The following is a 72089-nucleotide window of genomic DNA, read 5'->3' on the forward strand; positions in this document are numbered from 1 at the left end:
CGCTTAACACGGACTACAGAAATGCGAGCCGTATGATGAGGTGTTTCACTGTTTACTCCAATTTTTTTGACTCCCTCCTCACAGTCATTGCGCTAGCTGGACTGCTGGTAGCATTTTGGAACTCGTGATTTCTCCTGATGATTTCATCCTGTTTTATTACAAGCACCTCATGCCATGCTTGACGGCTCTTGTACGTCAGTACGTGATGTCTGCTTGGTCTTATTCTATCTGTGGTTGATCCCTCGCGTTCCTCCGCGTATCCACTTCACAGTCACATCACCAGCAGCTTTGGAAAGGTTGAAATATCTCTGCTGGATTTATTACTCAGATGACGCCAAAATCAGTATTATGACTTCTCATTTGCTTGACCTTTTCTGCCCACGTCCCGTTCCTAATCTATTACATATGGAAACATTTATGTACGCCTATGCTGTATTCAAAGCGCCAGATTTGCATCTGGTGGCCAAAATAGTAACTAATTTTCTTCGCCGGCCGAAGTGGCCGTGCGGTTCTAGGCGCTGCAGTCTGGGACCGCGAGACCACTACGATCGCAGGTTCGAATCCTGCCTCGGGCATGGATGTGTGTGGTGTCCTTAGGTTAGTTAGGTTTAACTAGTTTTAAGTTCTAGGGGACTAATGACCTCAGAAGTTGAGTCCCATAGTGCTCAGAGCCATTTGAACCATTTTTAATTTTCTTCCAGTTTAAATAAGTTCCACATTACGCAGTAGAATACCTACAACATTTTGATGCCTTACGATCATTATAGCCCTCGCTAGACCTCTGTGAGTAGCTGCACATTAATTATAACACCGCGGTACGAAACCGAAGTCATCTTTGCATGAAGTATACCTTCTTAAGGTGTTAATAAATCTGAGTGTTACCTGCCTCTTCTATTATTAGATTTATGGTGATCGTTCCAGCTTAAATTACTCGGCACAGGTAGTCTAGGACAGTCGGGGTTGCCTGACCGATCGTAAAAGGAATCGGATATCATTGATTTACGAATGTTAATGGTGATCATCCGTCTGTACGCCGTTGCCTCGTCTAGGCAATACCTCGTAGAGCTTCAGACGTAATGCTGCAGGTAAATTATGCATATCACGAACTGTTTTAATCTTATGGCAATCCTCTGAATAGACTACACGGTCTAAGGTTCATTGTGCTGAGGCTCCAATTACGCCACTAGAGAGACCTGCGGTTCATTTCTTTTTCCACGTGACGATAGAACGAGTACGTGTCCACGTCGACAGTCCACTGCATGCAGTCGTGCTGAAAACAGAGAAATGGTGGCTTCAAAAGAAGATGAAAGGCATGTAGTACGTTTCCTGACAGCGGAAGGATTACCGGGAACGGAAATCGATCAGAGAATGGCACAAGTGTACGAAGAACACTGCATGTCCATTGCAAGGGTCATGGTGTAGCACAAGCGATGCAAGGGAGGTTGGGTGTCGTTGGCCGATGACGCACGGTGTGGGACACCAAACCGCATTACCGATACCGTTGTCCGGCAGGAAGATCCTCATTATTGGAGATTGGCAAGTTATGGTGGCAGCCATTGCACCAGAGGTCGGATTGAGTGTTCAGTTGCAACGGACATTCAGTGTTCACGTTACACTTGTTCCTTTCTTCGATTAATTAACGTCGCCGCATCTCTCCCGCCGTAAGGAAACGCACTACATCTTCTCTACGAACTACATCTTCTTTTGAAGCTCGCTCTATCGTCACGTGGGTGTGCACCCACATCCCTCTAGCGGTGAATTTGCGTCACAGTGCCCATACAGGAACCTCACCTTCGTCCGCAGGCAATGGCATTACGATCCCATGAGCGGTTTTCATTTTAGAGCTTGCGGTTTGTTTCTTTTCGAATGATCCTGGTACTTTCGCTTCAGACGCTGTTTTCGCGTTGACAACGTACTATGTTCTGTTTGCCAGGAATTTGTATCCCATTGTGTGACCGTTCGTCTTGCGGAACTGTATGGAAGACTTATTGGATATCAAGGAATACTGCATCGGTTGTGAGCTACTCTATGTGCTCATGATCTCATGAACGAACAGATCGACGTGACCTTCATACAACCGGTGGTTCGGAAATAATGTTCTTTCCTTTAGAACAGATGTTCAGTCTCCACAAGAGTTATTACACGCAATCTGGAGCCGGCCGAAGTGGCCGTGCGGTTAAAGGCGCTGCAGTCTGGAACCGCAAGACCGCTACGGTCGCAGGTTCGAATCCTGCCTCGGGCATGGATGTTTGTGATGTCCTTAGGTTAGTTAGGTTTAACTAGTTCTAAGTTCTAGAAGACTAATGACCTCAATAGTTGAGTCCCATAGTGTTCAGAGCCATTTGAACCATTTGAACGCAATCTGGAAATGTGTTCCATGGTTCTGCTTTTGAATGGTTCTTACCTTAGAGACGTTGGTACAGTGTGACCCTGACGAGGATAACATGGCAAGTGTCATAACCCGATTTCCCATAAACTTCTCTCAGAGGAAAAGAGACAGAATTAAGCGAATACGTGTCTCGTCTTGTCGGTAAATACTCGACCGTTTCTGAAAACACAACTGTCGAAGTTTTCGAGTAATTTTCGAGGTACTTGATGCATCTTTTACTGTGCGATGTCGTTACCCTAAATGATGGCAAAATGATTAGCGTCAAGCTTCTTAATTTTACGCCTTGTGTTCGAAATCTGATTGTTACTTTTATTTTTGTTTTTCATTTACATACCCATGTCTGTAGAAGATTACTGCGCAAATGTTTTCCAGTGTATGTTGATGTAAAGTTTTCCTTATTCGTCTACTAATTGTTGCCAGACGAATGAATTAAAACAGAATTATAAAATTATTTGAAATTGTGAAATTCCTATAGTGCATCTCAATTCATAATCAACTGCAAGAGCCAATTTTCAGAAAAGTGATCCGTTAAGCTTGGTTTATCGCGAAATTATTGCCAATGCGCAAAATATTCACGAGAGATTACGAGGTTTCTTCCCCGTGTGCGATTCATACGAAGAAATGTCATAACGGCAAGCCTGCATTCATGCGATGCCCGTTGTGTTCTGAATGTCTGTTTTTCGAATGCTACTGCGATCGGTATCATCCAAAGGAATACACCGAATCACCCTGAAGAATTAACATATGAAAAAATTACAAGAATCGATGTGAGAATGAAATATCAAAATACGAGAATTTAAAAACAGTGCAACTCGTCAACATACCATACACACTTATATTATATAATAAATGTTTGCCACGTATTGTGAAGACTAGTTGTAATTTTACAGTTAATTTAACGTCCTCGTATCCGCTATTGTGATGAGAAACATTTGTGTAGTAAGACACAAAGCAATTGCAGACATTGACTGCGAGCGGGCATTGTCTGAAATCAATGGGGAAAGTTGAAAATTTGTGCCGGGCCAGGAATCGAACTCAGGTTTCCTATTTACTAGGCAGGTGCTCTGATCACTTTTTTTTGTCTTCGTTTTGATCGTTATTGTTCTCGTCATTTGGACTGGGCGGACATCACGTGATATCTATTCAAGTTGATGGGGATTGGGATTCGAACCCGGGTCTCCCGCTTACTATGCAGATACTCCGACCACTGAGTCATCCGATTATTGTTGTCATTACAACTGCACAGACTACCCTTGCACGCCTTCCGCCACAATCAAATTTTCAACTTATCGACACACGACAAATGTTGCTCCCCTTGCCCACTGTCCTCACTACTAGCGGCATTTCGCCGATTCCCATAGGAGTTCGAGTCCGGTGTGCATCTGCACTGAAGAGACCACTGGCCGTCCCGGCTTAATTGTTTATGTACGTGTCACCTTCTGCAAAGGTCGGTAGATAAATGAAAGCAATAATGGAAAAAATAAAAACAGTGATCAGGTTTTGAACAGGGGCTGCAGAATTAAGAACCTGCAACGGTAACCACTGAGCCAACGTTTTACCTGAGGATACCGGACACATAAAATACTTCTAAAACTTTAACCGTCGTTTTCTCCAGAAACGGTCGAATATCTACGAATAAGCCGAGACACGTGTTCGCATATTTTAATTCCACTTCCACTGAGCGAAATTCTCGGGAAACTGGGTGATGGCACTTGCTGTGTTCTTCTCGTAAGCAGCGTTACACCGCTAGGCAAGATGTGTGCGATAGCAAGAGGGGAGGAACACTTCATTACCCCACCTCCCGGCATTAAGTAGCCGCAGGCACGGTAAAAGGGCGCACAGGCATTTTTAATGAGGGGGCGCGCGAGGTAAATTAACCCGAGCTGCAGGGAGGGCGGGGGTGGAGGTGGAAAGGGTGAGGGCACGTGGTAAACGCGCGGATCATCGCCGCCGGATGATCCTGCCGCGCCTAATCCTAATTGACACAGCAGCGTCCCGGCTGTGCAGAGCACAGCCACCTCCTGGAGGCCTGCTGGGTGGTGGTGGTGGAGGAGTGGTGGGAGGGGCGGGGGAGGGGGGCCCTGCTGCCTGAATAATGCAGCGCAAAGCTTTTAACGTCATTTCGCCCGGCCAGGGAGCAGGCGCCCCAGGGCCGCGCTGCAGACGTCTCGCTACTGCCTCTCGCTGCTGACGTCACGCGTTGCCTGCACAGCTCTTCCGCGGAGGTCACGAGCGCAGAAGCCGTGTCTCACCCGGCAGTGAGAGACTGTGCTTTTTCGGTAAGTTCAGTGTTCTTCCAGTTAGTACTTCCTTCCCTCAGGAGAGACTCCGAGAATTCTGCAAAATAATGATCGCACAGATTCCATAGCTCCTGAATTCGAAAACCTTCGATACAGTTCCGCATCGTTGCCTAATAACTGTACGTGCATACGGGATATCCAAACAGACATGCGACTGGACAATAAATGGTACGAAACAGATCAGGAATCCTCGTTCTTAATCAGGAGGCAACGTTTGTTTCTTAAAACTGATTCACTGAAGAAGGTCGCACAGTGATTCCTCCTGTAAATCGTCGCACGAACGACAAAGTAACAGATAACGAAATACACACACCACGGGATATAATAAAAACTGAAATCGCTCAACAGTGGAAAGCCCACTGGACTGATGGGAAGTCAAAACATGTCCACGTAGAATCATTGAAAGAACTTGCTATTCTTATAGCAGCTGTGTACCATAGGTCGTTGGAGCAGCGAAGCGTTCCTAGTAATTGAAAAAAAAGCGCAGGTCATTCCCGTTTCCAAGAAGGTTGTCGAACAGATGCACGAAACTATAAGACTATATTTGTCATGTGGTGTTTTGTAGAAACTGGAACATGTTATATGGTGGAAAGTTACGACACTTCTAGAGATTGTAAATCTCTCCTGTGGTAATCAACATGGATTCCGAAATCAACGATCGCGTGAAACTCAGTTCACTCTGTCCGTCCTCCAGATCGAGAAAGCAGTAGACACAGGCTTCCTCGCCGATGCCGCATTCCTTGCCTTCGGAAAAGCGTCCGATACACTTCTCCACCGCCACCTAATGAACAGAACAAGAGTGTGAGGAATATGAGACCAGCTGTGTGACTGGACTGAAGAGTTTCAAGCAGACAGAAAACATGTCATTCTCAAGGGAAAGAAATCTTCAGACTAAAAGTATCTTCGGACATATCTCCAAAGAGTGTAATAGGACCATTACTTTTCACAGTATATATTATGACCTAGTGAATAAAGTCGGAAGTTCCAGAAGGTTTTTCACGGATGATGCTGTTGCATATAGAGAAGCCGCAACGCTTGAAAACTGCAACGAAATGCATTCTCCTGGCTGCAGGTGTAATTTCTCACCCCGAGAACGAGTGGCTGATGAAGAATTTCTTGTCCGATTCTCTCTTCTTTATTTGAGGGACGTTTGACGGGCGTAGAACGACTCTTTCAGGGTGTTTTCAACATTCAGCATAACTGATTTTCCTAAACTGAATTTTGGTCATGCTGTTTGGTAGCAAATGACGGTAGCCAGAACGATGTCACTAGTCTGATTTCGGACGTTTTAAAATCAGCGGTAAATTACTTTCAATTCCGAAACAGTCAGCACTTTAGGTATGTATTATTGATAGAGCTCTTTCTGTTGACTCTACGGATTTTGTCGCATGGACATCGCGCCGGTCCGTTAATTTTTCAGGTGTTTCTTGATGGACAACCAATTTATTCGGGCATGAATTTGCCATAGCGAGCATTATCGATAGTGTGTCGTTCCCGTCCATCTGAAATATCCAGTAGTTAAAAAAAATTAGCTTGATTGATATCTGTACTTTCTAGAGCAGTCGTCCCGAACCTTTCTGAAAGCATTACCACTGAGTATAATCAGATATTAGCTAGTACCCCTCCGCTTCTCCCACCATCAACATTAGCACTTAAACAAGCTTCAGAAAAAAGATTGTTCTTCGAACACTTATTTTTAAAATGACGAAAGATAAAATGATACTTTGCTTTTGTAAGAGTTTCATTAAACCACGAACTAATGAGATAATGAGCCAATTGCTGCTGCTTATCTCCAACAACATCTTTTATAGAATTATGAAGGAATTCTCAGTGCGCCACGAGTGCTACCTAAATCTCCGTCACAGAAAAGAAAACTAGCCATCCACGGTTGAAGACAGACGCTTGTTACAAAACATACTTCCTCTGCACGACTCCTGTCCCTAGCGACACTTGCTTCGCCCACATCCTGCACTCCCATTTAAAATCAACGAAGTTAAAATGTGTGCACTATACTTACTGTCTGCAAATTACTTGATTGCTGGACTGCTTACTTTGGAAACAGGAAAAACTGGAATACTTCACACTATCAACGCTTTGTCTGACCGCTGGCACTAACCATAATAGTAATAACATTACTGAGTAGGTCCTACAGCAGTGTAAGAGTCATTAAATAGTTACTGTTGTGTTGTGCTGTCAGTAGTTCATTTACTGTTGCGAAATGAATAACGGAGCAAGTTCTGATCCATTGCAGGAACTACATACAACTCAGAGAAGGCATTTTTATCAGGAATGTAAACATATGTGACGTATATATCCAATTTTATTGTTATAGATGCATGCTACAAAGCACAAAGTGTATGTGTAGTGGGTCGACTATGTGAGGGATATGCTGTTCATACGTTCATTCCACAATCTGTAGCCTTCACCACCCTCTCTCACGCGTTAATGCTAGTATTTGACGAAAAATGTCGTTATTCATGTAATCAGTATTACAGTTTTATGAAATAGTGTCAATAGTTTAGTTTCATCATCGAAATACAATCCAACCATTACGGTTTAACCCGTCAAAATGTTCAGATGTGTGTGAAATCTTATGGGACTTAACTGCCAAGTTCATCAGTCCCTAACTCGTCAAAAAATTTGGTTTTATCCCTCAGGGGTAATTACTCCCAGGCTGGGAACCACTGTCCTATAAAGAACTTAGTGCTGAAATCGGGAGGCGACGTAGTGCTGCAGTGTCATCTGGAAGAAGGTGCGCTCAAATCTAGGGCCTAGGCGTACGTAATTCCAGTTGAATGTCGGAATGTACACTGACGCGAAATGTAAGTTGCAATGGAATCGTTTCACATGATCGAAGCTGAACTATTATGAGGGCGCTCGTCAGTATTTAATGGAATTTTTTGTAATAATGATATTTACAAATATCCCTTTTTAAATTCTCTAACCTATACTGAGTAACCAAGTTTTAGGGAAAGGAGAGAAAAGTATAAGAATTAATTTAAATAAGTACTTCAAGGGAATGGATTTGACAACTTGGAAAATAGGGATCAATCGCCTGAAAGGATATACGAGCTCGGCAGAGACCTGGCAGTGAACAAAGGTGCAGTGAATAGTTGGGCGAGGCGTCTGTCATCATCACAACAAGGTCGCGCAAACTTGTCAGATCTCCCGCGTGCGAGCCGGCCGCACACAGCTGTGACTAATTGAAATGTTGAAACGTGCAGACACTCTCATTGGAGGTGATTGACGGATCACAATCAAACAACTCGCAGTTCAACTGGACCTCTCTGTTGTTAGTGCTGAGACACTGGTCCACCAGTGGGTGTACTCGAAGGTATGTGCCCGCTGGGATCTTCGGCGCCTAACAGAAGCAGCATCTGTGCAGAATTATCTGGGCGTTACGACGCTGATCGTGACAATTTTTCGTCGAAAAGCGTCACAGCGATAAACATGGTTCATCAGTTAAAAACGGAAACAAGATGGTAATCCACAGAGTGGCGTCACAATTCCTCTCCTTCGAAGAAAAACTTCAAAGTAGCATCCTCAGCCAGGAATGTCATGGTGTCGGTCTTCTGGGACTCTGAAGTGATTATTGTTTTTGTAGCCCTCCCTCATGGTGCAAGGATCAACTCTGAAGTGTCTTGTCCTACCCTCAGGAAATTAAAGAAACAACTTCAGTGTTTTCGTTACCACAAAAATGCAGACGAATGTCTCCTTCTGCATGACAAATCAAGGCCACACACAAGTCTGCTCACCCGAAAGGAGGTCATGAAGCTTCATTGGACTGTTCTTCTTCATCCACCCTACAGCCCGGATTTCGCACCTCCCGACTTCCATATATTTGGCCCAATTAAGGATGCCCTCCGCGGGAAGCAGTATGTGGATAAGGAGAAGCTCATTGATGCAGCAATACGTTGGCTCCGACGTCGACCAGTAAAGACATACCATGCGGGCACGGAAGCCCTCCTAGTAAGATGGCGTAAGACCGTAGCACAGAACGTAGATTATGTTCAAAGACAGTGTTTTTTAATGAAAAGAGTGAGGAATCATACGCTGTACTGGAATCCTGAATAAAACCACCCTGATTTCAGAAAAATATATATTGCATTGGTTACTGAACCCCTCTCGTAGATAACCGATAGCACGGGTAGGAGGCACGTTTTTCATTTCAAAAAATGGTTCAAATGGCTCTGAGCACAATGGGACTTAACTTCTGAGGTCATCAGTCCCCTAGAACTTAGAACTACTTAAATCTAACTAACCTAAGGACATCACACACATCCATGCCCGAGGCAGGATTCGAACCTGCGACCGTGGAGGTTGCGCGGTTCCAGACTGAAGCGCCTAGAACCGCTCGGCCATTTCGGCCGGCTTTTTCATTTCCATGATGTTCGTAAAATAATCTATCCGTCTAACGTTTTACTTTCGCAGGGTTCATCCCCACTTATCTGCAATCGTAATTTGCGCTAAGTTACCCATTGTGGATGGTACAGGTGTGCACTTTCAACAGACCCAAGGACCTACCGGGAAAGAAGTGAGAAAGGAGAGGGAGAGGAGTCTCAAAGTGCGCATTTTTCTCTTTCTGGCACTCAAAGAGTGTCTTTTGTGTGTAAATGAACTTTCTGCATACGAACCTGAGTTATTTCCCTGCACGTCTCCTGACTATAGATAGAATCTTTCGCCAACCAAGATTTCAGAATACTCAGGTTTCTCTATCATGCAGTGCCAATGATCATATGTGATAAGCTGAATTTTTTAAATAAACCTATCTATGTCGGATAGGATGTCACGGAGCTGAAGTGTGGTGGTATCCTCTTGTTCCTGCTACTGCACACACGTGGGCGTCTGTAATGCGTTGTTGATAAATGGATGTAGCGGGCAGTAAAGTAGTACTGATGGGCGTTAAATGAAAGTGGCACGAGAAATCTTGCCCACATTGCTCCCAGATTTCTGGAAGGCAGTCAGCACTGTACGACATCACAATTAATAACAAGAGATCGTACGGACTGTCTTCACAGGTGTAGGATTGGCTCTGTGAATTTCTGAATAACATACACTCAGAAAAAGAAAACAGGCCGCACCACGAAGGATTATCCGAATGCAACGGAAATCGATAGATGCGATATGCACATACAGACAAACAAAGGATTACAATTTCAGAAATATTGGATGATGTATTTTGGAGGAAGAGTTTCACAAATTGAGCAAGTCAGTAATGCATTGGTCCACCTCTGGCCCTTATGCGACCAGATATTTGTCCAACTGGCGCGTTAGATAGTCAAAATCCCAAGCTGGTTGGAGGGCCGTGCCAATAATGCTCCAAACATTCTCAGTTATGGACAGATCTGGTGACCTTGCTGGCCAAGGTATGGTTTGGTAATTACGAAGAGAAGCAGTAGAAACTCTCGCCGTATGCGGCCGAGCATTATCTTGCGGAAAAGTAAGCCCAGGATGGCCTGCCATGAAGGGCAACAAAACGGAGCGTAGAATGTCGTCAAAGTTCCGCTGTGCTGTAAGAGCGCCGCGTATTACAACCAAAGTGGCCCAGCTATGAAAGGAAGTGGCACCCCAGATCATCACTACTGGCTGCCGGGGCATACGCGGGCAACAGTCAGGTATATATCCCACCGACGTCCGGTTCGTGCTCAAGATACGTCTTCGCTGATCGTGGAGGCTGAATCGAAGCGGGACTCATCACTGAAGACAAATCTTTTCGCCTCTCTAGGTCGACTGCGTCCTTCTTGACGCTGTATTCGGCTCTGGTTCATCCATTCCAGTCAATATCTAGAATAATTGCATCGCTCCTAATCAAATGCCGAGCGGTTTGCTGATTACTCCCAGAGGCTTCTTTGAGCCCAGCTACACGTCCTGTCTCAAATGCTGACCTCTGCGTATATTGTTCGCGCATCAGTCTGCGAGGCATAGTTACTGTGCAACTGAGTACACGGAATGGAATTTGCAAAGACTGAGTGCCCTGGTATCGACATGTCTCCTGTTTACTATCCTTGGCTGTCGCGTGGAGCAATTGAGCTGCAGTGTCACACATTCGCCCTGTGGTCGCCAAGCTTTACAATTTTGCATTTTCTGTCGATATCTGTATGAATTTCAATTTGTGACCAATCCGCGTAACTCCTTCGTGGTGCGTGTTTCTTTTTTCTTTTTTCTTCGCCTTTGAGTACGAGTATATATCCCAGTAAATATTTCTGACGGCTGGTATTTTGCAGAAAAAAAATTGTGTGTGAAATCTTATGGGATTTATCTGCTAAGGTCATCAGTCCCTAAGCTAACACACTACTTAACCTAAATTATCCTAAGGACGAACACACACACCCATGCCTGAGGGAGGACTCGAACCTCCGCCGGGATCAGCCGCACAGTCCATGACTGCAGCGCGCTAGGCCGATAGGCTAATCCCGCACGGCTTTGCAGATAAGAAAGGAAAATGAAGCATGCTCCAGGAAAACATAATAGAAACGTAATAGGACGTCTCTAACTTTCACAACACACATAAACGATTTACCAGAAAGGGTCAGCAGCACTACCAGATTGTTCGCTGACGATGCTGTTCTCAACAACAAAGCATCGTCTTTGGGAGATCGTAAGGAAACTCAGGAGGAATTGAAAGGAATTTCCACTTGCTGTTACAAATGGTAGCTCTCTTCAAATGTGGATAAATGAAACAATTTCTGTAACAACGAGAAAGATTCCGGTAGTACCCGATTACTGGATTAATGATAGACGGCTTGAGTATGTCACATCATTTAAGTATTTGAGCAATACTAAAAAGCTTAATGAAATGGGACGAATGTTTAAATTCTATAATATGCAATGCGAATGAAAATCTTAGACTTGTTGAAAGGATAGTGGATAAGAACAATGCGTCTATGTGCAAAAGCAGTCGCACAGTATACATTAGTAAGACCATAGCTGGAATACTGCCCCAACATTTGAAGTCCTCATCAAACAGCCATTACAGAGCTGAGTGCCACGCTGCAGGATGCGAACGGCGCTCCCATAAGCAGTGCTTATCTACTTGGCTTGTTGGAGGGTATCGAAGCGGTGGGCTCTGCGATCTGAAAACTGGTGTCACTGATACCTATTTTAGGAAATGAATTTTGGCACACCGGCAACTTTAACACCAAAAAGTCAGTGTCTTCCCCGTCACTTGACCCCTCGGCCTCAATCGCACCTGTATGAACGTGTACGTCCTCTCCTCGTCTCCATGCAATTTTCATACCCTCTCCCGGGGCAATCCTAAAAGGCAGCCCTCTTTCCGACTCAGTAATGTCGAACTGCCTTCACCCACTACTCCTTGAATCATCATAGTAACGCTACAAACATTGTATCTACTGTGTTATCAGAAATTTCAACATTTATTTCAATTTGGAAGTCAAGTATTTTGTTTTTAGATGCTGTTAGATTGAACAGTAGCAATCAGAATGCTATCAACCCCTCACCTCCGGATCGTTGCCTTGGGAGAATTAGCTACATACACTCCTGGAAATTGAAATAAGAACACCGTGAATTCATTGTCCCAGGAAGGGGAAACTTTATTGACACATTCCTGGGGTCAGATACATCACATGATCACACTGACAGAACCACAGGCACATAGACACAGGCAACAGAGCATGCACAATGTCGGCACTAGTACAGTGTATATCCACCTTTCGCAGCAATGAGGGCTGCTATTCTCCCATGGAGACGATCGTAGAGATGCTGGATGTAGTCCTGTGGAACGGCTTGCCATGCCATTTCCACCTGGCGCCTCAGTTGGACCAGCGTTCGTGCTGGACGTGCAGACCACGTGAGACGACGCTTCATCCAGTCCCAAACATGCTCAATGGGGGACAGATCCGGAGATCTTGCTGGCCAGGGTAGTTGACTTACACCTTCTAGAGCACATTGGGTGGCACGGGATACATGCAGACGTGCATTGTCCTGTTGGAACAGCAAGTTCCCTTGCCGGTCTAGGAATGGTAGAACGATGGGTTCGATGACGGTTTGGATTTACCGTGCACTATTCAGTGTCCCCTCGACGATCACCAGTGGTGTACGGCCAGTGTAGGAGATCGCTCCCCACACCATGATGCCGGGTGTTGGCCCTGTGTGCCTCGGTCGTATGCAGTCCTGATTGTGGCGCTCACCTGCACGGCGCCAAACACGCATACGACCATCATTGGCACCAAGGCAGAAGCGACTCTCATCGCTGAAGACGACACGTCTCCATTCGTCCCTCCATTCACGCCTGTCGCGACACCACTGGAGGCGGGCTGCACGATGTTGGGGCGTGAGCGGAAGACGGCCTAACGGTGTGCGGGACCGTAGCCCAGCTTCATGGAGACGGTTGCGAATGGTCCTCGCCGATACCCCAGGAGCAATAGTGTCCCTAATTTGCTGGGAAGTGGCGGTGCGGTCCCCTACGGCACTGCGTAGGATCCTACGGTCTTGGCATGCATCCGTGCGTCGCTGCGGTCCGATCCCAGGTCGACGGGCACGTGCACCTTCCGCCGACCACCGGCGACAACATCGATGTACTGTGGAGACCTCACGCCCCACGTGTTGAGCAATTCGGCGGTACATCCACCCGGCCTCCCGCATGCCCACTATACGCCCTCGCTCAAAGTCCGTCAACTGCACATACGGTTCACGTCCACGCTGTCGCGGCATGCTACCAGTGCTAAAGACTGCGATGGAGCTCCGTATGCCACGGCAAACTGGCTGACACTGACTGCGGCGGTGCACAAATGCTGCGCAGCTAGCGCCATTCGACGGCCAACACCGCGGTTCCTGGTGTGTCCGCTGTGCCGTGCGTGTGATCATTGCTTGTACAGCCCTCTCGCAGTGTCCGGAGCAAGTATGGTGGGTCTGACACACCGGTGTCAATGTGTTCTTTTTTCCATTTCCAGGAGTGTATATATATAAAAAAAGAAACCATATAGCGTCTACCTATAGATGTTCGAAATGCCTTGACCTTCCGAAAACATAAGTTCTAAGAGATATTTTTTTAATTACTTTAAAGTCGACTTGTAAATATTAGGTTCATGAGTGACTAGCTTTTTGAAACGTATTGAAACACAATTTGTCCAACCCTACCGCAAGCGCCTGTTGCAGCTTCAGGCTTATTGTTTGATGTGAATCTTCAACCACCCAATCATTTCTTCAGATTTCTGAATAAAAGGTAATTATTGGGAGCAAATAAACGGTATTTCAGTTAATGTAAAACGATTCAAAACGGTGTCCTATTCTACCACAGTCTCAATGGTAGTACAGGTACGTGGGCGTCCTGACTGTCCATCATCTGTTAAATTCTGCAGCTCACTTCTTAACAGTCAAAACTGAAGGGGAAAATATGCTTACGTTGAATCAGTTTCGTCGTTAATCGTTTTAAAATGAAGTACTACAAGAGCAATTTTTTCTAAATCTGATCAATCGCGAAATTAAAGCCACAGTGAAAATCAGATGAAGCTTTGTGCAGTTGTGTTGCACAATGTCCCTTGTATGCCCAACGATCGCGTCACGTTGCAATTGTCAATTTTGAGCGCACAGAGAGCATGTAAAGATGCCATTTGTAAAGTACCTCCTGAGGGGTTCCGCCTGATTTCATGCAACCCACATAACGAAAATATTACGCATTTCCTTCTTCATGACAATCCTCAGCTGAACACTGTAGATGCAACAACGAATGCAGTGTTTTCGGTGGGCAGTGTTTGATCTCCCACCATAGAATACGGAACTGACTCACTCTCTCTTTTATCTCTTCGCTCACATGCACCGTCGGCTATGAGGACAGAATTTTGGCACCGTCAGCGATCTGCAGACCAACGTAGGGAATCAGTGGAGAGCAGGGCGGTTGCCTTCTATGACGAGAGTATTGGAAAGTTGTTACCGTATTGCAACAAATGTCACTTAAATAAAGCGTTTCTGAATTTTCTGCATCGAAAAAATGAATAGCATTATTTCTGAGGTCTCATGGTCGGTATCAAAATCAGTAGATAAAAAACAGTTTAGAATCCACGGAAATGGCGAGTCAAATTGCTCATGAAGTCTAGCTGAAATGTGAAATCTGTATGTATTATAAGAGTCCCCCGCCGAGTTTTCTTTCTGTATGTTCAGACTAATTTCACGAACTATTGTAGCGATTTTGATACTGTTTTCACTAATACAGAGACTGCTTGACTATGAAGGCTTGTGCATATAATTTTTTCCGCTAAGTAATACTGAGCCAGTAGTATGTATATTGTTATCTGTTCCACATTTAACCGGTGTTAGGAGTTCCACCTCATGGCCATTGATGTGAGTTATGAGCTGATCAGCTTTAGAGGAGGTGCTGTCTGGTTGGAGAAGCAGCAAAGCAAAGAGCCGCAGCAACTGCAGTGTGCGACAAAGCTGGCGCGTAATCTGGATCGGGCCTGGCGATCAAGTGGTGTCGGCACGGTAGCTCAGCTTCTACGGTCACGGAACAGGCTACCCTCTGCAATTAAAAAAAAAGTAAAATAAAATGGAAGAACTGAGTAAAGTTTCTCATCGATAACATCTGGAATATGTCATACGACATCCGCACAGACATAAGAATGACTAGGAACAGATCGAAAGAACGGAGAGAAGAAAAAAAAAAAAGTCGTAAAGCGAGTGGAAGGTCACAGGATCGAATCCCGGTCGGACGACTCACCTCTCAATTGTTTGCCAGAAACGACACGTAATTTGGATTACATGTTAAATTGTAAGCCTCCTTCTCCTGGTTGGATAACTTGGGTAGGTTAGGGACACGCAAGTCCCTGAAGTGGCGGCCAATTAAAACGCTTGCACCGGGCCATTCAATCACGCGAAATTATTATTACCGGAATGTAAATGTCTATAGATATTTTCTTATTCTATAAATATTATAAATTAAAGTCCCCCGTCACGTTTTTCTGTCTGTATGTGATGTCTAATCTCAGAAACTACTGTAGGGATTTTAATACGGTTTTCACTAATAGGTAGACTGAAAGATTTATGCACGTAATTTATTACCGCTAAGCTAAACAATTGGTACGTCAAACTTCCTGGCAGATTAAAACTGTGTGCCCGACCGAGAATCGAACTCGGGACCTTTGCCTTTCGCGGGCAAGTGCTCTACCAACTGAGCTACCGAAGCACGACTCACGACCGGTACTCAAAGCCTTACTTCTGCCAGTACCTCGTCTCCTACCTTCCAAACTTTACAGAAGCTCTCCTGCGAACCTTGCAAAACTAGCACTCCTGAAAGTAGCTCAGTTGGTAGAGCACTTGCCCGCGAAAGGCAAAGGTCCCGAGTTCGAGTCTCGGTCGGGCACACAGTTTTAATCTGCCAGGAAGTTTCATATCAGCGCACACTCCGCTGCAGAGTGAAAATCTCATTCTGGAAACATCCCCCAGGCTGTGGCTAAGCCATGTCTCCGCATTATCCATTCTTTCAGGAGTGCTAGTTCTGCAAGGTTCGCAGGAGAGCTTCTGTAAAGTTTGGAAGGTAGGAGACGAGGTACTGGCAGAAGTAAGGCTTTGAGTACCGGTCGTGAGTCGTGCTTCGGTAGCTCAGTTGGTAGAGCACTTGCCCGCGAAAGGCAAAGGTCCCGAGTTCGAGTCTCGGTCGGGCACACAGTTTTAATCTGCCAGGAAGTTTCATATCAGCGCACACTCCGCTGCAGAGTGAAAATCTCATTCTGGAAACATCCCCCAGGCTGTGGCTAAGCCATGTCTCCGCATTATCCATTCTTTCAGGAGTGCTAGTTCTGCAAGGTTCGCAGGAGAGCTTCTGTAAAGTTTGGAAGGTAGGAGACGAGGTACTGGCAGAAGTAAGGCTTTGAGTACCGGTCGTGAGTCGTGCTTCGGTAGCTCAGTTGGTAGAGCACTTGCCCGCGAAAGGCAAAGGTCCCGAGTTCGAGTCTCGGTCGGGCACACAGTTTTAATCTGCCAGGAAGTTTCATATCAGCGCACACTCCGCTGCAGAGTGAAAATCTCATTCTGGAAACATCCCCCAGGCTGTGGCTAAGCCATGTCTCCGCATTATCCATTCTTTCAGGAGTGCTAGTTCTGCAAGGTTCGCAGGAGAGCTTCTGTAAAGTTTGGAAGGTAGGAGACGAGGTACTGGCAGAAGTAAGGCTTTGAGTACCGGTCGTGAGTCGTGCTTCGGTAGCTCAGTTGGTAGAGCACTTGCCCGCGAAAGGCAAAGGTCCCGAGTTCGAGTCTCGGTCGGGCACACAGTTTTAATCTGCCAGGAAGTTTCATATCAGCGCACACTCCGCTGCAGAGTGAAAATCTCATTCTGGAAACATCCCCCAGGCTGTGGCTAAGCCATGTCTCCGTATATCCATTCTTTCAGGAGTGCTAGTTCTGCAAGGTTCGCAGGAGAGCTTCTGTAAAGTTTGGAAGGTAGGAGACGAGGTACTGGCAGAAGTAAGGCTTTGAGTAGCGGTCGTGAGTCGTGCTTCGGTAGCTCAGTTGGTAGAGCACTTGCCCGCGAAAGGCAAAGGTCCCGAGTTCGAGTCTCGGTCGGGCACACAGTTTTAATCTGCCAGGAAGTTTCATATCAGCGCACACTCCGCTGCAGAGTGAAAATCTCATTCTAATTGGTATGTCCTTAGATATTTACGAGGAGAAGGCGGCAAATGCCTTAACTCGATTTCCTGGAAACTTCCGTCAGTGGAAGAAGGGTTAAAATAAGCGAAAAAGTGTCTTAGTTTGTCGTAGATACTCGACCGTTTTAGGAAAAACGATGGTCAACGTTTTCGAAGTATTGCGTATGGCTTTTAGCACATGATATCTCAGGCAAAATCGTGGGCAGTGGGTAGCGTTGCCCCTTCTTAATTTTGCTCCCCGTGTTCCAAACCCGATTATTACTGTTATTTTTGCTTTTCATTTATATACCCATGTCTTTAGAAGATTAGCACTCGAATGTTTTCCAGTGTATAAAGATGTAACGTTGTCCGTATTCGTTTCTTCATTGTATTTCAGATGAATGAATTGTAAAAAATTAGAAAATTATTTGAAACTGTTTTCGTTGAAAATCCTGTAGTATGTCTTGCTTAACAGTCAATAATAAGCTCCAGTTTTCGGAAAAGTGATGTGATGCATGGTTTGGCGTGATATTACTGCCAGCATGCGAAATCTTCAGCAGTGTTAATAACTTTTCTTTCCCGAGTGAGACTCATAGGAAGTAAAGTCACTTTGGCAAACCTGTCATAACGCGATGCTCGTAGTGTTCGAAATATCTGTGTTTCGAATGTTTCTACGGTGTGTGTCACCCAAGAGAATGCACTAAATATTCCTGAAGAATACAGATGATTAAAATATCAGAATATGAGAATTTAAAAGAAATTTTAACCTTACAGTATACCATAAAACATATATTATATAATAAATTTGTGACTCTTACTGTGAAATCTAATTGTGATTTTACAATTAATATAACGCCTTTGTACCCCCACATTTGTTTAGTAACCTTCTACGGACATGGGTAGATGAAAACATTAAAAATAAAATTAAACCAAGAATCGGGTTTCAAACACGGGGCACGAGATTAAGAAACCGCTACACTAGCCACTTCGCCATCATTGTGTCTGAGAATATCGCGCGGCACATAAAGTGCTTCGAAAATAGCTAAAAACTGACTGTTGTTTTTCAGAAACAGTCGTGTATCGACATATAAGCCGAGACACTGATCGATGTTTCTAGGAAATCAGGTGATGGCACTTGCCGTGTTCTCCTCATTAGTGAAATGCGTGTGAAGATGGGATGAGCCACTAGTTAAAGTATAAATAGAATATACGTTTCTAGCTCGACAGCCTATTTTTTTCCTTTATTGTAATTTCATTCCCCTGTCCCATATGGGCAGGGGAGGGCTGGCAGTAGCACAGTCCACCGCTCTTCAGCCAAAGGGCTTTAACAAAAATACAAGGGGAACTCTTACATAAAAAATGGGGGTAAAAAGGGGGACATAAAAATACAGTAATTGGAGACGATGGGAGTTAAAATATACACTAATATGGAGACAATGGGGGACATTTAAAAAGTCGACATGAAGTTAAAAAAACACAACTGGAAATCCGTGGCATACTTAAAATTACTGGAGTCAAACACAAGTTAAAAGTCGGCCACAGTACAACAATCACACAGAGCGAGACACGTAAAAAACAAAACCACTGGAAACAACGGAACACTCTCAAAGAATAAAAACCGCTCGTAGGGGCCTGCCGAAAGACTGGGGGTCGGAGAGGAGGAAAAATGAGGGGAGGGGGGATGGGGGCGGGAGGAAGAGGAAAGGGGGGTGCAGGGGGTGCACAAAGAGGCAGGAGACGAGCAGGGCAAGAGATACAGAAGGAAGACAAAGCAGGAGGGAGTGCAGAGACACTGAAGGGGAGCACAGGAGAGGGATGGGGTGTAGGAGGGGGAAAGCTGCTCAGGAGAAGGGAGGGGGAGGAGAGGGAGCCCTGAGGAGGTGGCAGGAGGAAGGTGGGGTTAGAGTTGGTAGGAAGGGCAGACATCAGGGCGAAGCTCATCATATGGGAGGGGTAGATGCAGGAAGTTGGATTAGGAAAGGAGGTGGAGGGTGTGGAGATGGAGAGAGTGTGAGACGCAATGGTAAAAGCATGCCAACAGGCTGGGGGTGGAGAAGAAGCGAGACACCAGGGGGTGAGGAGCATCGAGGCAGCGGACAATATACAGGGTGTGGATGTGTTCAAGGAAAAGGAGAAGGTGCGGAAAGTGGATGAAGTCGTAGAGGATGCATATAGGGGATGGGAGGCGGATGCAGAAGGTGAGATGGAGTGCATGGCATTTGAGGATTTGGAGGGCTTCATAGAACCTGGGAGGGATGGAAATCCAAACAATGCTGGCATAACAAAGAATGAGGTGGATCAAGGCTTTGTAGGTGTGAAGGATGGTGGAAGGATGCAGTCCCCATGTCCGCCCAGAGAGGAGTTTCAGATGGCGGAGTCTGTCGAGAGCTTTGTGTTCGATTGTAAGGAGATGGGGAGTCCAGGTGAGGTGGCGGTCGAGGGTAAGGCCAAGGTTGCACCAAGCGGTGAACTGATCAAGGTGGGTTTGGAGGGTACACTGGGACCTTTGAAGGGTTGGATAAAGGGCTAGGAAGGTGGTGTCATCAGCAAATTGGAGGAGATGAACGGGTGGGGGAGGTTTGGGCTTATCAGCAGTGTACAGGAGGTAGAGGAGAGGGGAAAGGACGGAGCCTTGGGGCACGCCGACGGAGGGATAGAAGGTACAGGAGTTGGAATTGTGGACAGTGACAGAGGAGGGACGACAGGAGAGGAAGGAAGCAACGAGACGGACGAAATTGATAGGGAGAGCATAGGTCTGGAGTTTGAAGAGGAGCCCAGGTTGCCAGACACGGTCGTAGGCGTCCTGGAGGTCAAGGGAAACAAAGATAGTGGAGCGACAGGCGTTCAGTGGGAGGGAAAGAAGATTGGTAAGGTTAAGGAGCTGGTCGTTGGCTGAGAAGGAAGGCCGGAAGCGACACTGGGTAAGGGGAAGGAAGTGATGCTGGTTAAGGTGGCGGTGAATACGGCGAGAGAGGATGGCCTCGAAGACGTTACTGAACGCGGAGATGAGGCACATGGGACGATAGGAAAAGGTATCAGAGGGGGGTTTGTTGGGTTTAGCGAACAGCAGGACACGGGAAGTCTTCCACAGGTCGGGGTAAAAGCCAGTGGAGAGGAGGACATTGTACAGGGTAGCAAGGACTGCCAGAAAGGACAGGGGGGGATTCCTTGAGGTGGCGGTAAGTGACGCCACCATGACCAGGGGCGGTGTTGCGTTTGGAGCGGAGGACGAGTGTGATGCTCGACAGCCTGTTGATTGGAACGTTGAAACTGTTATCAATAAGAACATTGCTAGGCGAGTGCAAGCGCTTGCAGCGCAGTCAGCTGCTGGCATTGTACAGGAACGAGAGCGCAGAAAGGGCAAACTGGTGACTTTGGAAGGTGTTCTCCGTCTGTCTGCACAGAACGCTTCGTTTGCCCTCGTTTTACGTGCACGCACTGTAATAGCGACGAGCGAGCGTGTCCGGCTGCCCTCGTGTCGGGCACTGGCGCTAAGTGTCAATCGGGCCCTGGAGACAGCTTGCCGGACCCCGACAGATGGCAGCACGTGAGCGGGGGGCGCCGGGGCCGAAAGCCGGCGCGTGCTGAACCGCGGCCCGCAGCACAGCGCGGCGCGGGATTAGGCGGCCCGGGTAATTAGCGATGAATTTTAATTTGCAGCCGCGGGAAATGCGATTAGCGGCGGCGGCGGCGGCGGCGGGCAGCGCAAGCAGCAGACGCGCCGCCCGACACCGGCCGGCCCGGCAAGGCGCTCCTTAATTATTAACGCAAATTGGCGGTTAATAAATATTCCACATTATTGTGCTCGCCAGATTGGATTGCAATCCGAGTGCCTAATTCGCCAGAATGATTCTGCTTACTCCCTCTCCCCCATTTTCTCTCTCTCTGTTTCACACACGTACACACACACACACACACTATATCCCTCCCGGAGAGCAAAACGACAGCGCCCGGCGATGCTACAAACGCTATTATTTTCGACGGATCAATTTCGAATGATGTAATTTTCATCGACAGCGGATTTGAGACTTGTATTATTTACACGGCCAATTATTTCTGGTAATCTTAATAGCACTTTTAATTTTTAAAACCCATCTTTGGGCTGATTGATGGTTCGCTTCGGATTTTACGAGAGAGCGGCGCGGCTTGCGCCGGCGACCTCGGCTCTTTTTCGGCTGCTGCTCGGCGAACCCCACGGCAGGCTAAATAAGTAATTAGCCGCGGCCGCTGCCGCTGCCAGCGTCCGTTTTCGTTTCGCTGCTGCAGACACGCCCGTCATTAACATTCGATTCGTTCTCGATGAGGTCGCGCATACTAATGCGCAGTTGGATCGCCTCTTCGAAAGGCGAACGAGCCGGCGCACGTCACGGCACGCCGCCCAAAACCTGAGGCCGCACACCAGTGTGTCTAGCGGAACGTGCAGTTTTAATGCGACATCCGCATTCATGGACCATACTGGTGATTACTTTCCCACTTGTATGTATTTATTTGTTTACGAATAAGCACTGTGTAAACACACTAGTCGCTGGAAAACACTACCTACGCCAAATTTTGCAGTGTTTAGAGGAGATAGAAAGAACGACTTTTCCTACATTGCAAATATGTGAAAGGCACTACGTTTCCGAGCCTTGAAGTCCATAAAAGTTTTGACACTAGTAATGTTCAGAGACGGTGTTGAAACTGCTATGTGATGAACATTGTTTTAGAGACTTTCTTGAAAATATCGTCTGGTTACATAAGTGGACAAATACCATGTATGAGCTAATGATTGTCTAACACACTCCAAATAACCTGACATTTCACGAATAATAGCTGCAGCTTTAGCCAGACGGGCAATCAGGTCTCTGGAGTCTTTAGGGATATCTCGTACACCCAGTACTTCATGTTCCACTAGCAGTCCACTAGCAGTCAGAGAACAATTATTGCGCCGAGCGGTTCTAGGCGCTACAGTCTGGAACCGCAAGACCGCTCCGGTCGCAGGTTCGAATCCTGCCTCGGGCATGGATGTGTGTGATGTCCTTAGGTTAGTTAGGTTTAAGTAGTTCTAGGGGACTGATGACCTCAGCAGTTGAGTCCCATAGTGCTCAGAGCCATTTGAACAATTATTGCTCCAGTTAGTGACCCTTCGAGTGTGTGTAAAAAAAAAAAAAAAAAAAAAAAAAATAATTGTCACAATTCACAGAAAACTGTGGGTCACGATATTAATTCTTTATTGTATTTGTCAGCTGGGTAACAAAATGTTCTCCAAGCCCTGCACCTGGTGCTCCAGATCGTTCCCCATATAAGTCAAGTTCCAAACAGTACCCTAAACAAGATGTGTAAACACACTAGCATCCAAAAGGGCCTGCCTTTTCATGAGTATGCTGTTTACAGCCACGATGTCAATAACAGAGTATCAAATGAAGCTTTTCTCAATGGATGCACACACTAGAAAATTTTCGATCAAGATGTCGAGCAATCGCTGAATTTCAGTCATTATGTCATCGTTGCGTAAGTTATTATTGTCTGCGACATGAAAATACCTGAATATCTCTTCTAACCCGTTACGTCATGTCGATTTGGCCACTAAAATTGGTGGGTATCTCCTCTGGCCTCCCAAAACAGGCGACATCTGGATAAGGAGCGTAACCGCTAAGAATGAATACACTTAGAAACAGTACATTTCATCCCCCGAAAGACAGACACTAGTGTTACGTACATTACCGCGTGCTTTACAGTATGTCGCATGACGTGTTAGTTGAGATACACCTCAAAAAATCTATTGGTTTACTATATTTATTGAGTGTAAGCACTACTAATGGAGCTGGCGGTGACAATTCATCCTGCCGCGGAAGCAAATCGCTCTTTATCCATTTCCACGGCCTGATGTTACGCTGTCTTCCATGTCGTAAAGAGGTGCCACCAGAATAACTTTTAGCCCTGTCAGACTGCCCAGCTGAGTGAACCTGTTCATCAGCACGACGATGACGCCGCAGTGACCTTCGTCAACTAGTCCCAGATGTCTTTGGAATAGATTCACAGATTTGAGAAGTACTAGTAGAAGTGACCTCACTGATGGATGTGTCATCATTATCGGCCGGTGCGAGTAACTGATTTCGATTCAACCTATTTATGCTTTGACAGTCCTCTTCTCCAGAGTGGCTGTCTGATATTATACCTCCGCAGGGTGGATCAAAGTAAATATCGAACCCTGGATATCTTCATCTTCACCTACACCCTCCAGTAATTCCGCTATTTCATTAGTAGTAAGCACGTTCCACAACCTGAAAAAAAAAAAAAAAAAAAAAAAAGGCATTTGGAACGTCAAGCATAATATATTCCCACTGGGTCACCCCACAAAGTGATTAAATTGATTTCAATTCGAAGAATAAATTTTGTTAGAATAATTTGTATTTAAACCTCTCAATCACATATATAATTTACTATAACAAAATCTGACTAATGAATAACATAATACATATGAAATACACTACTGGCCATTAAAATTACTACACCACGAAGATGACGTGCTACAGACGCGAAATTTAACCGACAGGAAAAAGATGCTGTGATATGCAAATGATTAGCTTTTCAGAGCATTCACACAAGGTTGGCGCCGGTGGCGATACCTACAACGTGTTGACATGAGGAAAGTTTCCAACCGATTTCTCATACACAAACAGCAGTTGACCGGCGTTGCCTGGTGAAACGTTGTTGTGATGCCTCGTGTAAGGAGGAGAAATGCTGCCATTACGTTTCCGACTTTGATAAAGATCGGATTGTAGCCTATCGCGATTCCGATTTAACGTATCGCGACATTGCTGCTCGCTTTGGTCGAGATCCAATGATTGTTAGCAGAATATGGAATCGTTGGCTTCAGGAGGGTAATACGGAACGCCGTGCTGGATCCCAACGGCCTCGTATCACTAGCAGTCGAGATGACAGGCATCTTATCCGCATGGCTGTAACGGATCGAGAAGCCACGTCTCGATCCCTGAGTCAACAGATGGGGACGTTTACAAGACAACAACCATTTACACGAACAGTTCGACGATGTTTGCAGCAGCATGGACTATCAGCTCGGAGACCATGGCTGCGGTTACCCATGACGCTGCATCACAGATAGGAGCGCCTGCTATGGTGTACTCAACGACGAAGCTGGGTGCGCGAATGGCAAAACGTCATTTTTTCGGATGAATCCAGGTTCTGTTTACAGCATCATGATGGTCGCATCCGTGTTTGGTGACATCGCGGTGATCGCACATTGGACGCGTGAATTCATCATCGCCATACTGGCGTATCACCGGCGTGATAGTATGGGGTGCCATTGGTTACACGTCTCGGTCACCTCTTGTTCACATTGACGGCACTTTGAACATTGGACGTTACATTTCAGATGTGTTACGACCCGTGGCTCTACCCTTCATTCGATCCCTGCGAAACGCTACATTTCAGCAGGATAATGTACGACCACATGTTGCAGGTCCTGAACGGGCCTTTCTGGATACAGAAAATATCCGACTGCTGCCCTGGCCAGCACATTCTCCAGATCTTTCTCCAATTGAAAACGTCTGGTCAATGGTGGCCGAGCAACTGGCTCGTCACAATACGCGAGTCACTACTCTTGATGAACTGTGATATCCTGTTGAAGCTGCATGGGCAGCTGTACCTGTACACGCCATCCAAGATCTGTTTGACTCAATGCCCAGGCGTATCAAGGCCGTTATTACGGCCAGAGGTGATTGTTCCGGGTACTGATTTCTCAGGATCTATGCACCCAAATTGCGTGAAAATGTAATCACATATCAGTTCTAGTATAATATATTTGTCCAATGAATACCCGTTTAGCATCTGAATTTCTCCTTGTCTAGCAATTTTAATGGCCAGTAGTGTATTTAAATTGATTCCAATTAGAAAAATGTATTTCACTAGAATAGTTTGTATTTAAATCTCTCAATCACATATATAACTTACCATAAAAAAATCTGACTCATGAATAACATAATTCATATGAAATAGTTACATTTGTATGCACTCGTTCGCAACTTTTTTCCGGAATAGAACTTGTGCAAACTTGCTCTAATAACTACTACTCTAAATTATTCATGTACCCAGCTGGTACAAGGATTTCTAGTTCGGACCTACTTCCATCACGTGCGTGGCGGAGGAAATTAGGCTGCATCCAGCTGCGGCCCCTATGTTCATTTTCTGCTTCTGTTGCTACAGGGGGGTACTGCCGGACTGTCACATATGTTATGCGGGTCAACCTGTGTCCAGGCGTCCTTGTCAGGTCGCGGCAGGATCGTGGGCATATATGAATACAGTGTCTCTGGGATCAGCAATGGGTTTTACTATTATTTCGATTTGTCCGCACGCCAGCAGGACAGTTGTTAAAGAGAAGTCTTCAGATGTCATCGGTCGTGAATACTCAACGCGAGAAGCACTGTAAAGGTAGCCGAATTGTGCACTGAATTTTACAGTCGTTTGTCGGAAAAAACTGTACGGTGATCGGCGAGTAGATAATATCGTCTGATATTAAAGCATTCATGGAAGTTGAAATTTTATTCGAATCTCGTGGCATGATATTGTAACTATAAGTTAATAATAGCTTTCCACGAAGTATGTTGTTGTTGTTGTGGTCTTCAGTCCTGAGACTGGTTTGACGCAGCTCTCCATGCTACTCTACCCTGTGCAAGCTTCTTCATCTCCCAGTACTTACTGCAACCTACGTCCTTCTGAATCTGCTTAGTGTATTCATCTCTTGGTCTCCGTCTGTGATTTTTACCATCTACACTGCCCTCCAATGCTGGATTTGTGATCCCTTGATGCCTCAGAACATGTCCCACCAACCGGTCCCTTCTTCTTGCCAAGTTGTCTCACAAACTCCTCTTCTCCCCAATTATATTCAATACCTCCTCATTAGTTATGTGATCTACCCATCTAATCTTCAGAATTCTTCTGCAGCACCACATTTCAAAAGCTTCTATTCTCTTCCTGTCCAAACTATTTATCGTCCATGTTTCACTTCCATACATGGCTACACTCCATACAAATACTTTCAGAAACGACTTCCTGACGTTTAAATCTATACTCGATGTTAACAAATTTCTCTTCTCCAGAAACGCTTTCCTTACCATTGCCAGTCTACATTTTATGTCCTCTCTACTTCGACCATCCTCAGTTATTTTTCTCCCCAAATAGCAAAACTCATTTACTACTTTAAGCGTCTCATTTCCTAATCTAATTCCCTCCGCATCACCCGACTTAATTCGACTACATTCCATTATCCTCGTTTTGCTTTTGTTGATGTTCATCTTATATCCTCCTTTCAAGATTCTGTCCATTCCGTTCAGCTGCTATTCTATGTCCTTTGCTGTCTCTGACAGAATTAAAATGTCATCGGCGAACCTCAAAGTTTTCATTTCTTCTCCATGGATTTTAAATTCCTACTCCGAATTTTTCTTTTGTTTCCTTTACTGATTGCTCAATATACAGATTGAATAACATCGGGGATAGGCTACAACCCTGTTTCACTCCCTTCCCAACCACTGCTTACCTTTCATGCCCCTCGACTCTTATACCTGCCATCTGGTTTCCGTACAAATTGTAAATAGCCTTTCGCTCCCTGTATTTTAGTATATAATAAACTAATATTGACATCTCTCCACTGTGCTTAATGAACTCCACCCAACCGATTCTCAAATAATGGTAAGGATTAGGCATTTCATAATCGACCAGGAGAAGTGTAATTAGCTAGGAAGTGAACAAGCGAAAGGAGCCTCAAAATTTGGAATTCTAATAGCCAGCAGAATGTAAGTACTTTGTATCTGCAAACGGCCCATCCAAGATATACAGCTTCGTAGAATTGTAGCTTAGTCTTCTGCAAACACCTCTCAAGCCTCTAAGGCGGGGTGGTGGAATATTTCCAGCAGGCAACGAGTGCCTCTTTTAGATCACAAGTGCACTTATAGTGTGTTTCAGTGTGGTTCCGCTTTACCGCGAAAGAAGGAGTCGTATGTCATTGTTCGTTGGGAGACTCTAGGGGTAGGTTCCGCCTAATCGGATAATGTTTTCAGCCCCTGCAGACAATGACACCCTTCCCTGTCGTGTGAGGAAGTTAACTGTGTCTTTTGGGAGTAGGTGACGATGATGGGTGTGTGCTTAACCTCCCCATCCAACGAACGGATCACCATCAACACGGTCACATGTCAGTCCATGAGACTCAGCGGAGAGGTTTGGTATTTAATTCAGAGCATTGGTGAGAAGTCTGTAATCAGGAACTTTACACTTCTACCTTCCTCCCTTTGCCGCTCAAAAACTGTATATCTCTCCCACCACCAATATTCGAAGCGGCTATCTCACAGGCGAGGATCTCTGCAAAAAAGTATGTTAATGACGGAGGCTTTGCTCGATACACTCGCCCTACGAGAGAGAGACGTACGGCGAGTACTGTCCCCATATGATCATACGGTCTCAAATACTAACGAATATTTAACTGTAACGTATAGTATATGTTAGCAGTTTGGCTACACGCGATAACAAATAAGGGGTCATGAAAGAAGTGATAGTTAAAAAAAAGAGAAAAAAAACTGGAAGTTCAAGATCCAACATATTCTTCTTCAGGACATGATGAAACGTATAAACGCAGTGGGCGGTTCCCCCGTCGGACGTTCGAATCCTCCCTCGGGTATGGATGTGTGTGTTGTTCTTAGCGTAAGTTAGTTTAAGTTAGATTAAGTAGTGTGTAAGCCTAGAGACCGATGGCCTCAGCAGTTTGGTCCCATTGGAACTTACCACCAATTTAAATGCAGTGGAAACCACGGTACTCAATTTACGAAAGATCATGCACCTAATCAATCATCTGTTTGAGATACCATATTCCATTTCTTCCCATCATGTTCAGGATGACAGACATATCAAACAGTCTACGTAAATTGCTAAAGGTAAAGCCTCTCGTATGTCATTTAAATCTTGAATACTTTGTCAGGAAGAGAATAACGAGGAACTCAATCTTTCTACAAGAGTCCACGATCCTTTTATCCAAAACGCAGATGAACACGTTTACACCGCCCTGGTTCCTTCTAAAGTCCAGAATGTGGTTACAGGATAAAATTGTAATGTTGCCCATTAAACAGTTAAGCTACACATGTTAACTATCCAATTACTCAGATTGGCATTAAAACCATTTCGCTGAAAGTGCGAAGCGGAGCTAAACAAGCGGCTTAGTGCCAAATGACATCCGGGCAGTGCAGCATAAATTGAAACTGCCGGCTGGCGCTCGTTTAGCCCGGGTGGCCCGTGAAGGGGTCGCCGGCCGCAATTACCAACTGCGTGTGGGCCGCACGCCGACCTATTTGTCAATTAGCAATATACCCATGCATACTGAACTGAAAGAAGAAAGCCAACACATGTTCACACATTCATAGCTTTGTGGAATCGATTTCATGGCTTTGTGTACTCTGTCAGATCCAAGTTAGTTGCTTGACTGACAGAAACGATTGCTGCCGAATAACAAATCATTATTTACCTCTCCTTGGTATTATTACGAAACCAAAAGTTTTTTGGGCAAAAAATAGAAGACATAAGAATGAGTGCGACTTGCTTACCGTACTTCCGACTACGTTTCTGTGCCTTTATATAAAAGACGGTCATTCGGCATGCGATTAGATTCCGAGATATTCTTTAAAAATGACGTATAAATTGGTGAAGTTCTTTGTTTTACGCATCAAAAATTTTATAGACAGTTAGATGGTCTTCGAGGTACTTCGAGATCAAGACAAGGGGACACAATGAAGATGGAGAGAAAGAGAGAAGGAAAGATATATTATTAGTCGTAAAGCTCCCAACATGGAAGACGCTAAGTAAAGATGGTTCACTTATGGGGCTTCTTATTCTTCTTGTTTGCCCACCAGGTCTTCATTCTTTGCGAGAATTCAGCTTTTCTTTCTTCGCCCCATTTTGTTCCAGTTCTCGGCGCTTTTGTCTCTGGTTTGACCTCCCATTTGTCAACTGTAAGTTTGAAATTGTTTCTTTTGTTCATGTCTTCAGTAGTAATGTTGGCTAATTCCAGATCTTTCTTTACATTTTTGATCCATTCTCCTCCATTAACAAGGGATGCTACGTATCTTACTATTTTTTTTGTAAGTCTGTGATCGGGAAGTCTCATTATGTGGCCATAGAATTTTAGACGCCTCTTCCTCATGTCTATCTCTATGTTAGAATATTCTTCAATTTTAGAATTTTTCTGTAATCTATACCCCTCTTTGGTCCATCTTGGTCCCAGAATTTTCCTAATGATTTTCCTTTCCTCTCTCTCTCTCTCTCTCTCTCTCTCTCTCTCTCTCTCTCTATATATATATATATATATATATATATATATATATATATATATATATATATATATAGAGAGAGAGAGAGAGAGAGAGAGAGAGAGAGAGAGAGGAGCTTTTCACTGGAGCAAGAGAGTAATCGATCGCAAGCAGACAACGAAACACATTCTAGAACACTTACATATGGTATCTTCTCTCTCCCTCTTTCTTTCCCGCTCTGTCTCTGGTTGATGTTACCTCTATGAATGAAGGTGATACCCATCAGTCGCATCTTATAGAACAGCCATAAAGGAAATGATAACGACAGTCTCTTAGTACGTACGCACTAATCGCAAGACAAGATGACTTTCCATTGTTAAAAAAAAATATCTCGGATCAAAAAATGGTTCTGAGCACTATGGGACTTAACATCTATGGCCATGAGTCCCCTAGAACTTAGAACTACTTAAACCTAACTAACCTAAGGACATTACACAACACAATCTCGGATCATCATCTTCAGTTTTACTCTGTGACGAAGGATACGTCACGGGTAGTTATATAGTAACAAGAACTTTATAAAGCAAACGTATGTACTGAGATCTGCAGAGGTGCCTCATGGGTTGCGCAAGAAGTAGAAAGATATGGCTAAAGAATGAAGTAAGCATTTATTTATGACGAGTTCAAATTATGTGGAGAAGTCTGGACTCGATTGCAGATCCCTGTCTTCTGGGCGCAGAGCGCTACCAATGAAGCCTTCCGAAACCACCACAGGGATCGGCTCAAAATTTCAATTCCTCATAGCGTAAATTAAAAATAATTTATATCGTTAAAATAACAAGCTGATGCGCTGGCTCTTGGTAGCACTGAATTTGTTCTAATGTATCATTACCTATAATTCAGAGTTTAAAAGTTTCTGCATCGCTTGATAGAAAACGGCAAATTTAATTTTTAGTCGGAATATGTTTTCTACTAACGCATGATCTTCGATGTTTATTCTAAAACTTATCTGTCTCACATATAGCTCTTCCGAATACCGTATCATTTGTTCTTCACATCTGGCTCTTTCGATATCGGTGACTCATCATTCTGTTAATATCATTGCTCGCTTTTGACACGAATGTAATATTATGAGAAATGTATTCATCACTACGATAACTGGGCTGATATTATTACTACACTTATTATATTTTTATTAGTAACACTAGTAAACGTGAAAAAGGTATTGTTCACGTAACTTTCAAGTAAATCCGTAAGAATTTGGATTTACATCCTTGAAGCGTCATACCGTAAAATTCATTATTTTAATTTCATCGGTTTGCTGTTAAATGTAGCAATACAAATTTATTTCAAACAAGAACAACTCGGCATGAAAAAGAAAAAAAAAGGTCACTACTAACTGAATACCTGCCAGGTGGTTCATTTCCACACTGACACATGTCGCGTACTGCCTCAAATTACAAATGTCTGATGTAAACATGACAGATAATCGCTGTGTAAAAGGCTCTAACCACATGGATATTATACCGGGTGGTTGCAATTAATTGCTGCAGTGCTGGCTGTATACATTGCAGGATGCTGAAACACCGTAGATATGTTCATTAACAGGCGGACTTGTCGAATATGCTGGAAAAAAAAAATAAAAAACCATCAAATTCACTTTCTGCCATCAGGTGAAAAAATGCCGCTGTAATCAGTCAGAATGTGGTGTGGAAGAGTGTCAAAAAACGAAGTGCAAACGCACAGCGTTGCAGCCTAGCTTGGGATCTTCATTAGGTACACATACATTCTGAATCTTATAGGGTACCAGTGTAAACTGCGCTGCAAAATCTTCTGAACAGTTGACCAGGGGAGAAACATTTCTCGTGACACAACTCGAGCACTGACTGCAGGGTTTGAGGCATGTGCTGCAGGGTCGGCTGTAGCTACAGCAACTTCATCAAAAACTGCCATGGGAATGGGCTGCCTGCAGCCTGCAGCCTCCGGAAAACAGCAGTTTTCCGGAGATGCTGGCCAGCACTCGACTAAATGGTTGAAAGGATCACCAGATACAAACTGTGGGACGACATTGTGTGTTTAGCACATGTGTACTTTTACTTGGACGTCCTAGCCCAGCAGTGGTTCGAGAACAATAAAGAGAAACTTAAGAGATGGGACAAATTCCAGGTTTAACTGAAGAAAACATTGGAAACAATCAGCAGCAACTCCGCTTGGAGGAAGAACAAATAAAGAACACGGCTCGTCGTACATACAGAATGTTTTGATCTTACGTCACATCGCGAACGTCAATATGACGGAAGACGGCAAAATCTTGCACTTGATGAACGGAGGCGCACAAGACATGTACCAGGCTCTTCTGGCAAACGATGCCACAACGACAGAAGAATTCATCAAATAGTACCAGAGAATCAAGGAAATACAACAGAAAAACAGCCGGAGGATAAAGGTATGACCAACTATGTAAAGGCAGTTGTAGAATACCACCATGCTGAAGGTCGTAAATGAAAAATATGTCCAGCCGACAGAGACATGTATTGCAGGAATAACTATCAAGGACAGAACACCCTTGTCAGGATGTAGTCAATATGTCATCCTGCGATGGGACTTCTTGCAGGTGTCACAAATAGTCAGAGGCTGTGAAAGATCAGAACTCCACATTGACGAAGCTACTCTTACAAGCAAAGACTGTTGTTTGCCTTTGAAGACATTGTTATACCGCCATTATCAATGAGACGATTTCCACCCGTTCATCGAGATGCTCAGTTAAACTGTGAAGCATTGGTCGATTGCAAAAAGCTACTTGAGCTCACAAAAGAAATCTACATGGCAACGATGATCATAAGCGGAGTATGTTGTCAAGGAGTGCTTTTGGTCGCTAATTGTCGCGAGCAACCACAACTCATCCCCAATGGTGAGTGCATAGGAACAGTCAAACCAGTCCAGAAAGTGCAGCTTAGTACCATCGGGGAAGAATTATGTTCCACCACCACCACACCACCACTACAGACTACAGAGGAAGCTACTATCAAACGACCAACAGGATCTGGCTTCACCGAGGAACAATGTCCGCGAGTGATGGCCTTTCTGCGTCAGTTTTCAGATGCTTTCAAATACGGGTTGGAGGAAAGATAGAGCAAATGGTTCATGGTAAAGCATCATATCAATATGAGAAATCATCCACCAGTTAGCCATATCTCATATACGGTGTCACCAGCTGAGCAATGGTTATTCTGGGAGGAAGTGCAGAAGATGCTGCAAGATAACATCACTGAATCTTCAGAGAGTGCTTGGCCCTCTCCTATTGTTCTTATGAAGAAGGACGTCAATTAGCGTTCCTGCGTCGACTATAGACGATAGAACAAAAAAAGAAATGAATGGCATTTTTCTCCTGGAATCCTTTCTGGGAATTTTGGCCACCAGGTGCAAGTCATTTTATTTGACGCAACTCTGGTGACTTGTGCATCGGATGATGAAATAAGGATGAGGATAATACACACACACACACACACACACACACACACACACACACAAACACACAGTCCCTAGTGGAAGAAATCCCTCACCCTGCTGGGAATCGAGCCCAGGGCCCCGTCATCAAGAGTCAGCAACGCTAACCACAAAACCATGACCTACTGATGATGACTGAACACTATCATGAAGAAAGATGACTACGCAATGATGCACATTGATGATAGCCTAGACTGCCTTGAAATTAGCAAAGTATTTGTCTACTATGGACATGCAGACAGGTTACTGGCGAATCGAGGATGAAGAGGCTGACGAGGAAAAGACTGTCTTCGTAACTCCTGAATCCCATCATGAGCTACAGTTATACGGCTTGGACTGTGTAACACTCCAGTGACCTTCAAAAATATGATTGACAACTTGCTTCCACGGCTTAAACGGACAATGTATCTTTGTTATCAGGATGACATTATTATTTTTTCAAAGAGATTTGAAGGCCATCTGAGCCATCTGACAACCATACTGAAGTGTGTTCAGACTGCAGGCCGCTTCCTGAAACAGAAAAAAGAAACAAAAATGTTGGGGCATCCAGTGAATGGCGATATAGTTCGTTCCCGTCCAGAGAAAATAAGAGCAGTCACAGATTTTCCAATTACTCGGCACATTCGTGATGTGAGAAATTTTCTCTGCATGTGCTCGTACTGTTGACAGTTCGTAATGAACTTCTGTACCAATGCAAATTCCTTGTAAAAACTACAGCAGGGAGACGCCAAATTCTCTTGGAATGAGGCACAAAAAAGTCTTCCTTTGTCCTCTAGGAGGAGCTGACATCTTTTCCAGTTCCAGCGCTGTCGGACGAGAATGCCGAGACAGAACTTCACCGAAGCGACGTCAGCAGTTTTAAGATCTGGGCAGTTCTAGTACAACTTCAGGAAGGTGCTAAAAGGTGATAGCTTATGCTTCTAGAGTACTCTTCCAGTCCTATATGAGCTGCAGCTGTTTGGGTCATCAACGAGCTCCAGTCATTTTTATTCGGTAAACCATTCACCGTTGTGATAGACCACTATTCTCTATGCTGATTGACTAGCCTGAAACATCCGTCGGGAACGAATGGCAAGAAGGGGACTGAGGAACCAGCTGTAAGACATCACAGTGGCGTACCAAAGTGTACGCAAACACGGGGATGCCAACTGCCTTTCAAGGAATCCTTTGACGAAACAATGCTGTGAAACTCTATCATCCCTACGTTAAATGAGATTGCTACTGATCAGAGAGAAGGTCCAGCACTGAAAAACGTAGAAACCTTAAAGAAGAAAGAACCGACTGAAGGAAAATTCCAATTAATAATGAAGCATTGTACAACGGAACGATAATCTATGAAGGCGGAAATGCTTGAGGGGTATCCCAGCTCATCTAAGACCAGCTACCCTGAAGTATTTCTACGCTGCTCCAGCATCTGGTCACCTAGGATTCGAGGAGACTTTGGACAGAGTAAGACGCAGGTATCACTGGTCAGATCTCTACAAGTCCATTAGACGGTAAGTGAGCTACTGTAATGAACGCCAATGACGGAAGCACGTACTGCTGTTACCTCTGGGACGTCTAGTTTCAATTCATAGTGCTGCAGTCGACTGCTGAGATAATTTCTGAAAAAGTTGGTCGCTTTTCTTCAGCAAAGGGAAGAATGCCTCGAGTTACAGTACAGTGTAGAAGTTAGTGCCGATGCGTAGCATGCCGCGAGTCCCCAGTTCACACCTCACTACCAGCAGTTATTTGTTATTTAGTAATTGTCATTTCTGGAGGATTCTTAAAGTATCTTACGTTTGTAATACTTGTATATTCTGGCATATTTGAAGTCTGTGTAAATACCAGTGTACTGGAACGTGTTACGTTTGCATAAATGTGAGGTCGTGCTGAAAACTAATGCCTCCGAATGTTTCCGTAAAAACTCTTAAAGGAATTTAAATAAAACAAACGTCATTAACATTCTACATCTTTATTCTTCATGTCTACATAACTGCAGGCCTCTGCGTCTAGAGGGCTCCGAATTGTAACATGTAACGTGGTGGTGTGTAACGTAACTATGTCTGTGCGCGAGATACAGCGTGCTGTAGTCGAGTTTCGAATTCGAAGGGTTAGCCGACTCATGGGGCACCCTCTCCTTCAGAATGACAATGCCATATCGAACAGAAGCGCTGCGAAATCTATAACCCGACGCCTTGGGGTCACTGTCGTCGACCATCCTCCACACATTGGAACATTCTGCAGTGACGGTATTAACAAACTGTTCTTTCGTTGGAAGAAATGTGTTTGTAGCCAGGGTGACTGTGTTGAGAAATAAATATCTATACATGGAAAATAAATTGTAGAATATTAATAAACATTGTTTTATTTAAAAAACTTTAGGAATCTTCAAATTAAAAATTCGGAGGCATTACTTTCCAGCACGCGCTCGTAGCTGCAATTTCCGTCCGCTAGTTTAGGTCTGTTCCGGGTGTGCGTTGATGTTCGTAATAAACGTGCTTTCAGTTCTAAGTGCTGTACTTCACTGACAACCCTGCTTTCGAATTAGCACTTGAATGTGATTTCGAGTAACAGCAAAATAATTTACCGTACTAAGGCATAGTAACATACACTTTCGTTCATATCGTCTTAGGGTGAAGTGCAAAATGTTTTCGTGTTACATGTCGGATATGTTAGGTATCCGTGTATGGTTACTGATATTTGATCTAGATAAAATATTTAGAATTTTCTATCGTGAAACATTTCCTACCAGTCTCACAGGCGATAGCGTTTCCGCACGCGTACTCTCTTTACTCAGACTATGTTGCTACAAACGGACGCTACCATAACTGAGATCGATTCGGAACTGGTTTACATTAATTCTCCACTGTAATTGAACTTCTTATAGTACAGACAGGGAACATATTTACTGTCTGATTTTGTCGACGAACATAGAAATAATAAAGAATACTGTTCAAAACAGGAGCTAGCTGCATGATGCCTTATTTTCAAATTCTACACTCCTGCGCTTTGACGTAAAAGGCAAGAAAATATTATACTGTTATCGGTGATTTAATTCACTGGAAAGTGTGACGGTATTGTTGTGTACAGGAAAGTCGTAAGGAATTGTTGGTGGACTTGGACAAAATTTGCACTTGCTATAATGAATAGCAGCTCTAGTTAAATGTGAACAAATGTAAGATAATGTCTATAACAAATACAAGGAAATTAATCGTATCTCATTACAGAATAATGGTAAACATCTTGAGCACGTTACGTGGCATAGGTATTTAGCGGTAATACTAAGAAATGATAGGGTTCCCTGTTCAATTATCAATAAAGATCACATGAAATCAGTATTAGGGAAGGTGACTAGAAGATTTAGATTTTTTGGAACGGTTCTTGGAAAATGTAATGCATCTTTGAAGGAAATCACGTACAAAACGGTAGTGCGAAGATCTAGATTATTGTTATAGTGTTTGGAGTCATCGTCAAGTACGCATGACACATACATCGAACGAATTCAGAGTCGCGCTGTTAGATCGCAACAGGTCGATATAGCCCATATGTAGTTATGGCAGACATGTTCGGCGAGCTTAAAGGGGAATGTTCAAAACAAAGACGATGTAGTTCTCACGAATCTGAATTCGAAGACGACTGGGCTATCATTGCACTGCCACTAACGTGTATCTCGTGTTGGGAACATGGGAAAAGGTAAGACAGATTAGGGCGTGTCAAGAGGAATTTGGACAATCATTTTCACCTCGGTCAGCAGCGGATGAAGTAGGAAAGAATATTGATAATACTGGTACGATGTATCCGCCGCCATGCGCTGTACAGTAATCTGCGGATTACAATAAGTGTGCAAAACTTAAGGGTAAAAGTAAGTTTCGCCTGATGTGCCACTTCTAAGTAACATAGCCTGATTAAACTTGGACCGTCCGTAGAAGGAACTGCTACAGTATAATACAGAAGGTAGCTGAAATAAATGCCCTGTGAGACAAACAGAAATGACAATTTTGTTCAAAGACGTTAATTACACTTAAGTCACCACGATTTATGTTGGTCCCTAGGGCATTAAAAAAGATAGGACACAATTCCTACAAGGGTGTATGATGATCACGGACGGCAGTGCATGCTCTACAACGTTCTCCTATGCTGATCAAAAGATTGATGTAGAGTTGTTGCTGTAGTGCTTTCTATTCCTTCACAAGCGCGATTAACACCTGCTGCATAGTCGTTAGCGGATGTGGACGTGCTGAAATACGCCTCCAGAACGCATTCCAAACTTGTGCTCGATGGGATTTAAGTCGGTGGGGAGGGGGGGGGGGGGGCAGTCCAATCCATTCGCCGAGTAACCTCTCGTTCCAAGAGCTTCTCCAAACGCGCATTTCGACGCGGTCGCGCGTTGTCATCCATCAAACTGAAGCCAGGGCCGAACGCACCTCTGAAAAGATGCACGTGAGGAAGGAGTACAGTGCCATAATAGCGTTGACTGGAGAGCGTACCGAGTTCACGGATTTGAGATCAGCACGCCCATGTAACATTATCCCACCACACACCATAACACCTGGACCAGTAAAACGATCGCGTTCGGCAATGTTTATGGATGCATTAAATATTCCCACCTCTCGACATATAGGGGTACGTCCGGAATCACTGCTCAAACTGGATCTCCTCTCATCCGAGAAAACCACGCGACGGCATTACTAGTCGGTGCAGTCCCTAGCTGCGCCTACATCTACATGACTCCTATGCAGTTCACAATTATGTGCCTGGCAGAGGGTTCATCGAACCACATTCAAGCTATTTCTCTCCTCTTTCACTCTCGAACAGCGCTCGGGAAAAACCAACACCTAAATCTTTCCGTGCGATCTCTGATTTCTCCTATTTTGTTACAATGATCATTTCTCCCTGTGTACGTGAGCACCAACAAAATATTTTCGCATTCGGAGGAGAATGTTGATACTTGAAGTTTCATGAAAAGACCCTGCCGCAACGAAAAACGCCTTTGTTTTAATGATTGCCACCCCAATTCGCACATCATATCGGTGATACATTCGCCCTTATTTCGCCGTAATACAAAACGTGCTGCCCTTCTTCGAACTTTTTAGTTGCCCCCCCCCCCTCCCAAATCAGTCCTGTTTGATGAGGATTCCACATCTCGCGGCAGTACTCCGGAAGAGGACGGACAAGCGTAGTGTAGGCAGCCTCTTTAATAGACTTGTTGTATCTTCTAAGTGTTCTGCTAATAAATCGTAGTCTTTGATTAGCTTTTCACACGACATTATCTATGTGATCGTTCCAGTTTAAGTTATTCGTAACTGTAATTCCAAAATATTTAGTTGAATTTACAGCCTTTAGATTTATGTGATTTATCGCGTAATCAAAATTTAGAGGATTCCTTTATTACTCGTGTGGATGACTTCACACTTTTCATTACTTATAGTCATTGTCACTTTTCGCACTGTACACCCCTTGTCTAAATCGTCCGCAATTCGTTTCGATCTTCTGATGACTTTACTAGGCGGTAAATGACAGCATCATCTATAAACACTTGAAGAGGGCTGCTCATATTGTCTCCTAAATAATTTAAATAGATTAGGAACAGCAGAGGACCTATAACACTTCCTTGGGGAGCACCTGAAACCACTTCTATTTTACTTGATGACTTTCTGTCAGTTACTACGAACCTTGACCTTGCTGACAGAAAATCGCGAATCCAGTTGCACAATTGAGACGATACTCCGTAGGCGCACAATCTGTTTAAAAGTCGCTTGTGAAAAACGGTGCCAAGTGGTGTCTGGAAAACTGGAAATATGGAATTACTTTCAGATTCTCTATCGATAGTAGTTATTATCTTGTGTGAATAAAGAACTACTTGTGTGTGTTCCACAGGAGCGATATCTTCTGAATCCGTGCTATCTGTCAATAACTCGTTTACTTCTAGATTATTTATAATGTTCCAACGCTGTTTATGTTTCAAAGTCGTAAGGAAAATCGATTTAGTGATTTTCTCTCTCTTGGCATCACTGCTCTTAACATAATAGTAGGCGGTGTCGCCGAAGTACGAGTATCAACGGAACACAACGTTGTGTCTGCAAGTGCACCCGCTGTCTGATGTGGGCCTGTGGTTCGGAACGCTCCCAATGCACGTGAAAGAGAGCTGTAAGCAATACGAAACTCCTGGTCTCCAATCGTCACACTTAGTCCGTCTTCTGGTATTCCGATGATTCTTCCCTCGAGCAATTAAACAGAGAACCGACTCGTGGAGATAACATCTTGGACCTACTGATAACAAACAGACCCGAACTTTTCGACTCTTTAAGTGCAGAATAGGGAATCAGTGATCATAAGGCCGTTGCAGCATCCCTGAATGTGGAATAGGAATATAAAAAAAGGGAGGAAGGTTTATCTGTTTAGCAAGAGTAATAGAAGGCAGATTTCAGACTACCTAACAGATCAAAACGAAAATTTCTGTTCCGACACTGACAATGTTGAGTGTTTATGGAAAAAGTTCAAGGCAATCGTAAAATGCGTTTTAGACAGGTACGTGCCGAGTAAAACTGTGAGGGACGGGAAAAACCCACGGTGGTACAACAACAAAGTTAGGAAACTACTGCGAAAGCAAAGAGAGCTTCACTCCAAGTTTAAACGCAGCCAAAACCTCTCAGACAAACACAAGCTAAACGATGTCAAAGTTAGCGTAAGGAGGGCTATGCGTGAAGCGTTCAGTGAATTCGAAAGTAAAATTCTATGTACCGACTTGACAGAAAATCCTAGGAAGTTCTGGTCTTACGTTAAATCAGTAAGTGGCTCGAAACAGCATATGTAGACACTCCGGGATGATGATGGCATTGAAACAGAGGATGACACGCGTAAAGCTGAAATACTAAACACCTTTTTCCAAAGCTGTTTCACAGAGGAAGACCGCACTGCAGTTCCTTCTCTAAATCCTCGCACAAACGAAAAAATGGCTGACATCGAAATAAGTGTCCAAGGTATAGAAAAGCAACTGGAATCACTCAATAGAGGAAAGTCCACTGGACCTGACGGGATACCAATTCGATTCTACACAGAGTACGCGAAAGAACTTGCCCCCCTTCTAACAGCCGTGTACCGCAAGTCTCTAGAGGAACGGAGAGTTCCAAATGATTAGAAAAGAGCACAGGTAGTACCAGTCTTCAAGAAGGGTCGTCGAGCAGATGCGCAAAACTATAGACCTATATCTCTGACGTCGATCTGTTGTAGAATTTTAGAACATGTTTTCTGCTCGAGTATCATGTCGTTTTTGGAAACCCAGAATCTACTATGTAGGAATCAACATGGATTCCGGAAACAGCGATCGTGTGAGACCCAACTCGCTTTATTTGTTCATGAGACCCAGAAAATATTAGATACAGGCTCCCAGGTAGATGCTATTTTTCTTGACTTCCGGAAGGCGTTCGATACAGTTCCGCACTGTCGCCTGATAAACAAAGTAAGAGCCTACGGAATATCAGACCAGCTGTGTGGCTGGATTGAAGAGTTTTTAGCAAACAGAACACAGCATGTTGTTCTAAATGGAGAGACGTCTACAGACGTTAAAGTAACCTCTGGCGTGCCACAGGGGAGTGTTATGGGACCATTGCTTTTCACAATATATATAAATGACCTAGTAGATAGTGTCGGAAGTTCCATGCGGCTTTTCGCGGATGATGCTGTAGTATACAGAGAAGTTGCAGCATTAGAAAATTGTAGCGAAATGCAGGAAGATCTGCAGCGGATAGGCACTTGGTGCAGGGAGTGGCAACTGTCCCTTAACATAGACAAATGTAATGTATTGCGAATACATAGAAAGAAGGATCCTTTATTGTATGATTATATGATAGCGGAACAAACACTGGTAGCAGTTACTTCTGTAAAATATCTCGGAGTACTCGTGCGGAACGATTTGAAGTGGAATGATCATATAAAATTAATTGTTGGTAAGGCGGGTACCAGGTTGAGATTCATTGGGAGAGTGCTTAGAAAATGTAGTCCATCAACAAAGGAGGTGGCTTACAAAACACTCGTTCGACCTATACTTGAGTATTGCTCATCAGTGTGGGATCCGTACCAGATCGGTTTGACGGAGGAGATAGAGAAGATCCAAAGAAGAGCGGCGCGTTTCGTCACAGGGTTATTTGGTAACCGTGATAGCGTTACGGAGATGTTTAATAAACTCAAGTGGCAGACTCTGCAAGAGAGGCGCTCTGCATCGCGGTGTAGCTTGCTCGCCAGGTTTCGAGAGGGTGCGTTTCTGGATGAGGTATCGAATATATTGCTTCCCCCTACTTATACCTCCCGAGGAGTTCACGCATGTAAAATTAGAGAGATTAGAGCGCGCACGGAGGCTTTCAGGCAGTCGTTTTTCCCGCGAACCATACACGACTGGAACAGGAAAGGGAGGTAATGACAGTGGCACGTAAAGTGCCCTCCGCCACACACCGTTGGGTGGCTTGCGGAGTATAAATGTAGATGTAGATGTAGAAGTTATCCAGACGTTGTCTCCAGGCCATGATGTGATGAAGAACATCACCACAATGCTCGCTGATTGACGCACACTGTCTTTTCCCGCTCCTTCAATTGCCTTTTGTTGTGGGGCCAGCCCCATTTGGCGCTATTTTCACACTCACCTCACGCCATGGACGTCCAGCTTCTCTGCAAGACTCGGAGACCTCTGGCAGCGCGCTCCTGCACTTTCATTTGTTTCTACCGAGTTGTAAATATGTTATTTTATCTATCTCGTCAGCAAGTTTTTCAGGGCAATGTAGTGATGTAGATGTGGATCGACATGCAAAGTTGCTTCCTTTATTATCATGAGAGCAGCTGATTTGCATCAGTATTTGACTTACACCATCACTTACTTCGGTTCGTTTAATAATTTGCAACACTACGTACGTAAGTCTCCATACAACATTCATTCTATTTAAGCCTCTTCATTTTGCCGTAACACAGTCCCATAAGAAACAAATATTGAAGACGGGCAAATAAAGTAAGGTCAACCGACTGCAGCGTTCCTTCCCCTTCGCAGCGCTGTCTGCGTTGTTGGCGAGGTTAAATAAGGTATACAATCTGCGTCGCTAAAGACGATAAGGCGCAACGCCGCGAGAACACGCCAGTGACGACTTCTAATCGGACACGTACTCTGTTTCTGTTTCTGACAGCAGTGGTGCCATAATCTGAGTAATTCTTCAAACACATCCCACGAAACTGATCTCATTATTGTCGAATGAATTGGTACGACAGTGTTGGTTAACAACTGGGCAAGATGCAGCAATTTTCGGCAGTATGAAAAACTGACATACGTGATTCGACTTATTTCTTCATGTTTATTGAGACTGGCCTTTCTGTTTGCTTTAACTCTATTTCTTAATGACAGATATCAACCGTGTGAGATGGTTTTTTGATTACATCAGTATCGTTTGATCATATCCTAGTACGACACATCAGCACTTCCAACAACTTTTAGATTGTTGCTGAATTGCCGCAAGAATAGCTGGGTTGTGAACTGTGATTGTATCTTCATTTCAGACTTCTGCTTTAACCTCGTTAGATGCCTGGCGAGAAGTTCCAGTATGGCTCGTGCATTAGAACATAAAAATACACGATGGTCAAAAATAGTCTCAAAAGCTTGTAAGCGTGTTACACGGTAGGTTATACAGAGAAATAATTTTTTAAGAAATAATTCGATACTTTGCGTCGTTTCCGTGTAATTAGCGTTGTACTTAAACAATCATGCCGTTGCGCGGTCAAATTCAGGCTACCCGCCAGAGACGGTCTCGCCAGACGTTTTCTTCGTTTGGATAGGGGACGGTAGCAAGGGTCGAACCCGAGGCAAATGCTGATCAGTCTTATGTGCTATCATCAACGCTATGCCAACAACTGACACTAATTGTTTCTGGCGGGCGCTACGGCCTGACTTGCTAACTTCGATGCCAATTACCCGGAAACGACGGTACGTATCGAACTTTTTCTTAATAATTGTTTTGCAGCACAGCCTCCCTGCAACACTCTTACAAACTTTACAGATCGCTTACGACCGCTCTGTGTACTTATTTGGTATTCTTCTCACGAGAACGTCATATGTGCACAGTATTTGTGCAGAAGACCGTAATAGATTTGCTAATCGGACCCATAATGGTTGGCGAAATTTGATTCAAGGGTAAATTTTTGGTTGTCACTGGTTTAGTCAGAACACGGTCCGCCTCCGTAGCGTAGCGGTAGCGTTACCGCCTACCTCGCAAGGGGTCCGGGTTCGATTCCCGGCAGGGGACTGGGTGTTGTGCTTCTTTCATCATCATTGACTCGCAAGTGGCCGATGTGGCGTCACTTTAAAAGGACTTGCAATACAGCGGCCGAACTCCCCCGAATGGAGCCTCCCGGCCAACAATGCCATACGATCATTTCAGTCAGAACACGAACATGCACATCACGTAACAAGCATTCTCGACGGATATACAGTAGCTTAAAGTTACATTCTACTTTAGGGACTACAGATTTATTTTCCACAGTTTCCACAAGTCACTTCGGGCGTTTTCGGTAACGAGTTCTTCAGGATGCTAACCTGTGCCTCACTCCCCCTACCTCCCCTACACACATGCACACCTCATAGCTCCATATCTTACACCGCCACTCTGAACAGGTGATCGAACTTACAACTGAAATATTTTCGCTGCGTTTTTCTCATTTTCTTCTCAAAAGCTCTTAATGGGTTTAAAATGGTAAAGATCACCAAGGCAAGGCAGCAGGGGACATGGTTTAGTACCTCCAACATTATCCAAGAATAGACTTAGTACGTTTCTCCTGTCCGTAAGCACGAAGTGAAGAGCTGGGTTCTAAATCACTTCATTAATATTTAAGTGTCTTCACTGATCGATTAAGGCGAATGTCGTGGGGTTTCCTTGAAAAAGGACAAGTCTATCTTCCGTTCTTATCCTCGTTGTGTTCGAGCTTGTGCTCCTTCTCTAATGACAGTGGCATCGATGCCGTAGAGACTCCATCTTCTCCCCTTCCCTCCGTACAGCCGTCGTTGTCTTGCTGCAGCGATGGAGCAACCTCAGCGCTTATGTTGAAAAGCAATGGCGCCAGTGTCGTACTACCAGTACACCAGCATAGCTGCAAGTTGAGTGGATTTTGACCAAGACGGTTATTTCATTACTTTTTGAATCACCGCCGTATATCGCAGCAGTTGTTGCGAAACCAGAATAGCGGACTGAGACTCGGAGTATTTGCGAGTTGTCAGACAACCGGGCAGAGTATCCGCATGGGAGCAACGACTGTAGGGTAGCTCCTTGCAGAAGGAAGGCCCGGGCCGATTCGCGGCACGTCAGGTGTCCGCGCTGAGTCATCAGCTGCTAATGAAATGGCCGTGGCCGCCTGTGTGCTGTGTGCTCTCCTCAGTCAACACGGCTCCCTGCAAACAGTCGCCACGCCCGACGCCTGGACACCCCTGCAACCCCTGGCCCTGCCTGCGGCGTCTTCCAAGCTGCCTCGATTCGTCTCCAGTAGCAGCGGTACGACTGATATTTCATCGTAGACCAGCTGCTCCAGGCACGATTTTATTTTGATGAATGACATCGCATACATACGGTGACTCAGCTGCTGGTACCTTTCAGTTTTATGCGACCTGCAACGCCTTCAAAAACCACTAGCGAGATTTTCATATTCTCTCGCTCGCTACTCACAGACTATTAGCTCTACAGAAAAAAACGAACAAGACCTTTTTATACAAAATTTAATGTACTGGGATACGTTTTCGCTGGAGGCCACCGTTTTCGAGTTATTCAAGAGAAATGCGTTTGAAGATCACTTTCGTACGTTTTCTCGAATAATTCGAAAGCTATGGCCTCTAGCGAAAACGCATCCCAATACAAATTTTACCTACGTTAAATTTCCTACAAAAAGGTCCTGTTCATTTTTTCTATGAGAGTAATAATTTTTGCTCATAGCAAGCGAGAGAGTTTGAAAAGCCGGCCGAAGTGGTCGAGCGGTTCTCGGCGCTTCAGTCTGGAGCCGCGCTACCGTTGCGGTCGCAGGTTCGCATCCTGTCTCGGGCATGGATGTGTGTGATGTCCTTAGGTTAGTTAGGTTTCAGTAGTTCTAAGTTCTAGGGGACTGATGACCTGAGATGTTAAGCGCCATAGTGCTCAAGCCATTTGAACCATTTGAAGAGTTTGAAAACCTTCTGCGTAGTAGACATTGCGTGTTGAATTAAACACATAGGTAGGGGTAACTAAATCATTCTGTACACACAGACAAGACTGCTTGTGTTACTGTTTATTTGTATATACTGGACTGGTACATGCCCATCTTCAGCAATCCTGCAGAAGTTGTACAGTACATAATATTACATTTTATCTGAAATACGAGTGTATTATTGCAAGGACCTTCACATGGATGAAAACAAAGGACCATTTGGATTTTTGGTGAGATGCTACTGGTTCCTATATTCCTTTTTTCGATCTGACCGTACTATCAGCATCAATGTCGTGAGAGAGATAATTCTTTCCTCACATTCAAAATTTTATAATTCAAGCAGAAACAGAGATCCAAAAACAAGTATTTCAAACCACAACTGACACTCATCACTTTGCCCTTATCCGCTGCTTTCATGATGTGACGAGTTTATTTCGTATTAACTTTGTGGCAATATACCCATCTCGTCACCTCATTTGTCAGTTAATCAAAGAGAAGGAAGCCACGCGTACCATCTGTATATGAATCGGGCAACCTTTGTTCTGCGTGTTATCTTATTTAATTGATGTAAATGTGTACGTTTCCGCGGCCAGAGCCATTTAACCGTGGCCGTAAAGTTAATTTTGCGAGCATTCAGTGACAGTTATATTAGGTTATGATGGAGCACAATACCCAGCAAACATTTACGTTAACGTATATGTATTATCTATCTATCGTATTTTTTGCGGTGGAGATCGGGGAGCAGCCGAGCATTTGCTTAAATGAGAACGGAAAACCGTCCACAAGTCACACTGTCTTGCCGGTGTACCCTATCAACGGTTGTTGATCGGCAGTTCGAATTCGATCTGGGTCTGGCTCATCGAACTGTCTCTTAAGATAGCGCGTTGGGCGTTGCAGTCCTAATGTCAACTTCCAAAGTTGCGTCAGAGCATGAGATTGGCCGCAAGAGACAGCCGGCTGCGGGTCAGTGCCTTCTCCACTTCACAATACTGCCTGTTTCCACTAGCTTTATGTGTAGTGAGGTCTGAGCATGGGTAATATTATATGTGACGCGTCACAATTTGTGACGTCAGTGCAGAGACTCCAGGTGGATTCCAACATTCTCCGGTCACAACCAGAGCAGCCGAACGTCGGCCTACACACAAATTTACTGGAGCCACTCTTTACTAATTAGAATCAACTAGTGATCAGTATCTATAATGTCGCGACCCTGTGATATAGCAGAAAGTGTACGACTTAAAGTTCATGAGCTCCGAATGAGCTGGTCTCAGGTATAGTGTCTCCGTTCTTTAGCTGACACACTATTCATTTAACAGTGGTATTAACGACTGCGCCATCGTGCCCGCGAATCCAGACAACAAGAAAATAAGCAAAAGGAAAAGTTTTCAAGTGTGGTTAAGACTTATCGTTTACCATGATGTCGAAGTGAAGGTTGAAACGACAGTGTAATATCGTCCGTTCCGAATGTTCCGAGATTGATTTATTCCTGGCGCATAAGCGATGTCAGTGCAGTAGCTACGGGAGCAGCTTGAAATTACAACTATAAACAACAACATGCATTCGACCAGTCAGTTGCGAGCAGACAGTGTTAATTAGTCAACATGTAGGCATGTTGTGTTAGAAACGGAAAAGGAGCAATATCTCTAAATAAAGTGTTGAAGACATTATCCAGAATGTTCCAAAGAAGAGAAAAGTGAGTGCAAAGATTGTCCTGCCCACCTTGACTGCCAAATAAAAATAACGACGCGTGGCCGCCCGCCAAGGCTTGGTTGAAGCCGAAAATGCGGAAAGCTCTTTTCTGGGGAAAATCAACATGTCTGACGAGACTTGGTGTTATGAATACTAACGTACCACAAAACCAAGTGCAGAAATTCAGATGAAAGTTCAATGCTTTGACGACACAGCCGACATTCAAGCCAAAGTGACGGAAAGTTGAATAACATCCCAAAGAAGGACTTTTCTTACTGTTTCGAAGGGTTGTATGCAGGTTCTGTGGGTTGTATTCAAGTAGGGGGAGACTAGGTAGAACACCCGAACCATTAAAACCAATATCTTAACTTTTCTCTATTTTTTATTAATTCAGTCTCGATAGTTTTTTGACTGACGATGAACATTTACGCAGTGCAGAAAAGGTTGTCTGGAGACTGAACAGTCCTGCGCTTGATTAATACATCACTGGCAGAAAAGGAAATGGCACGGATATCTTGACGCAGGAGAATATGTAGGAATCGCCTGCCTGACTGTGCTATGATAAGTCGAAATATTTTGACCGCTGCCCAACGTGAGACTGAAAATCAGCTGGTGGCAATGTGAGTGCGCGACGTACTAAGGGATGTATACAGGGTGGTCCATTGATCGTGCCCGAGCCAAACTTCTCACGAAATAAGCGTCATACGAAGAAACTACAAAGAAACAAACTTGTCTGGCTTGAAGGGGAAACCAGATGGCGCTATCGTTGGCCCGCTAGATGGCGCTGCCATAGGTCAAACGGATATCAACTGCGTTTTTTAAAATAGGAACCCTACATATTCGTGTAGTACGTAAAGAAATATGAATGATTTAGTTGGACCACTTTTTTCGCTTTGTGATAGATGGCGCTGTAACAGTCACAAACATATGGCTCACAATTTTAGGCGAACAGGTGGTAACAGGTAGGTTTTTTAAATTACAATACAGAACGTAGTTATGATTGAATATTTTATTTCGGTTATTCCAATGTGATACATGTACCTTTGTGAACTTATCATTTCTGAGAACGCATGCTCTTACAGCGTGATTACCTGGCCGGCCTGAGTGGCCGTGTGGTTCTAGGCGCTACAGTCTGGAACCGCGCGACAACTACGGTCGCAGGTTCGAATCCTGCCTCGGGCATGGATGTGTGTGATGTCCTTAGGTTAGTTAGGTTTAATTAATTTTAAATTCTAGGCGACTGATGACCTCAGAAGTTAAGTCGCATAGTGCCCAGAGCCATTTGAACCGTGATTACCTGTAAATACTGCATTAATGCAATAAATGCTCAAAATGATATCCTCAACCTCAATCCATTTGGCAATACGTGTAACGACATTCCTCTCAACAGCCAATAGTTCGCTTCCGTAATGTTCGCACATGCACTGACAATGCGCTGACGCATGTTGTCAGGCGTTGTCGGTGGATCACGAAAGCAAATATCCTTCAACTTTCCCCACAGAAAGAAATCTGGGGACGTCAGATCCGGTGAACGTGCAGGCCATGGTATGGTGCTTCGACGACCAATCCACCTGTCATGAAATACGCTATTCAATACCGGTTCAACCGCACGTGAGCTATGTGCCGGACATCCATCATGTTGGAAGTACATCGCCATTCTGTCATGCAGTGAAACATCGGTAGAACATTACGTAGGAAATCAACATACATTGCACCATTTAGATTGCCATCGATAAAATGGGAGCCAATTATTCTTCCGCCCGTAATGCCGCATCGTGCATTAAACCGCCAAGGTCGCTGATGTTCCACTTGTCGCAGCCACTGTGGATTTTCCGTTGCCCAATAGTGCATATAATGCATCATCAGTTGTTGCAGGTCGTGGTTGACGTTTCGCATGTGGCTGAACACTTCCTGTTTCCTTAAATAACGGAACTATCCAGCGAAAGGTCCGGAAACGTGGATGATGTCGTCCAAGACACCGAGCAGCATACATAGCACATGCCCGTTGGTCATTTTGATCACAATAGCCATATATCAACACGATATCGACCTTTTCCGCAATTGGTAAACGGTCCATTTTAACACGGGTAACGTTTCACGAAGCAAATACCGTCCGCACTGGCGGAATGTTACGTAATATCACGAACTTATACATTTGTGACTATTACAGCGCCATCTATCACAAAGCAAAAAAAGTGGTCCAACTAAAACATTCATATTTCTTTACGTACTACACAACAATGTAATAAAAATGGGGGTTCCTATTTTAAAAAAACGCAGTTGATATACGTTTGACCTATGGCAGCGCCATCTAGCGGGCCAACCATAGCGCCATCTGGTTTCCCCCCTCAAGCTAGACAAGTTTGGTTCTTTGTAGTTTTTTCGTTTGAAGCTTATTTCGTGAGATATTTGGCCCGGTCACTATCAATGGACCCCCCTGTATTAGCAGTGTAGAAGAGAATAGGGCGTATCATCTCCTTTTTCTTCTTGGGAGGTCAGGGAATAGATCTTATACCTCGCCTTCCTAGGATATTTTGCTGGACATAGCACTGTAGAAAGGAAAGAATGCAGTTGGTGGTTCATCATGTAAACGGCTAAATCCACTGACATAAATGGCTTTTAAAATTGGTAGATTGTTATGACCTGTCACCTGCAGAAAGGGCATCTCCTGATCAAATGTTTGTGGGCTACTTGAGGCATAGCGCCTTGTATCGGCCTATGTGAGCCGGACAGTAGCAAGCAGAGAGCTTCATATAAGAGTCATTTTTCTAGTACAGGACGGCCAAGATTTCGGGTCACGGGCCGTGCACGGGCACGAGTGGCAAAGCGCTGGCCACGGTTTACAGGTCCCCCACCGCCTCGCCAGCCACCTGATCATGAGGAGGGAGAAAGAAAGCTGCGAACGCGCTGCGTTTAAATAGTAATTGGTTTTATACTCCAGATTTCTCGACAATGTAGATCACAAACAAAACAAACATTGACTGTTATTTATTTATTTTTGGCGTTCTGAAAACGTCATATAATTTTTATCTGGTAGAAACTGTCGACATACGGATAGATGCAGACAGTTTCCCACTCATGTTGCCACGCTTCTGTGACTTACTTAGTTTCATAATCAAAAAAAGATCTTCCACATAAATATTTCAATTGAAATATCGTGCACTTTTGCAACGTAATTATGAAACCTTGGAAACTATAACTCAGGAAAGCAGTGGAGATGTCCTGGACAGTTTTAACGTGAAAAGTTTTGTCATTAAAACAGGAATTACCCTGTAGGTCAACCAGCTATATCTGCACATGCACAGAGGCAGTTTCAACTGAAACAGGAAGCGATCTCGAAAACAGCTTGGAAACAGATGTAAGAATGACAATGTTCTCAAAATCTTCATAAAACCATCATTGTAATTCTTTCGAGGCCACAATGAATTCTTAAAACCCCGCGTTTTCTTTTAACGCCAGTGAGTTTAGGGAACTGCTTTGTCAATTTGAGAATGTGTCCATTCCACAACGCGATTTTCTTTTTAAATGCATTCCCATGAAATCAGAAAGAAGTTACCTTTCTGTGTCTTACTGTGGGCAGTGTGCAGTCAAGTCCACTTCAGATGTTCTAAGTTTCGTTTCTGCACTCCTTTTTCCTTCAGAAATTCAACAGCGAGCTGTAAATCGAACTGCTAAGTTCGTATGGGACCAAACTGCTAAGGTAATCGGTCTCTACGCTTACAGACAACTTAATATTACTTCAAGAACAGCACACACACCCATGCCAGAGGGAGGTTCAAATGGCTCTGAGCACTATGCGACTTAACTTCTGAGGTCATCAGTCCCCTAGAACTTAGAACTACTTAAACCTAACCAACCTATGGACATCACACACATCCATGCCCGAGGCAGGATTCGAATCTGCGACCGTAGCGGTCGCTCGGTTCCAGACTGTAGCGCCTAGAACCGCACGGCCACTCGGGCCGGCCCAGAGGGAGGACTCGAACCTTCGACGAGGGGGAGCCGCGCGAACCGTGGGAAGGCACATGAGACCGCGCGGCTACCACACGCGGCTTTAAATCGAAAAATTGTTCCAGGCATGCACCTTGACTTCACCAACGTATTTTTGCAGTAATATACGAAGTCTCCATACTCTTCGTTCAGTTTCATCGAAAACTGTTGCAACTGAAAATGGAATAAGGTATGTGATTTCTATTCGTGCCACCAATTTCTTCACGGACTGCAGGCCTGCAAATTTAGTATAAAGTGCTTTTTGATGTACATAACAACGAATCCCGCCTACCGATCGCTGTAACTTTTGCTGTTTCGTTGTAGACTTCAACTTTAACTTCCTTCTGCCTGGTATTGTAATGTCGTTTCGTAGCAGATATGTAGTACCTGTCACGCTGGCCGCTGTGACCGAGCGGTTCTGGGCGCTTCAGTCTGGAACCGCGCGACTGCGATGTGTATGATGTCCTTAGGTTAGTTAGGTTTAAGTAGTTCTAAGTTCTAGGGGACTGATGACCTCAGATGTTAAGTCCCATAGAGCTCAGAGCCATTTGAACCATTTGAACCTCAGATGTTAAGTCCCATAGTGGTTAGAGCCAGTTGAACAATGCAGTACCTGTCGCTTACGCGAGTTGAGAATGCTCATCCCTCTCTTCTGTCATTCTCATTCATTTTAATGGATTACGAAAACAGATCGCCAGACTGCTTCTTTTTGCGCAAACAGCCACTGTACCTGTGAACGTCGTTCATATAAGGAATAAATAACGAAGGCTAAACAGGGCTCACAGCATTATTATGCCGAATCCTCAGAGTTGCACCGACATAAAAATGCTGCACCGCAATACTAAATGAAATGTCGCTCCGTTGGACCGAGCAAAGCCGTGTGACAGGCCGGGCCTTGGCAGGCACGCTGCCCGCGTGGAGTTCGGCACGCCGTGGCCGGGCCTGTTACAGCATGACAGACGTGCGTCCTGATTCAGCACCAGTTCTATGTAGTTTCGGCTGCCACGGAAAGGTTTCAACATCTTACGGTCTTAAACTATACGTAGTATATTTTGGAGATGAAATCATATCTTTTGTGAATATTACACCTTCTATCATCTTAGTGTTGATTTAATAAGTTTGATTATTAGTGTGAATGATAGGTTGAATGGAAAGTAACACAATAAATGAATATTGTTTTGTCTGTTAACTGAGTATACTGTAGTGTGAGAACTGTGTCTGTGTGGAGAGAGTCAATTACACTCTCAGAGAAAATTTGTTAGTGAAACTAGCCAGTGTATGGTACTGGAAAAATAACAAACATCTTACGACAATTCAGTTATTTAAAGAGGGATTCATTTTGTTGTTAGTGGGTTTTATAAATTTGTTCGTTTAATAAATTTTTCATAACAGCTACTTGGTTGTGATGGGCCAAATGTAAAGTACATGGGATTGCACTGTTTAATACTAATATCGGATTGGTTATGACGTGTAACAGCCAATCATAGGACAGTACATTCGCGCGTATTTTGTGGTTTAAGAGAATTGCTTTCTAATGTTTAAGTTCCGTTCGCAGCTCAGCCATCACCATGTTGAGACACGTACATTAGGAGCACTGAATAAATGTGATAATTTTACAGTATAATGAGAAAAACTTGAAACTGTGACTTATGAATCAACCAAAATCCGCGTAGCAAAAAAATGGTTCAAATGGCTCTGAGCACTATGGGACTTAACAGCTGTGGTCATCAGTCCCCTAGAACTTAGAACTACTTAAACCTAACTAACCTAAGGACATCACACACATCCATGCCAGAGGCAGGATTCGAACCTGCGACCGTAGCAGTCCCACGGTTCCGGACTGCGCGCCTAGAACCGCCAGACCACCGCGGCTCCGCGTAGCACGTTATGTATATTGTGACCGCGAAGTGGACACCTCTAGTGGTCAATCTGTATAATACGAGGGTAAGTCAATTATTATGCGCAACGTAGTTATAAAATTTTATTGTAATCAAATAGGAAACTTACAAGAACATCATTTTTCGACCCAGTCTCCGTGCGTTTCAACGCACTTGCTCCATCGTTGTACCAGCTTCCTGATGCCCTCATAAAAGGAGGTTCTCTGTTGAGCTGCGAGCCATAAATGCACCGCTTCTTTCACTGCTTCGTCCCTTAATACCTGTTTGAGTGGACCAAACAAATGATTGTCAGAAGGGGCAAGATCGGGACTATATGGAGGATGATCCAGTACTTCAAATTTGAGTTTCTGGAGCGTTTCAGCTGTGTGGGCAACAGTATGCGGACGAGCATTGTCGTCCAACAACACAAAACCTTTTGAAAGCAATCCTCGGCTCTTGCTTCGAAATGCAGGCTTTAGCCTGGCAGGAAGAATCTGTAATGTACACTGTTTATTGTTGTGCCCCTTACCCCATAATGTTCCAGTACTGGACCTTGTGGGTCCCAAAAATCCGTAAGGGTTTTGAACTTTTACTTGCACGGCGAATTTGGAAGTTTCCATTCCATACACTGCCGTTAACCCTCCGGCTCGTATTGACGGATCAATGTTTCATCACCCGTAATGATCCTGTCTAACAAGTTGTCCCCTTCGTTACCATGTTGTTGTTGTCTTCAGTCCTGCGACTGGTTTGATGCAGCTCTCCATGCTACTGTATCCTGTGCAAGCTTCTTCATCTCCCAGTACCTACTGCAGCCTACGTCCTTCTGAATCTGCTTAGTGTATTCATCTCTTGGTCCCCCTCTACGATTTTTACCCCCCACGCTGTCCTCCAGTACTAAATGGGTGATCCGTTGATGCCTCAGAACATGTCCTACCAACTGATCCCTTCTTCTAGTCAAGTTGTGCCACAAACTCCTCCCCAGTTCTGTTCGATACCTCCTCATTAGTTATGTGATCTACCCATCTAATCTTCAGCATTCTTCTGTAGCACCACATTCCGAAAGCTTCTATTCTCTTCTTGTCTAAACTATTTATCGTCCATGTTTCACTTCCATACATGGCTACACTCCATACAAATACGTTCAGAAACAACTTCCTGACAGTTAAATCAATACTCGATGTTAACAAATTTCTCTTCTTCAGAAACGCTTTCCTTGCCATTGCCAGTCTACATTTCATATCCTCTCTACTTCGACCATCATCAGTTATTTTGCTCCTCAAATAGCAAAACTCCTTTACTACTTTAAGTGTCTCATTTCCTAATCTAATTCCCTCAGCATCACCCGACTTAATTAGACTACATTCCAATTATCCTAGTTTTGCTTTTGTTGATGTTCATCTTATATCCTCCTTTCAAGACACTGTCCATTCCGTTCAACTGCTATTCCAAGTCCTTTGCTGTCTCTGACAGAATTACGATGTCATCGGCGAACCTCAAAGTTTTTATTTCTTCTCCATGGATTTTAATACCTACTCCGAACTTTTCTTTTGTTTCCTTTACTGCTTGCTCAATATACAGATTGAAAAACATCGGGGAGAGGCTACAACCCCGTCTCACTCCCTTCCCAACCACTGCTTCCCTTTCATGCCCCTCGAATCTTATAAGCGCCATCTGCTTTCTGTACAAATTGTAAATAGCCTTTCGCTCCCTGTATTTTACCCCTGCCACCTTTAGAATTTGAAAGAGAGTATTGCAGTCAACATTGTCAAAAGCTTTTTCTAAGTCTACAAATGCTAGACACGTAGGTTTGCCTTTCCTTAATCTAGCTTCTAAGATAAGTCGTAGGGTCAGTATTGATTCACGTGTTCCAATATTTCTACGGAATCCAAACTGATCTTCCCCGAGGTCGGATTCTACCAGTTTTTCCATTCGTCTGTAAGGAATTCGCGTTAGTATTTTGCAGCTGTGACTTATTAAACTGATAGTTCGGTGGTTTTCACATCTGTCAACACCTGCTTTATTTGGGATTGGAATTATTATATTCTTCTTGAAGTCTGAGGGAATGTCGCCTGTCTCATACATCTTGGTCACCAGATGGTAGAGTTTTGTCAGGACTGGCTCTCCCAAGGCTGTCAGTAGTTCTAATGGAACGTTGCGTACTCCCGGGGCCTTGTTTCGTCTTAAGTCTTTAAGTGCTCTGTCAAACTCTTCACGCAGTCGTTACCATAGCGATCCAAATGCTTCTTTCAGATGTCCAAACTCGTTTGTTTATGCAACTGTGTGAGTTGTTTTGGGACCCATATTGTACAAACTTTATGAAGCCCAAGTCTGTTGTGGATGATTTCGTAGGCACCACCGTGACTAAGTTGCAGACGTTGTGCCACTTATCGTCTGTCTAAGAGAATCATGTCACGTGAACCTCAATGGTTTCTTCATTTGTGGCGGGAAACGGTCTTCCGGCTCCTTTATCGTGCGTAACACTTGTGCAACCATTTCGTAATTTTTCAATCCATTCGTAGACACTCCGTTGTGGCAAAACACTGTTCCCGTACTGTACCGAAACTGTTTGACGAACTTCGGCCCCTGATATGTCTCCGAGCACAAAACATGGTTCACGGAACGTTGCTCTTCTTTGGTGCAAATAGACAGCGGAGGAGCCATGATTAACAGCACGGCAGCGATAACGAAACCAACCTAGCCGCTTGAAAATTGCAAAGATATAACAGCAAATGAACAAAGTATGCGTCATCAACGTAAAACAACAGTACTACCAATATAAACAAATATATAACTAAATTGCGGATAATAATTGACTTACCGTCGTATATGAGCGAGCATTCAGTCACAGAGCATTCTGTCTGTCTGTCTGTAACAGTGTTAGTCAAATAACATAAGCTGGCTGTTACGAGTGACTGATTGCGTGTAATTTTTGGATATTGTAATTTAAGCCTAGTAGGGACTTGACAGTGTAGTGAAAATATATTCACAAAATATCCTTTGTTTAAAAGCTCAGTTAACCCAAAACAAAAAATCTTTAATGCAACCTGTGGATACAATTAATGCACCTGGTTCTACTAAAGGTTGTCCAGTCGAGCAACATTGATTCGTTTCAAACAGAGACGGCATGTGTTCCAGCTGCAGAAGACAAGAACATCACTGCAAGCGAGTGGGCATTTTCGTTAGAACGAACATAAAATCGCACAGCTGCATGCTGTCCGAGCATTTGTGCAATGAGGTGTAATGGTAATATTATGTTGTCTTCAGTGCTGGAAAGAATGCCACGCCCGTAAAATTATGGGCCTTGTACGGTGAAATCACGAGTAGGCTACAAGATGTTGGACGTCCACGCTGTATCACAGAGCCTGGACCGTGGGCCAATGGAAACACGTCGCCTGGTCAGGTGAACCACGGTCTTGTTATACCAGGCTGATGATCGACTCCAGATACGGCGTTATCCAGGCAAACGTTTGCTTACACCGCTCCACGGACGCAGATCGATGAGGACCATATTCAGATCGATGAGGACCATATTGTGGTATGGAGGAGATTGACCCTAGCTTCCATGGGACCTATAATGGTAATCAAAGGTACTATGAAAGATGCAGACTGCACGAAAATCGTTGCGAACCACCTGTATCCTTTCATATTTAATGATTTACTGTGATGGCCCCTTTTAGCAAAGACAACTCCCCCTATCACAAGGACAGATTCATGCTACAGTGGTTTGAGGAGCACGACGGTGAAGTCAGGTTGATGTCTTGGCCATCTAATTTGCCTGATTTGAACCTGAGGAAACAACGCTATCGGGCGTCAGATGCTCGCCCACAAACCAGCAGTCCGTAATTGGCTGGAAGTGCTTTAGCTGTGCATAGGCATCTGGTGCCATATACCTCCGGATACGAGTCACAACAGTGATGCTTGCAGTCTTAATTGTTTTCTACAAAGAGAAATGACAACGGTGAACAAAACGGAAGGCTCAACCAATTACATTCTCAGGGTGCTTGTGATATGGTAGCTATCTTGTAAATACACTACTGGCCATTAAAATTGCTACACCAAGAAGAAATGCAGATGATAAACGAGTATTCATTGAACAAATATATTGTACTAGAACTGACATGTGATTACATTTTCACGCAATTTGGGTGCGTAGATCCGGAGAAATCAGTACCCAGAACAACCACCTCTGGCCGTAATAACGGCCTTAATACGCATGGGCATTGAGTCAAACAGATCTTCGATGGCGTGTACAGGTACAGCTGCCCATGCAGCTTCAACGCGATATCACAGTTCATCATGTGTAGTGACTGGCGTATTGTGACGAGCCAGTTGCTCGGCCACCATTGACCAGACGTTTTCAATTGGTGAGAGATCTGGAGAATGTGCTGGCTAGGTCAGCAGTCGAACATTTTCTGTATCCAGAAAGGCCTGTACAGGACCTGCAACATGCGGTCCAGCATTATCCTGCTGCAATGTAATGTTTCGCGGGGATCGAATGAAGGGTAGAGCCACGGGTCGTAACACATCTGAAATGTAACGTCCACTGTTCAAAGTGCCGTCAATGTGAACAAGAGGTGACCGAGACGTGTAACCAATGGCACCCCATACCATCACGCCGGGTGATACGCTAGTATGGCGATGACGAATACACGCTTCGAATATGCGTTCACCGCGATGTCGCCAAACACGGGTGCGACCATCATGATGCTGTAAACAGAACCTGGATTCATTTTTGCCATTCGTGCACCCAGGTTCGTCGTCGAGTACACCATCGTATTCGCTCCTGTCTGTGATGCAGCGTCAAGGGTAACCGCAGCCATGGTCTCCGAGCTGATAGTCCATGCTGCTGCAAACGTCGTCGAACTGTTCGTGCAGATGGTTGTTGTCTTGCAAACTTCCCCATCTGTTGACGCAGGGATCGAGACGTGGCTGCACGATCCGTTAGAGCCATGCGGATAAGATGCCTGTCATCTCGACTGCTAGTGATACGAGGCCGTTGGGATCCAGCACGGCGTTCCGTATTACCCTCCTGAACCCACCGATTCCATATTCTGCTAACAGTCATTGGATCTCGACCAAGGCGAGCAGCAATGTCGCGATACGATACACCGCAATCGCGATAGGCTACAATCCGACCTTTATCAAAGTCGGAAACGTGATGGTACGCATTTCTCCTCCTTACACGAGGCACCACAACAACGTTTCACCAGGCAACGCCGGTCAACTGTTGTTTGTGTATGAGAAATCGGTTGGAAACCTTCCTCATGTCAGCACGTTGTAGGTGTCGCCACCGGCGCCAACCTTGTGTGAATGCTCTGAAAAGCTAATCATTTGCATAGCACAGCATCTTTTCCCTGTCTGTTAAATTTCACGTCTGTAGCACGTCATCTTCGTGGTGTAGCAATTTTAATGGCCATTAGTGTAACTACCTGTTAACCACTTTGCTGTTCCTATTCAGCTATAGGTGGGGTGAGTGATAGACATCTACTTAACAGAATTTCATTTGCTTTCAATTGTCTCCTTGAATGTTTCGTTTCGTTTCAACCGAGTTTCCCAACAATCAAACACGTAAAAATTCAAACAATTTTTCGTTTGTTATTTGAGAAGTGAATAGCCATCAATTATTAAAAGATTAGACGCTAGGTGTGAACAGTTTTGTAGATTAGGAATACTGCTTTCAAGACAGAAGCATCTGGTACAGTTTAGTTCTTTTAATTACGCAGAAAAAACTATGCATGATATCGTTCTAAGTGTTGTTCGAACTATCATGCTTGCGAGTTTGTGAGATTCATACGTACGTTTAATAAATAGCAGGACGTGTTATATTTCTGAAACATGAGTAGCACTGAAGTACAGTGCGCCCAGAGCGAGAAGTTAACGTTCGAATCAGAGCTCTTGGTATAGAAAGATAGAATCGAGCGATACAATGACTAAACATGTTATTACAGATGAGGAGACTTTGATAAAGAAGTAAAGAGAAATGTCTGTTTCTAAAATGCAGCAGCTAAGAAGACTGCTTGTCTCCATCAGAGGTAACGATTTAGTGAGCGATCGTGAGCTTACAGGTGCCTGCTGCAGTAATGTCTGCACGGGGCGGCACGCCTCACGCACCACTGCCTGGCTGGCTCGGTACGAACAGCTGTGTGCAACAGCAGAAGGGCAGCCTCCCCGCCGGAAGTTGACGCAGATCGAAAGAGGCGAGGGGCGCAGCAGCCAGCCAAACTCTGTCACGCCTTACCGGCACAATGCACTGCTCGGATATTAACCGTACGCTGGGCACACTTCCACTCAGCTATCTTTTAAGGTATTCGTATCACATATTAAAGATTTTTGGGATTGTATGCTTCCATCTTCCATATAGGTGTTCTGATTAATCGAAACAGGCATTCGTCATCAAAACCAAAATAGCATTCACAGATTTCAAAAATAGCGTAATCTCGAAGGATATCATTTGTGAATAATATGTCTGCTATTAAAAATTCTGCACTGGTCTCTATAGCCCCTCTGGCTGCCTGAGCAAAGTAATCGTAGGGTTGACCATCTACATCACATGCATGACTAACAACATACAGCTGGATATCCCATCAGATCGAACTGCAACGTCAATTATATCCACAGCATTACGGTCTTCAGCTGTACTCTCCATCTTGCTCCTACATGTTTTCTGATGTCATCCAGCCGCCTTCATATATCGCTGCACTGGGATTCCTTCTCTTGGAATCCAGCATAAAATTTCCTTGGTCCCACTACTACCCATTCACCGTGCTACGGCTTCTATCCACCTGTATTTTTTTATTTTCATTGGAATAAACTTAGGGCTCCCATTCCAGTATGCTTCCCGATACTTAATAATTCCCACAATTTGTCTTTGTATGTACCTTTTCCATAAGTCAAAACTACACTAGTGGCCATTAAAATTGCTACACCAAGAAGAAATGCAGATGATAAACGGTTATTCATTGGACGAATATATTATACTAGAACTGACATGTGATTACATTTTCACTCAATTTGGGTGCATAGATCCTGAGAAATCAGTACCCAGAACAACCACCTCTGGCCGTAATAACGGCCTTAATACGCATGGGCATTGAGTCAGACAGAGCTTTGATGGCGTGTACAGGTACAGCTGCCCATGCAGCTTCAACACGATACCACAGTTCATCAAGAGTAGTGACTGGCTTATTGGCGATGACGAATAATCGATTCCAATGTGCGCGCACCACTATGTCGCCAAACACGTATGCAACCATCGTGATGCTGTAAACAGAACCTGGATTCATCCGAAAAAATGACGTTTTGCCATTCGTGCACCCAGGTTGGTCGTTGAGTACACCATCGCAGGCGCTACTGTCTGTGATGCAGCGTCAAGGGTAACCGCAGCCACGGTCTCCGAGCTGATAGTCCATGCTGCTGCAAACGTTGTCGAACTCTTCGTGCAGATGGTTGTTGTCTTGCAAACGTCCCCATCTGTTGACTCAAGGATCGAGACGTGGCTGCACGATCCTTTACAGCCATGCGGATGAGATGCCTGTCATCTCGACTGCTAGTGATACGAGGCCGTTGGGATCCAGAGCGGCGTTCCGTATTACCCTCCTGAACGCACCGATTCCATATTCTGCTAACAGTCATTGGATCTCGACCAACGCCGGTTAACTGCTGTTTGTGTATGAGAAATCGGTTGGAAACTTCCGTCATGTCAGCACGTTGTAGGTGTCGCCACCGGCGCCAACCTTGTGTAAACGCTGTGAAAAGCTAATCATTTGCATATCACAGCATATTCTTCCTGTCGGTTAAATTTCGCGTCTGTAGCACGTCACCTTCGTGGTGTAGCAATTTTAATGGTCAGTAGTGCAGTAATACAATGGCGTGCTCAAAAGCAATGCCTCCGAATTTATTATGTAGAAACCCTTACGAGTTTTTAAATAAAACAAACGTTGTTAATATTCTACATCTTTATTCTTCATGTCTACGTGTTTATTTTTCAACTTAGTTACCATGGCGACGAACAAATTTCTCCCAACGAGAGACCAGTTTGTTGATACCGCCACTGCAGAATGTTTGACTTTGCCGACGGAGCCACAACCTCACCTCTGCTCGTTCAGCTTCATCACTATCAAAGTGAAGTCCTCGAAGGTGTTCTTTAAGTTTTGGAGACAGATGAAAATCGGTTGGGTCCAAGTCGGGATCGTATGGAGGACGAACGGTAACAGTGAACCAAAGGTGTCGGATTGCCGCAGATGTCGCAACCCTCTTGTGTGTTCTGGCAGCCTCATGCTGAAGGAGAGAGTCTCTGTGTGTGGATGAACTCCTCGAATTCGAAGCTCGATTACAGCACACTGGTGGTGGTGGTTAGTGTTTAACGTCCAGTCGACAACGAGGTCATTAGAGACGGAGCGCAAGCTCGGGTTCGGGAAGGATTGGGAAGGAAATCGGCCGTGCCCTTTCAAAGGATCCATCCCGGCATTTGCCTGAAACGATTTAGGGAAATCACGGAAAACCTAAATCAGAATGGCCGGAGACGGGATTGAACCATCGTCCTCCCGAATGCGAGTCCAGTGTGCTAACCACTGCGCCATCTCGCTCGGTACAGCACACTGTTTCTCCTCCACAACGCCATGTTACACTCTGCAATTCGAAACCCTCTAGCGGCAGAGGGCTGCAAATATGTAGACATGAAGAATAAATCTGTAGAATACGTTTGTTTTATTTAAAATGCTGTAAGAGTGTTCACATAAAGAATTCGGAGGGATTACTTTTCAGCACGCCCTCGTACGTTATCTACGTAAGCTACATAGATTCTCACATTTTCCCCTCCCTAGTCATTGGTACAGAGAAATGTCGTGAATGGAGCGCACCGAATGGAGCCTTGTTTGGTACTCTAACGAATCACTGTTTAGTTTCGAATTACGCACCATCTTGCAGAGTCAAACAAAGTCAAAGCAGAAAGCAATTTAAACTGTGATCTGTACGTCGCTAGTGGAGACTATGCTGGTCTGTCAGCTAGCGCTTTTCATGAGGAGTAAACACCTGGATCAGTATTGCACCACTTACTTGTTCTTTGCACTCTTCTACAACGAGACAATCCACATGCTTCTGGAGCACTCAATACGCCCAATACCACTACTCTGTTACATATTTGATAAGATCTAAAACAAATGCAAAAGTAAACCATCTTATATAGGTGTCCGAACTACAATGTAAAAATCATGTGGTTCTCCTCAATGGTGTAGATTAGAAAGAGGAATAAACTGAACATTGCTGTCGTGAAATGTCTGTCTCGCAACACTGAATAGGAATGTCTGCAGATGTTCAGATCAAACGATTATTCGGGACATTATGCAAGATGGAAATCAATCCTTCGGTCATATCAAGTGACTACACGGGGAACTATGCAAGATGGAAATCAATTCCAGATACATCAGTTTAGGGTGTACACAACACCCGCACATTATGCGCAGACGTTTCTGTTTTTTATATCCACTGTTCAACTGTGTTGCTGGTCCCGGCGGGAGTTCGAGTCCTCCCTCGGGCATGGGTGTGTGTGTTTGTCCTTAGGATAGTTTAGGTTAAGTAGTGTGTAAGCTTAGGGACTGATGACCTTAGCAGTTAAGTCTCATGAGATTTCACACACATTTGAACATTTTTTAACATACCCACTGTTCAAAGGAATGTCGGGACACACCAGATAGCATGAACTGGAGTCACTAATGAGTAAGTAATGCGACCTGCTACAGAAAGTTCCAGCGCTGCAATGTATTTAGGTGCCGAACTACAGTGGATGACGCTCTGTTAGTAATTTCGGATGAGAGTGTTCCTTATTGACTACATAAATACGTTGCAAATTAAAACTGTGTGCCGGAGCGAGACCCAAATTCGGGACCTTCGTCTTTCGCCGGACAGTGTTCCACCGACTGAGTTACCCAAGAACAACTCATTGGCCGTTCTCACAGCTTCACTTCAGCCAATGCCTCGTCTCCTACCTGCTGAACTTCACAGAAGGTTTCCTGCCAAACTTGTGGCACTTTAAGAATTTTCACATAAAAAATTGGGAGGCATTACTTTTTAGCAGACCTTCGTACATCCACAACAGCATCTTTACACGAAATACAAATTGATTTTCTTGTGTGATGTAGCAGCTACGGCCATGTTGTTGCCTACAATAAATTTGCAATTTGTCTTTGATCAAGAACGTGCTTTTTTCGTTTTTCAGAATGTTCAAGGAAATAATGGTTCAAATGGCTCTGAGCACTATGGGACTTAACTTCTCAGGTCATCAGTCTCCTAGAAATTAGAACGACTTAAACCTAACTAACCTAAGGACATCACACACATCCATGCCCGAGGCAGGATTCGAACCTGCGACCCTAGCGGTCGCGCGGTTCCAGACTGCAATGCCTAGAACCGCTCGGCCACCTCGGACGGCAAGGAAATAATGAATAGAAATTTGTTTCCCATTTATAATGTGCTGCTTGATTTACTGTGGTCAAAAGAATTAAAAACTAGAAAATCCGCATAATGTGACAATAACATTTTAATTCATTGTAATACAGTACATACGTAGATATACAGTATTTTCAGACATAGTACAAAGTACTGGACACATACTAGTTTTGATGCTCCGTAATTCTTGTTTGCATAAGTTAAAATGTGAGAGGACAATTTGTTTGTCAGAGGAGTAAAGAAAAGCAAGTGTTATTCTGCCCCACAACTCAGTGCGACCGCTGCGAAAGAAGGACAATGATGCGGTTCTACTTGTAATGGATATTCCGAGAGTGTACGTGCTGCCAGTCTTCAAGAAGAGAAATCTACAGCTCTGAAATAATCACGAGAGACGTAACTATAACTGCAATATATCTTATAGCAGACCACCCGTGATTTTAAATGAGATATCAGCCCTGTGGTCACGAGCAATACGTTCGACTGTAGCACGTCCTGTGGCACATAAACTTCGTGTGAATGACCTTCATTGTTGAAAAAAGAATATATTAGCATACGGAACGACAAGATGTCGTATAATCACGAACTGTACATTCAAGGGTTGAAACAAGCGTTTAAGGTATCAAGAAAGCTCACAAAAACTGGTTACTACCTACGTCATCAATCGGCCACAACAATGGTGATATGTTTTTCCATGAAATGTGTGGTTGCTTTCCATTCCACTCTATCTCTGGATGGACAGGATGGTATTAATCATGATCTTCTTATTGGTCCATTCATGCTACCCCATGACTGAACTGAACAGCACGCTTGGCCTTCTTGGAGGAGATGCTACTCTTATCATTGCAACATGCCCACGTAAGAGTTGTCCGCACGATGGGCTCAGGAGTGCATTTCACTTTGGGTGTATGACAGTTTTGCACAATGACTTTAAAAAGAGAGGGATCAGAAATCGAGGATCAGTTCATTGGACTGCCCAGTCTCCTATGCCTTAATCTACTGGACAATTGGTTGCAGGAACGCATGAAAAGTGTTATATGTGCTAATCCATATAATCGTATCAAACTCTTGGGACCCATGACATATGGCCTGTATGGTGATTCGAGAGGAGTCTGGTGCAGTTCGTCTGGTTCCCCCAGTCAACACTGAGGTGTTGCTACGCATAACAGATGGACACTTAAAGTCAGTAACAACGCGCAGTACGACTTATTTTAATAGGAACATTTCACTTTTTCAAATCTAGAATCATACTTCCCCTCCTACGCTTTGTGCTATTCATTAAAAATAGATACAAACGCGCTATTCATCCAAATCACAGTAACAGAAATGCCTCGTTAAAACAAATTTATTTTTATGAAATAAAATTGAGCACATCAAAATATGACGGCTTTAGCTTCGAAACCAAAAAAATTTCCGATGTTAATTTCTACTCTTCAAAAATCATGATCTGACACAAAAGCTATATGTCACTTCTTTACTGAAACATCACCAGTTATTGTCAAATAACAGACCCTCATTCGACTTTTGGAATGACATTAATTAGAGATTGTTCATCCAAAGACGATTAACTGAACAGAAATCACTTTTAGGCATTTGCTGTATCAAAAGTATGAAATGGATTTCCGCATTTTGACACTGATGGATCAAACGGGACTGACCGGCCGCCATGTCATCCTCAATCAATGGCGTCATTGGATGTGGTATGGAGGAACATTGCGTTACTACGATACTCTCCCAGCCATTGTCGGCTTTCTTGACTTTGGAGCCGCTGTTTCTCATTCAAGTTCCTCGATTTGCATTACGAGGCTTATCGCGCTCCGTTCCAGACCTCCCTTGTAGGAAAAATCCCTGATAGCAAAATGGTTCAAGTGGTTCTGAGCACTATGGGACTTAACATCTGTGGTCATCAGTCCCCTAGAACTTAGAACTACTTAAACCTAACTAACCTAAGGACATCACACACATCCATGCCCGAGGCAGGATTCGAACCTGCGACCGTAGCGGTCGCGCGGTTCCGGACTGAGCGCCTGAACCGCTAGACGACCGCGGCCGGCCCCTGATAGCACCGGGAATAGAACCTGAGGCCTTCATATAGCAGGTAGACACGCTAACCGCCAAACTCTTGTGGCGGAAATAAAATGTAGGAAATCCACAAAACAATACTAGAGATGCTATGTTGTCAGGGCGAATCACAGGGCCAGGTATCGTACAATAAGTAAGTCTTGCAGGAAAGAAGGGTACTTTTTAAACGTTAATGGTCACGAAAATAATGAACAACGGTATTTTTAACCATTTTCTGGACAAATGAACAACCATAGCGCCTTGTTTAACTGAGGCAGAACTGGATGTTCCAGACATGGGGATCACAAATGATGTCATCCAGGGACGTTAGCTTTTCAAGAGGAAACTTGGAAAAGACCAACGTTTCCAAGACAAGCCAAAGCTGCAAACTGGATAGACATAGACTGAGGAAAGAAAATAATGGCACGATACTCCTCTATCTGCTACGATTGAACGACGTGGCGCAGTGGTTCGCACGCTGGACCCGCATTAGGGAGCACGACGGCTCGAATACGCGTCCGCCCATTGAGATTTAAGTTATCTGTGATTTCCCTAAATCGCTGCACGCAAACGTCGGCAAAATTCCTTTGTAAGGGAGCGTCGGATTTCCTTCCCCGTCCTTGAAACAATCCGGGCTTCTGTTCCGTCTCTAATGAACTCGATGTCGACGGGACATTCTTCATTGTTTCCCTTTTGCTATGCAATTGTAACAACCTCTCTCATTCATTGATTGAACATCATCTCACTGATAACTGCATCTGACAACAAGTACACTCGCTGGCGCACTCGGCGCTTGGCTATCGATTCTTGGCCTATCCTCTGACTATGCGAGTCTGTGAAAGTAAAATACATTTTTCTTTGAGTAAGAGACCGTTGATGCCTTACGAAAGGATAGGAATAATGTAATGTTGTCCACGGCCGGGCAAAACGGAAGCTGACGAATAAATGACAATAATAATATGCCTACAGTGTCATCTATAATCATTAATTGTCTACAACGATGTTGTGTGCCTACTTTTCCGCAGCTCGTGGTCGTGCGGTAGCGTTCTCGCTTCCCGCGCCCGGGTTCCCGGGTTCGATTCCCGGCGGGGTCAGGGATTTTCTCTGCCTCGTGATGACTGGGTGTTCTGTGATGTCCTTAGGTTAGTTAGGTTTAAGTAGTGCTAAGTTCTAGGGGACTGATGACCATAGCTGTTAAGTCCCATAGTGCTCAGAGCCATTTGAACCATTTTGTGCCTCCTTGACGTTTTTATAAATGGTAGCAGCTTGGGTATGTCCTTCAACGGAAATGTAGCCAAGTTCCTTGACAATCGTCCGTTTCTTAATTGTTGAGGATGTGGGAGCAGACTCTTTACCTATTCCATAAAGTTAGCTGCATTGCCATTAGCAACTAACCATTCAAAACAAAGAATCTGATAATGCACAAGTATTACAGTATCCGTATTCTACAAGCCCAACATGACACTTTTACAGAGTGTTATAAACTAGAGAATTCGGTAAATAAAATTTATGCGTCCAATACCTTACTACGTAGCATAACGAAAATTACACTAATTTCATAGCCATCTCTGTGGTAGGCAGGGAAATGTTCTCGTTGTTGTCGTACAGTAGTATGGCCTCCCTTGACACAGCTCAGCGTACTGTGATAAGTGGCGCGGCTTACATAAATGTTGCATTGCTCTGATCGTCATTTTGTCTAGATAATACCTCGCCTCCCAGCCATGGCAATAAGTTAGAATTTTCCTACTAGTAATTAGTAAAATAGCTGCACGCTCATGAATAAGTAATAAATTTAGGAGCAAAACAAGTATTACAGTAATTAAAGATGAGAAAATGGTTAAAATGGCTCTGAGCACTATGGGACTTAACATCTGAGGTCATCAGTCCCCTAGAACTTAGAACTACTTAAACCTAACTAACCTAAGGACATCACACACATCCATGCCCGAGGCAGGATTCGAACCTGCGACCGTAGCAGTCGCGCGGTTCCGGACTGAAGCACCCAGAACCGCTCGGCTAAAAGATGAGACAGACAAGTCAACAATGGAATTGGAAAATCATACAAGAAGATGGATATAACACAATGATGACACGATGCAACAAAGTGATAGTGATAAAATACTAATTTCGGAATGTTAAATAGCTTTGCACGACCAGCGAAAGAGGAAATTCCCAGATAGGGACAAAATATCAAAGAAACCTTTGCTCGCAAAGGGTGGAACATGAATTATACAAATTTTGAATGAAATTTATGTTGTTGTTGTTGTGGTCTTCATTCCTGAGACTGGTTTGATGCAGCTCTCCACTCTACTCTGTCCTGTGCAAGCTTCTTCATCTCCCAGTACCTACTGCAACCTACACCCTTCTGAATCTGCTTGGTTTATTCATCTCTTGGGCTCCCTCTACGATTTTTACCCTCCACGATGCCCTCCAATACTAAAATGGTGATCCGTTGATGCCTCAGAACATGTCCTACCAACCGATCCATCCTTCTAGTCAAGTTGTGCCACAAACTTCTCTTCTCCCCAATCCTATTCAATACCTCCCCGCCGGCCGAAGTGGCCGTGCGGTTAAAGGCGCTGCAGCCTGGAACCGCAAGACCGGTACGGTCGCAGGTTCGAATCCTGCCTCGGGCATGGATGTTTGTGATGTCCTTAGGTTAGTTAGGTTTAACTAGTTCTAAGTTCTAGGGGACTAATGACCTCAGCAGTTGAGTCCCATAGTGCTCAGAGCCATTTGAACCATTTGAATACCTCCCCATTAGTTATATTATCTACCCATCTAATCTTTAGCATTCTTCTGTAGCACCACATTTCGAAAGCTTCTATTCTCTTCTTGTCCAAACTATTTATCGTCCATGTTTCACTTTCGTACATGGCTACACTCCATACAAATACTTTCAGAAACGACTTCCTGACACTTTCTCTATACTCGATGTTAACAAATTTCTCTTCTTCAGAAACGCCTTCCTTGCCATTGCCAGTCTACATTTTATATCCTCTCTACTTCGACCATCATCAGTTATTTTGCTCCCCAAATAGCAAAACTCCTTTACTACTTTTAGTGTCTCATTTCCTAATCTAATTCCCTCAGAATCACCCGACTTAATTCGACTGCATTCCATTATCCTAGTTTTGCTTTTGTTGATGTTCATCTTATACCCTCTTTTCATGACACTGTCCATTCCGTTCAACTGCTCTTCCAAGCCCTTTGCTGTCTCTGACAGAATTACAATGTCATCGGCAAACCTCAAAGTTTTTATTTTTTTCTCCATGGATTTTAATACCTACTCCAAATGTTTCTATTGTTTCTTTCACTGCTTGCTCAATATACAGATTGAATAACATCAGGGAGAGGCTACAATCCTGTCTCACTCCCTTCCCAACCATTGCTTCCCTTTCGTGGCCCTAGACTCTTATAACTGCCATTTGGTTTCTGTACAAATTGTAAATAGTCCTTCGCTCCCTGTATTTTACCCCAGCCACCTTCAAAATTTGAAAGAGAGTATTCCAGTCAACATTGTCAAAAGTTTTCTCTAAGTCTACAAATGCTAGACACGTAGGTTTGCCTTTCCTTAATCTAGCTTCTAAGATAAGTCGTAGGGTCAGTATTGATCTTCCCCGAGGTCGGTTTCTACCAGTTTTTCCATTCGTCTGTAAAGAATTCGCGTTAGTATTTTGCAGCCGTGACTTATTAGACTGATAGTTCGGTAATTTTCACATCTGTCAACACCTGCTTTCTTTGGGATTGGAATAATTATATTCTTCTTGAAGTCTGATGGCATTTCGCCTGTCTCATATATCTTGCTCACCAGATGGTAGAGTTTTGTCAGGACTGGCTCTCCCAAGGCTGTCAGTAGTTCTAATGGAATGTTGTCTGCGCCCGGGGCCTTGTTTCCACTCAGGTCTTTCAGTGCTCTGTCAAACTCTTCTCGCAGTATCGTATCTCCCATTTCATCTTCATCTACATCCTCTTCCATTTCCATAATATTGTCCTCAAGTACATCGCCCTTGTATAGACCCTCTATACACTCCTACCACCTTTCTACTTTCTCTTCTTTGGTTAGAACTGGGTTTCCATCTGAGCTCTTGATATTCATACAAGTTGTTCTCTTTTCCCCAAAGGTCTCTTTAATTTTCCTGTAGGCAGTATATATCTTACCCCTGGTGAGATAAGCCTCTACATCCTTACATTTGTCCTCTAGCCATCCCTGCTTAGCCATTTTGCACTTCTGTCGATCTCATTTTTGAGACGTTTGCATTCTTTTTTGCCTGCTTCATTTACTGCATTTTTACATTTTCTCCATTCATCAATTAAGTTCAATATTTCTTCTGTTACCCAAGGATTTCTAACAGCTCTCGTCTTTTTACCTACTTTATCCTCTGCTGCCTTCACTACTTCATCCCTCAAAGCTACCCATTCTTCTTCTACTGTATTTCTTTCCCCCATTCTTGTCAATTGTTCCCTTATGCTCTTCTTGAAACTCTGTACAACCTTTGGATTAGACAGTATATCCAGGTCCCATCTTCTTTAATTTCCACCTTTTTGCAGTTTCTTCAGTTTTAATCTACAGTTCATAACTAATAGATTGTGGTCAGAGTGCACATCTGCACCTGGAAATGTCCTACAATTTAAAACCTGGTTCCTAAATCTCTGTCTTACCATTATATAATCTATCTGAAACCTGTCAGTATCTCCAGGATTCTTCCATGTATACAACCTCCTTTTATGATTCTTGAATCAAGTGTTAGCTATGATTAAGTTATGCTCTGTGCAAAATTCTACCAGGCGGCGTCCTCTTTCATTTCTTCCCCCCCCCCCCCGCCCCCCCCTCAATCCATATTCACTTACTACGTTTCCTTCTTTCCCTTTTCCTACTACCGAATTCCAGTCACCCATGATTATTAAATTTTCGTCTCCCTTCACTATCTGAATAATTTCTTTTATCTCATCATACATTTCTTCAATTTCTTCGTCATCTGCAGAGCTAATTGGCATATAAACTTGTACTACTGTAGTAGGCGTGGGCTTCGTGTCTGTCTTGGCCACAATAATGCGTTCACTATGCTTTTCGTAGTAGCTTACCCGCATTCCTACTTTTTTATTCAGTATTAAACCTACTCCTGCATTACCACTATTTGATTTTGTATTTATAACCCTGTATTCGCCTGACCAAAAGTCTTGTTCCTCCTGCCACCGAACATCTCTAATTCCCACTATATCTAACTTTAACCTATCCATTTGCCTTTTTAAATTTTCTAACCTACCTGCCCAATTAAGGGATCTGACATTCCACGCTCCGATCCGTAGAACGCCAGTTTTCTTTCTCCTGATAACGACGTCCTCTTGAGTAGTCCCCGCCCGGAGATCCGAATGGGGGACTATTTTACCTCCGGAATATTTTACCCAAGAGGACGCCATCATCATTTAACCATACAGTAAAGCTGCATGCCCTCGCGAAAAATTACGGCCTTAGTTTCCTCTTGCTTTCAGCCGTTCGCAGTACCAGAACAGCAAGGCCATTTTGGTTAGTGTTACAAGGCCAGATCAGTCAATCATCCAGACGGTTGCCCCTGCAACTACTGAAAAGGCTGCTGCCCCTCTTCAGGAACCACACGTTTGTCTGGCCTCTCAACAGATACCCCTCCGTTGTGGTTGCACCCACGGTACGGCTATCTGTATCGCTCAGGCACGCAAGCCTCCCCACCAACGGCAAGGTCCATGGTTCATGGGGGGGATGAAATTTATATATCTAGGGAATTTCATTCAGGTTTTGAAAAGAACATAATCACTACACTTTCGAAGAAGGTAAGACCTGATAGATGTGAAAATTACTGTAAAATCGGTTTGTTACGACACACATAAAAAATGTTCACAAGAGTAGTTTTTCTAAGACAAAAAGGGAAAACTGGAAGCAGATTACGAGTGCAATTTGAGTACTACGATTAGAAACGCTTTTGATAACACGGAATGAAATACGCTACATAACAAGAAAAGTGAAGCACCCATAAACGGCAGAGGAGACTAACTAACAGTTCACAGTTTGAGAGGGCATGTTATTGTATTTCGGTGATTACAGACTCGGGTCAAGTTTACGAAGAACCTGGCCGTATGATCCCACTTATCAGTTTGACGCGGCACCTCTCTGGCTCATTCCGTTGAGATACAAAAGTATGTCAGCATCACGCAGACAGTTCATAGAGACACATGTCACGTGTAGTCGATCATAGTCCTGCTGGAAAATGGCACCACGTTACTGTCGCATGAGAGGTAAAACATGAGGACGCAGGATGTCCGTTTGGTACCTTTGTGCCATCACAATTCCCTCAATCACTACTAGCCATAACCTGAAATCATATCCGATGATTCCACACACTATGACGCTAGGAGTAATTCCGCTCTACCTCTACAAAACTTGGGATCATCACCATACTCGCCGACGAAGGTCACCTTGGGTAGACCAGAACCGCGATTCATTGCAGGACGGGATGCAACGCCATTCATGAGCAGTACGTGCTTCCCGGTCGCGGCACAACTCCAAACGCGGCCGATTGTATTGTGGAGCTAACGGCAGCCTACGCATCGGACGATAATCCCTTTCCCGGGTGTAACTAGGTTCCACCGATAGTGTCAACACACAATGCTGCAGGCGGTCTAGTACTAGTTCTCGTATGGCTAGTGCAGATGCGAAGGAGTCACGATGTGCTTACTGCACAATGCGCCGGTTCTCCATTGTGGCGTTCAGACACGGTCACCTGGAACCTTAATGGCGAATCTGCCTCTCCTAATGTGTC

Source organism: Schistocerca americana, chromosome 1 (genome assembly GCF_021461395.2).
Source record: "Schistocerca americana isolate TAMUIC-IGC-003095 chromosome 1, iqSchAmer2.1, whole genome shotgun sequence".
Taxonomy (NCBI): domain Eukaryota; kingdom Metazoa; phylum Arthropoda; class Insecta; order Orthoptera; family Acrididae; genus Schistocerca; species Schistocerca americana.